Below are 67492 nucleotides of genomic sequence, written 5' to 3' on the forward strand. Positions count from 1 at the left end.
TTTGCCCAACGAGGAAACCAACTCCTAATGGAGGTGACCCCAGTGACCCCGGCACCTACCCCAGTGACCCCGGCACCTAGCCCAGTGACCCCGGCACCTAGACCAGTGACCCCGGCATCTACCCCAGTGACCCCGGCATCTACCCCAGTGACCCCGGCACCTACCCCAGTGACCCCGGCACCTAGCCCAGTGACCCCGTCATCTAGCCCAGTGACCCCGGCACCTAGCCCAGTGACCCCGGCATCTAGCCCAGTGACCCCGGCATCTAGCCCAGTGACCCCGGCACCTAGCCCAGTGACCCCGGCACCTAGCCCAGTGACCCCGGCATCTAGCCCAGTGACCCCGGCACCTAGCCCAGTGACCCCGGCATCTAGCCCAGTGACCCCGGCACCTAGCCCAGTGACCCCGGCACCTAGACCAGTGACCCCGGCATCTACCCCAGTGACCCCGGCACCTAGCCCAGTGACCCCGGCACCTAGCCCAGTGACCCCGGCACCTAGCCCAGCGACTCCCGCCAACCTGGCCCCTGGACCACGTGCCTAAGTACCACGTGGAACTTATCAGAGATGCAGTTACCGAACCTGCGGAGCCAGGATTTCCAGGGGCGGGCGGAGCCATCTCTGGGTGAACCAGCCTCGAGGGCCTCTGCCTGGCTCCCTGTCGCCCACGCACGCACGCAGCGCACAGTCGGTCGACTTGGAGAGTTAACTCCGCTAGGCACGCAGCCGCCTGCCGTCCTGGCCTTGCAATGCCCTTTTATTTGGGGGCGGTTGGGGCGAGAAGTGCAACATTCAAATGCTATTTCCCTAGTTGAGGAAGGAATTAACGTCTAAATGTAAGGGCCGGCCCAAGGTTAAGCCCACCATTTTGCACCGGGTCCCAATCTCGGAGTTTATTGGGGGTCCTGTTCCCCCAGCTGGGAGGGCACAACCCCCCCCTACCCCCACTTCAGCAATCCAAGCCCTCGAACTGTTTGTTCTGCTCCAGGGAGCACGTGGAGGCCTGGGCGGGGCAGGGGCGGGGCCTAGGCAGGGGCGGGGCCATATGTGGGCGTGGTCTGGTGGCCCCACCCACTGAGAAACCGCCATCCTCGTGGCAGCCAATCAGGGCGCAGCGAGGGCGCCTGGCCTCGCCCGCCGTTAGTGCCGGGTCACGTGCTGCGCACTTTGCCCCTCGAAGCCCGTGTCCATCCGCTGAGAAAAAAAGGGCCTCGCCCACTTGCACCCGCGCCCGCGCCCGCGCCCCGCCGTCGCCCTCGATCGGGAGCCCAGGGCAGCCGGCGACGGGGCGGCCAGCGGGGGAGGGCGGGGGCCTGCGGACCCAGCGGGGCTGGTCGGTTGGGGCCCCAAGTCCGAGGCGCGAAGTGCCGGCGCGGAGGGATCCACGTGCACGGCCGTTGGCGGCGCCGCGGGCTGTTAGTCCAGGGGCCGCGGCGAGGCGGGCGGAGCTTCCCGGGCAGCAGCCGGAGGGCCTGGTGAGGCGTCCGGCCTGGCCCTGGGCCCCTGGCGGGGACGGGGCGCTGGGGAGGGGGCAGGCCGCCGGCTGCACAGGGGGACGGGGCATCGGGCGGCCGCCCCGGAGGGACGTCCGTGCCTCGGGGTCCGCGGGTCGCAGGTGCCGGGCCTGGAGGCCACCTGCCCGCGGCGCCCTCGGTGGCCGGGTGCCGGCCGCGGGGCCTGGGGTCGCTGGGAAGTGGCGGGGCCCGGAGCTGAGACCTGGACGGACGGCGGGCCGAGCGGGCCCCTGGAGCCTCACGCTCGGGCAGGAGGGGGGCCCCATCCCCGCTGACGACACCCGAGAGCGGCGGCTCCACGTGCATTTTTAAAAATATGTATTTTATTGACTTCAGAGAGGAAGGGAGAGGGAGAAACAGCCAGGATGAGGGGTCATGGCCCGGCTGCCTCCCGCGCCCCCTGCTGGGGGTGGCGCCCCAACCCGAGCTCGTGCCCTGGCCTCCCGGTTCGCAGGTCGGCCCCGGAGCCCCTGAGCCTGGAGCCCCCGAGCCCCTGAACCCCCGAACCCCCGAACCCCTGAGCCCCTGAACCCCCTGAGCCTGGAGCCCCGGAGCCCCGCCGGCCGGCTGCGCCTCGGCTTTCACACGCGCCCTGGGGTTGGGGGGGCCCTTGGGCTGCTCCCCGGTTTTTGAAAAGGTCGGTTCCGGCCAGGCCGCCCGGCTCGGGGCTGGAGGGGACGGAGGGCTCCCCGGGAGCCGGTGGGAGCGGTCCCGCGGGGAGGAGCGGCCGTGGCCGTGGACTGAGGACGGGCCTCCCCTCCGCTTCCCCCCGAGGAACAAGATGACGGGGCGCGCCCGAGCCCGAGCGCGGGGACGGGCCCGCGGCCAGGAGATCGCGCAGCACGTGGGCGCCGCCGCGGTGAGTGCCGCCGTCCTTCCCGCCGTCCTTCCCGCCCGGTGCCCCCACCCACCCACTCCCCAGGCTGGCGGTCCCCCCTTCGGAGTCCGAGGCCCCGTTCCCGGACGTCCGCGCGGGCTCTGGACTTGGGGGCTCGGGACGAGGGGCTCGGTGACCGGGAGGAGGGGGGGCGACCTGCCTCCTGTGACCCGGGCGTGTCACGTGACCGCAGAGCCAGCAGCCGGGGTTCGGCCAGCCGCGACCCCCGCAGCCCCTGTCGGACGCGGACCTGGTCGGCCGAGGGCGGCAGAGAGGACCCGTGGGAGCAGCAGCCAAGTCCCAAGGTGAAGCGGTGGCGGGGGCAGCGCGCGTGGGTGTGTGTGTGTGTGTGTGAGAGTGTGGGTGTGAGTGAGTGTGTGTGGGTGTGAAGGTGTGTGTGTGTGGGTGTGAGGTGTGTGTGTGAGTGAGTGGGTGTGTGTGTGGGTGGGTGTGAGTGAGTGTGTGTGGTTGTGTGTGAGTGAGGGGGTGTGTGAGTGGGTGTGGGTGTGAGTGTGTGTGTGTGAGTGGGTGTGGGTGTGAGGGGGTGGGTGTGGGTGTGGGTGTGAGGGGGTGGGTGGGTGGGTGTGAGGGGGTGGGTGTGGGTGTGAGGGGGTGGGTGTGTAAGACGTGGGCCAGCAGCCGGGGCACAGACCCCAGGTGGAGGGCCACAGGGGTCCTGTGAGTCCAAGGGGGTGTCCTCTCCCGGAGCCCTGAGCCTGCTGCCGGCGGGTCCCTCCGCTGGAGGTGCGGGCCGGGCTGTCCCGGACCACAATGCACCGGGCAGGACGCCCTGTGTTCCTGAGCCGTCACCCGGGCTCTGCTCTCCGCTCCCGCCCGTGCTGCTGGGTGCACGGTTCCCTCTCTGTCTCCAAGAGCTCCAGATTTCCGCGGGGTTTCAGGAGTTGTCCTTAGCCGAGCGAGGAGGTCGCCGCCGAGACTTCCATGATCTCGGCGTGAACACCAGGCAGAACCTGGACCACGTGAAGGAGTCCAAGACGGGTGGGTGCCCCACGCTCCCCGGGCGGCTCCAAGAGGGCAGGAGGGCGCCAGGGCTCCCGGGCACCTGCGTGCTGTGCGGCCTGCCCAGCGCGGGCACAGGGCCCGGCTTGCCCCCCACATTCCCAGGGCCCGGCTTGCCCTCCCCCCCCCCAGGGCCCGGCTTGCCCTCCGCCCCCCAGGGCCCTGGCGCTTGCTGACCGGGGCTCCCCTCCCAGGCTCCTCGGGCATCATCGTGAGGCTGAGCACCAACCACTTCCGGCTGACGTCGCGGCCGCAGTGGGCGCTGTACCAGTACCACATCGACTACAGCCCGCTGATGGAGGCCCGCCGGCTGCGCTCGGCCCTGCTCTTCCAGCACGAGGACCTGATCGGGCGCTGCCACGCCTTCGACGGGACGATCCTGTTCCTGCCCAAGAGGCTGCAGCACAAGGTCAGTCAGAGGTCGGCGGGGGAGGGGGCGGCCCCGGGCGCTGGGCCGCACACACTGGCCCACGGCCAGGCCTGAGCTCGTCGGTGTGATCTTGGCCGTTGCCCTGGAGGGTCGGCTCCCTCACCCTCCCCTCCCCGCCGCCCGCTCAGGTGACCGAGGTGTTCAGCCAGACCCGGAACGGGGAGCACGTGAAGATCACCATCACGCTGACCAACGAGCTCCCGCCCACCTCGCCCACCTGCCTGCAGTTCTACAACATCATCTTCCGCAGGTGCCTCCGGCCCCCGGGGGCCGGCTTCTCAAACGCGCCCCGAGCCCCGAGCCCCGAGCCCCGAGCCCCGCTTCCAGGCCCGTGCCTGCCCCGGGCACCCAGCCCCACCGCCCAGTGCTCACGCCTCTGCTCTGACCTTTCACCTCCCAGGCTTTTGAAGATCATGAATTTGCAACAGATTGGACGGAATTATTACAACCCAAGCGACCCGATTGACATCCCAAACCACAGGTGTGTGTGAGCTCGCTCACAGGCTGAGTGACGGCGCGTCAGCGGTGCCTGGCGGGGGGTGGGCCTTGGACTTGGCTCGGATCACAGGAGACGTCCCAGACCACGTGGGCCTTACCGGTCACAGTCACGGGTGCAGCGGCTGCCTCACACCGGCCGGGTCTGCCCACCGGCTGGGGCCGGGGCCTCGGGGCTCAGCACCTCAGGTGGCGGCAGGGTGGGGGGCAGTAACGAGGACCCAGGACGCTCGGGCCAGGACAGACACACAGTTCCTGACTCACAACTAACGGACGTCCTGAGAGCCTCAGACGGGCCTTCACGTGGGGCCTTGTGAGCACGGGGTGGGGTCAGCAGGCGCGTGCCCTCCGACGCTGTGCCCGCAGGTTGGTGATCTGGCCGGGCTTCACGACCTCCATCCTGCAGTACGAGCACAACATCATGCTGTGCACGGACGTCAGCCACAAGGTGCTGCGCAGCGAGACGGTGCTGGACTTCATGTTCAGCCTCTACCAGCAGACGGAGGAGCACCGCTTCCAGGAGCAGGTGTCCAAGGAGCTCGTCGGCCTCATCGTGCTCACCAAGTGAGGGGCCCCCCCCCGGCCCCCGGCCCCCGCCCAGCCCGGTCCCAGGACGCTCCTCCTCCTCCCCCCGTGACGCGGCCTCACCCCCGCCCAGCCCGGTCCCAGGACGCTCCTCCTCCTCCTCCTGTGACGCGGCCTCACCCCCCCCCCCCCCCCCCCCGCCCAGCCCGGTCCCAGGACACTCCTCCTCCTCCTCCTCCCCCCGTGACGCGGCCTCACCCCCGCCCAGCCCGGTCCCAGGACGCTCCTCCTCCTCCCCCCGTGACGCGGCCTCACACCCTCCGTCTCAGCCCGGTAAACGCACTCGCCCGCAGGTACAACAACAAGACCTACCGCGTGGACGACATCGACTGGGACCAGAACCCCAACAGCACCTTCAAGAAGGCGGACGGCTCCGAGGTCAGCTTCCTGGAGTACTACCGCAAGGTACGCCGCCCGGGGCCAGGGCCGGGCCCGCGCCACCGGCGGGCGGGCTCCTCCTCACACCGACCCCTCCCGACAGCAATACAACCAGGAGATCACGGACCTGAAGCAGCCGGTGCTGGTCAGCCAGCCCAAGAGGAGGCGGGGCCCGGGCGGCGTGCTCCCCGGCCCGGCCATGCTCATCCCCGAGCTGTGCTACCTCACAGGTGCGTGCGCCGCCCCCCTCTCCCCCCCCCCCCCCCCCCCCCCCGCGCTGCCGGCCCTCGAAATGCCCTGCCCCTGCCCCTGCCTCCGCCTCCCTGCATCACCCCGGCCTCACCGTTCCCTCCCAGGTCTGACGGACAAAATGCGGAACGACTTCAACGTGATGAAGGACCTGGCCGTGCACACGAGGCTGACGCCCGAGCAGCGGCAGCGCGAGGTGGGCCGGCTCATCGACTACATCCACAAGTGAGCCCGCGGGCGGGGGGCGGGGCGGGGGCGGGGCTGATAGTGACACCAGCCGCGGCCTCACAGCTCTTCTGGGCGCTGCTCTCCCCGGGACTCCGCGGGCTGGTGTACCTTGAGGGGTCCGGTGGCGGGAGTGGGGACGGGACGTGGATGGGGAGCGCGGACACGAGGGGCTCTGTGTCTCCGCGACGGCACCAGGGTTCAGCCGAGGCAGAGGGACGGGCAGGGTGGGGTCCGTGCGCCCACGTCTGCCCGCGGTCTCTCGCCTGGTGACGTGCCGTCCCCTCGACAGGGACGACAACGTGCAGCGGGAGCTGCGGGACTGGGGCCTGAGCTTCGACTCGAACCTGCTGTCCTTCTCGGGCCGCGTCCTGCAGGCCGAGAAGATCCACCAGGGCGGGAAGACGGTAGGCGGCGCCGGGTCCGGGCGGCGGGGCTCCCGAGGGCCCTCGTGGGTCACCCCAGCCCCCGGCTGGAGAGTAAGCGTCTGTCTGCCGGGCTGAGGTGCCGCGGCGCTAACGTGACGGCTCCCTCCCACGGCCCGTGCGGAGCGTGTGCGGGGGGAGCAGCCTCGCTCGTGCGTGACTGAGGGGTGCAGGGCCCGCGAGCTCCTGCCGCGGGTCCTCCTCCGCCTGAGTGTCTGAGCGCAGCGGGGTTCCCACGGCACGGCCACCCCAGCCCTGGCGCCCGGCTCTGCGTGTCGGTGCCCGCTCGCTGTCCCAGCCTGAGCAGCCCACCGGCGGGGGCCTCGCCGCCACGCGCGCCTCTGCCCGGCCGTGTCCGAGGGCGTCCCGCCTGGCCCCGAGCTTGCTGGGAGATGGCGGAGAAGGCGCCCGGGTGCCGGGTCCTGAGCCCGCGGCACCGAGAGGCAGCGGCTGGTGGGAGCCCGCCCTCCACCGGGAGGAGCCGCCGGGCCCGGGCACGCACTCAGCGTGTCTGCGCTCTCCCCCAGTTCGAGTACAACCCGCAGTTCGCGGACTGGTCCAAGGAGACGAGGGGCGCGCCGCTGATCAGCGTGAAGCCGCTGGACAACTGGCTGCTGGTCTACACGCGCAGGAACTACGAGGCGGCCAACTCGCTGGTCCAGAACCTGTTCAAGGTCACCCCGGCCATGGGCATCCAGATGAAGAAGGCGGTCATGTGAGCCACCCCCAGGCGGGCGGGGCGTCAGAGGGAGGGACTCGAGGGGTCCCCGGCCGGCGTGGCTCAGTGGTTAGAGGGTCAGCCGTGTGCACAAGGGCACAGGCCCATTTGGAGCACGGGGGGGAGGCAGCCGATCGATGTCTCTCCCTCCCTCTCTCTAAAAACAAGTAAATAAAAATAAAAATTAAAAAGTCAAGGAAACTACCTCGGGGTGAGGGTTAGCAAAAACCACATCACATCGATGATCTAGTGTAAAGGCCGGATACAGGCCCACCGCCCGTGTGTGGACACGTGTGAGGCTGAGGCAGGGTGTGTGTGTGGGGGGGAAGGGGGGTGCACTCCGCACGCAGCGTCCCGGGCACTGGGGCCTGCGCTGTCCGTCCCCCTCAGGGCGTCCGCGTCTCCTTCCAGGATCGAAGTGGACGACAGGACAGAGGCCTACCTGCGGGTCCTGCAGCAGAAGGTCACCTCCGACACCCAGATAGTGAGTGCCCGCGCCCAGAGCCGCGCCCTGAAACCGCTGCTTAAGGGGCGTCGCGAACTGTTAGGCCTGAGTTCACTCCAGAGGTTAAAATCAGGTTCCCAAACCGCCCCAAACCGCCCCAAAGCGCCCGCCCTTGAGAAGGTGGCCGCCTGCAGGGGGCTGTGTGCTGAGCAGGGGACGGGCCCGGGCAGGCGGGGCTGGGCTGCCACGTCCCGTTTCCTGGCGTCCGGGGGGCGGGTCCTCGGAACGTCCAGAGCGACCAGGGTCTCTCCAGAGCCTCAAAAGGTCACAGCGGTGGAGGGGGGCCGGGGGGGGAGTCTGGGGAGCCGTGCACCGTGAACCCCGGGCACTTCCGAGGCCCTTCTGCTTGTCGCGCTGGGAGCCACCCTGAGGCGGGCGCTCTTCCGCCCTCGGCTTCCCGCCTCCGTGGCTGAGGGCCCTGGCCGGCCGTCCCCAGGTGGTCTGCCTGCTGTCGAGCAACCGGAAGGACAAGTACGACGCCATCAAGAAGTACCTGTGCACCGACTGCCCGACGCCCAGCCAGTGCGTGGTGGCCCGGACGCTGGGCAAGCAGCAGACGGTGATGGCCATCGCCACCAAGATCGCCCTGCAGATGAACTGCAAGATGGGGGGCGAGCTGTGGAGGGTGGACATGCCCGTGAGTGAGCGTTCCCCGGGGCGGGCTGCCCCCGCCTCCTGGGCCGCGTCTGACGGCGGTTTCCCTGCAGCTGAAGCTGGTGATGATCGTGGGCATCGACTGCTACCACGACACCACGGCCGGGCGGCGCTCCATCGCCGGCTTCGTGGCCAGCATCAACGAGGGCATGACCCGGTGAGTGCGGCCGCCGCTCCTCTGCCCGGGAGCCAGCCAGGGAGGTGGGGGGAAGCAGCTGTCGGCTGCGCGGCCCAGCCCTGCCTCCGGCCCAGTCCCCATCCCCGTCCCCCCGTCCCCCGCCCCGTCCTCGGGCTGCAGTCGGCTGAAGGGGGGGACGCGCGGCGTGGGCGGCGGAGTCTGGCTGAAGTGGGGGGACCCTCTGGGCTGAGAGGGATGCTGTGGCCCCGGGGCAGCTGCAGGTGGACAGGGACAGCCCACGTGGGTGCCGTCACGGTGACTGACGCGGTGACCTTTGCCGCGCTCCTGCCGGGACAAAGGGGTCGCGGGAACGGCAGTGAGGGTGCGGCCTTCCCGTCAGAGCGGGTGTCCCAGGCCCCGAGGTGCCGACAGGACCCGGTCCCGGCCTGTGGGGCTGCTCAGGGTCGTGCACCTGTTCCTTTGTCGGAGCCGCACCCGGCACTGGAGGGTCCGGTCTGGTTAGAGCCGAGCTCACGGCTGCGGGCTGGGCTGCGGGCTGACTCCGCGCTCCGTCCGCAGCTGGTTCTCGCGCTGTGTGTTCCAAGACCGAGGCCAGGAGCTGGTGGACGGGCTCAAGGTCTGCCTGCAAGGTCAGTGCCCGCTGCCCGTCCCTGCCCCGCCCCCGCCCCCACCCCGTCCCCGTCCCGGGTCCCAGAAACCTGCCCTGAAGACTCGGCCCTGCCCGTGCCGAGCTGGGTGGGCGCCCGCCTGCCGCGTGGGCTCACGTGCGTGTCCGGCTGTGCTGCAGCCGCGCTGCGGGCCTGGAACACGTGCAACGAGTACATGCCCAGCCGCATCATCGTGTACCGTGACGGCGTGGGCGACGGGCAGCTGAAGACGCTGGTCAACTACGAGGTGCCGCAGTTCCTGGACTGCCTCAAGTCCGTGGGCCGCGGCTACAAGTGAGCGCCTGCATCCCCGACCGCACTCCCGAGGCCGCCCGCCCGCCGGGAGGGGCAGGGAGTGGGGCCACTAGCCATGGAGGTGCCGCACCGGTCCGTTGTCCCGGGCCCCTCCCCACCGAGAGCCTCGCGGGAAGCCCAGGGGGGCGGGGTCCCTGTGAGCTGGGCGGGGGGAGGTGGGTCTCACTGGGACTGGCGGGGCCTGGAGCCCTGAGCCCGGCAGACACCTCGCCCCTGCTGCTGGCAGAGGGCAGCCCCGAGGGCCGTGGGCGGGGCAGCGCCTTGGCTGCAGTCCCCGTCGGTGGGAGAGTGAGCAGAGCTCAGGCCTGGTGTCCGAGAGGCCGAGTGCCTGTTGTGAGGGACCCTCTCGGGGCACCCACCCTGCTGTGCCCTCCCCTCCCCACACGGCACCTGCATCAGCCCCGGGGCGGGCAGCAGCCTCCCCTCCACAGCGAGCGCCTCACCTGCCGCAGGAGCCCCGGGCGTGCAGGCCTGCGCGGCCGCCTGGGCCTGAGGTGGGCGGGGCCGTGCCACAGGGCGAGTGCCCCGGCCGCTGGGTCTGCCACCCACACGCCTTCCGTCCCCCCTCCAGGCCCTGGCGTGGCCCACAGCTCGGGGAGGGGGGTCTTTCAGGGGCGGGAGCCCTGACGGCCTCGGCTTCAGCCCCAGGCTGACGGTGATCGTGGTGAAGAAGCGCGTGAACGCCCGGTTCTTCGCGCAGTCCGGGGGCCGCCTGCAGAACCCGCTCCCGGGCACCGTCATCGACGTGGAGGTCACCCGCCCCGAGTGGTGAGTCCGCCTCCCGTGCCCCCGGCCTTGAGCACAGGACCCGCTCTCGGGCCTGAGGGCGCACGCAGGGCGGGCCGGGCGCCGGCGTCCTGTCTGCACGGAGCCTGGTCCCCCAGCCGTGCTCCCCGCTCCGCGGTGCTCCTGGTGCCCAGGGTCAGGCTCACCTGGGACGCGCTGCCCTGGAGCTGCCCACTCAGAAACACGGGCCCACACACGTGGCTTCCAGCTGCACCGTGTGCGTCACGCGTGGGCCTGCATGATCCGTGAGCAGGGACAGGTTCTGTGGGGAGCATCCAGGGACAGCTAAGGCTGGGCTCCCCCAGGCCCACCACCCCTGCTGTGGGCCGTGGTGTGGGCGGGAGGGGTGGGCGCAGAGGCGTGGGCCATGGTTTGCCCAGCAAATGGTGGGCCCAGGGCCCCCAGGACCCAGCCCTCCACACACCCCCAGCAGCACTGGAGCCTCCGTCCACGGGGCCGGGCGCGGGAGCACGCGTGCCTGGGGGAGCCAGTGACGGGAGGCCGGCCCGGGCGGTTGCAGGTACGACTTCTTCATCGTGAGCCAGGCGGTGCGCAGTGGCAGCGTGTCCCCCACCCACTACAACGTCATCTACGACAGCAGCGGCCTGAAGCCCGACCACATCCAGAGGCTCACCTACAAGCTGTGCCACGTCTACTACAACTGGCCCGTGAGTCTGCGGGCGGCTCCCCCGGCGGGCGGGGTCTGCCCCCTGCGGTCGGGCGGCCAGAGGCCCCGGCCTGACGCCGCGCTCCCCACAGGGCGTCATCCGCGTCCCCGCGCCCTGCCAGTACGCGCACAAGCTGGCCTTCCTCGTGGGCCAGAGCATCCACCGCGAGCCCAACCTGTCGCTGTCCAACCGCCTGTACTACCTCTAGCCGAGCGGCTCGCCCACGCAGCCGGGGCTCCGCTCCCCGGTCAGCCGGCTCGTCCTGGTGGGACTTGGGAGGGGACTAGCGTCTAGAGACTTAATCCAGCATCACTACCAACCGACGTATTTTTAGGTAAAAATTAGTGTTTTTTAGTCCTCACCCAAGGACATGTTTTTATTGATTTTTTTTTTCTAGAGAGAGGAGGGGGGAGAGAGAGAGATATCAATTGGTTGCCTCCTGCACGCGCCCCTTCCAGGGATCGAACCCGCAACTTTTTGGTGCACAGGACCAGGGGACCAGGCTCAGCCAGCTGAGCCACCCCAGGGCTAGGTTTTAGATTTAAGTTGTTTCCTCTCCTCTGTTGGGAGGGTTTCTGTTTGTTTTGAGAGAAATACAGTACTTTGTGTCATAAACAGACTCTTAAATGTTGGGAAGGGAAGGAGGAGAGGTGGGGGGGGAGCCCAGGGGGCGGCAGGCAGGCAGGCTGGGCACCTCTCGCCCAGGCAGGGGGGGCCGGACAGCAGGCCTGCTTTTCCGCTGGGGCTGAGCGCTGTGGGTTAGAAAAAGATGGGGGAGCCCTGGCCAGTGTTGCTCAGTGGGTAGAGCAGCCTGCAGACTGAAGGGTCCCGGGTTCGATTCCCAGTCAGGGCACAGGCCCAGGTTGCAGGCTTGATCCCCAGTAGGGGGCGTGCAGGAGGCGGCTGATCTATGATTCTCTCTCATCATTGATGTTTCCATCTCTCTCCCTCTCCCTTCCTCTCTGAAATCAAACATACAAAATAAAAAAATTTAAAAAAATTTTTTTAATTAAAAAAAAAGATAGTTGAGAAGTTTTAAGTTTCTGTTCAGAGAAACGTTGGAGGAATCTGAGCAGAGCCCGTCAGGGCGGGCGTCCCCGTGTTCACCTGTTTCCTTGGCCGCTGGCATCGCTCCGTTGTTATAATTAAAGTGGCCGTCGCCTCGTGTGCGGGACTCGTCCTGTTTTACTGAAGTCACAGCATGGGATGCGCTTTCCACACCGCGGGGGGTCCCCTCCGAGCCCACCTGGAGGCCACTCCTGGTTTCAGTCGACGTGGCTGAGGGACGACTCCCATGGGAGGTTACTGTGAGGCGTGGACACATCTGCACGCTCCCGTCTCACACCAGGAAGACGGGGCTCCGTTACAGTCTCGGGGCAACGCTGCAGTTTCCGGGACACGGGCCGTGCACACAGTCGCTCGGGATCCCTGGGTCGTCCGTGTTTCTGATGGTAAATCACCACACGTTTATTTTTTAAAATATTTCTTTATTGACTTCAGAGAGGAAGGGAGGGAGGGAGAGAAACATCCATGATGAGAATCACTGATCGGCTGCCTCCTGCACTCCCCCTACTGGGGATCGAGCCCGCAACCCAGGCACATGCCCCTGGCCGGAATTGAACCGTGACCCTTCAGTCCACAGGCCGGTGCTCTATCCACCGAGCCACACCAGCCAGCCCCCCCTCCAACTTCTATTAGGTCACGTGTGCGCTTGAACTGCCTGCTGGTTTGTGGGAGACGGTGGGTGTCGTGTGCTGACCTTTATCCGTCTCCCAAGTTTGCCGAGTGGTTCCCAGCGGGTGGGCCCTGAGCACGGCCCGGGCTCAGCCCTCGTCGGAGCTCTTTTGGGGAGCTCCCGGAGGGGAGGGAGTGTGCCCCGCGCACTTGGTCCCGGTGCTGCTGCGTCCCCGCCCCACACACACAGGAGGCGGCTTCGTGGAAAATGACAGTTTATTCTAGAAAAGATTCAACACCGACCGAACACACGCACCCACACGCCGCTCCCCCGACGTGCCCGCCGCTCGCAGTACGTGACCACGGGAACGCTCTCACTCCTGATCAGCCTCGCACAGGTTACAAAGGAAGGCGGTCTGAACGTGTGTATAAAGAGTAAAAACGGTACAAGGGACGGGACGAGGGTACAAAAGAGCAGCCGGGGGGGGGGGGGGGGCACGCTGGCAGCGGGTCGGTCTGTGCTCGATGCCAGGAGGCCGGTGTGGGTCACGTGGGACAGGCTGACAGGGCTGGGCCGTGGCCTGTGCGTGAGGGGGCGGCCACCTGTGTGCTGCTGTGTCCGTCTGGCACGAGAGGGACAGACCCACCTAGTAACACTGAGGGTGCGGGCCTGCTCTGAGGGTGTGCGTGAGGACGGGTTCTGGGCGTGGCCGCAAGCCTGCCCGTTGGGGTGAGAGCATGACGCGCACACACAGGAGCACAGCGAGTTTATTGGACGGTACAAACCATGTGCAGAGTAAGGCAGACACCGAGGCGGGCCGGGGCTCGGACCGGAGGGGAGGGGAGGGGAGGGGAGGGGGGGCAGCGGAGCGGGGCAAGCACAGAGACGGTCCGGAGGGCGAGGGCCGGGCCTGGCCCTGTGCTGGGCCTCCCCTCAGACAGGGATGCGACCGAGCCTGAGGCCCAGGAGGCCGGCTCTGTCCTCACAGGTGCTGGGGGCGGGGGTCGGGCAGAGAGGTCCCTGCTGTGTGTGGGTGGGGGGGGGCTAGGGAGAGCGCGAGTCTCGGGAGCCCCGGTGGGGAGTGGACCGCGCGGAGGTGTCCGGTCACTTGACGGCGCCCAGCCTCTGCAGCAGCCTCTTGCCTTTGAAAAGCAGCCCCTTCTTCTTCCTCGAGGACACGCCCCTGCCTCTCCCGGGGCCGCCGGCACCCACAGCCGGCGCAGGGGGCCCCGCGTGGAGATGGGCCGTGGGGGACGGCGCTCTCCGGGCCGGGCCTGCCCCCTCAGGAGGCACCTGGTGGTACAGGTGACGGTGTACTGAGTGTGCACGCCAGCCGGCCACACGCAGCCCGCCCGCCCGCCCGCCCGCGGGAGGGAGGAGGGAGGTGGGTGTTCTTTCTTCTTTCAAGTGGGAGCGCCAGGAGCAGCCCGCCCGCCCGCCCCAGCGCCTCTGGGACACGGGGCGGGCGCCCCTCGCTGGGGCAGGACGGGGCTGGCGGGTCACTTGCTCGTAATTAAGACCAGGTGGAGGCGGGAGGGAGGAGGGAGCTCTTAGGTCAGGGTGACAGTCACCCGGGGAGTGCCATCTCCAAGCGAATGCACTCGAGGGAGCCTCGTCTGAAAGCCACAGCCCTGGTCGGCCGAGGCTCCGGGTTGGGGAGGTTGGGGATGGCACACCGGTTGAAAGAAAAAAAAAAACTAAAATGAACCTTAATTGCAACCAAGGAAGCTTCCGGGCCCGTGGGCAAGGCCTCCGTGTGCGCCGTGCGGCCTGCGCGCCCTGGGGTCTCGGGGGGAGCTTGTCCGCGTGAGCACGCGGTCGGGTGCTGAGCTCACGGGCACCTGAGGCCCCGCCCGATGGGACATGGACCACCCCCAGTCCTGAGCGCTGACTCGGAGCCAGCCGCCTCCGAGGAGCGTGCAGGACTCCGCAGGCCACGGCCAGCCCGGCTCCAAGCTTGCTTGGATTTAGAATCAAGGTCTAACTCTAATGAAACCTCGTCAAGCACCCACGTCACTGAAGATACCACGGCCCGTCTGGGCCGCCGCGGAGCCGCGTGTCTCGGAGCGGGTATTGCATTGGCAGGCCACCCGGCGCCTCGAGGAGCAGCCCGGCTCGCACCAGGTGGAGGCGGGGCCTGGAGGAGACGCAGTGCGGGCAGTGGGACGCGACTCCGGGTCGGCCTGCCCACTGCCCAGCTGCCTGAGCTCCAGCCACACTTTTAGCAGGAAATCAGCCGGGCCCTGGCCGGTGTGGCTCCGTGGATAGAGCTGCAGACTGCGGACGGCAGGGTCCCGGGTTCGATTCCCGGTCAGGGCACAGGCCCGGGTTGTGGGCTCGATCCCCAGTGGGGGACGTGCAGGAGGCAGCCGATCCATGATTCTATCATTGATGTTTCTATCTCTCCCTTTTCCCTTCCTCTCTGAAACCAATAAAAGTATATTTTTTTAAATTTGTAAGGAAATCTGCCGTGAACACGAGGCCGAGGTTGTGCTCTTCCGAGAGCGGCTGGCAATGCAATACGCAGCCCTGGGGGAGACACCGGGCTCGCCAGGAGACAGCCGCTCAGGAACATGCCCGTGCCGGCGGCTCCGCGGGGATCGGGGGACGGTCGCGAGGCGCTCAGCCCGCCACGCCTTCAGTTGCTTTACAACTGAGACCCGTGGTCGTCAGACACATGTCTTTCTCAGCCCCGGGACCCGGGCGCCCAGCGCGGAGCCGCTAAGGCAGCTCGGGTGTCTGGTATCTTCAGCTGCTCACTTACGTGAAGGCTACTTTGCCTGATTAAGGTGTGAAATGAACACTCTTCTTCTGTTTCCAAGCAGATGAGCAAAGAAATAAAAATATATATAATATAAAAATAGAATAGAGGAAACTCGCGGCGATGACGTAAAATAAAAATGAGACACTACGCATGGATGTCGTCTGTCCTTCCATGAGCCGGCGGGGGTCTGCTCCTGGGGAGGACCGCGACCCTCGGGGCAGGTCTCGGCCGCAGCCCTGAGTCTCAGGACAGGCCAGCCCCTCGCCCTCGCCCTCGCCACAGCCCGGTGTGCGTCTGTCACGCGGGGGGTCCCCTTGTGAGCAGAGGCAGCCGGTTAGAATGGAAAATGTCCCTTTTGGTGAAATATATGTAAGGTTCAGAGGTCAGCAGGTTTAGGACGGCCCCGGGTCAGAGGTCAGCAGGTTTAGGACGGCCCCGTGGGAGGGGAGGCGAGGAAACGCTCAGGGTGTGTGCTTCTGGCCCACGATGCAGAGACCACACGTGAGCGTGGGTGGCGGGGCAGGGGCGCTAGACACGCCGGGGAGGCCGCTTACCCGTCTGGCCTTGGAGCGCGCGGGCGTGTCCGGTGGGCGGCGGGCCGGGGCGTCCGAGAGGTACACTTCCACGTCGTCAGGCACTTCTTCCAGGAAGTTGGACGGCACCAGGCCTTTCTGCCCATTGAGCTCCCCCTGGACACACAGGCGGACCCTCACTCCCTTCCCACCACCCACCCGCCCCGTAAGGAGCAGCCGCCCTGGCCCGGCCGGCCTGGCTCCGTGGCTGGGCGTCGACCTAGGAACCAGGTCAGGGTTCGATTCCCGGTCAGGGCACAGGCCCGGGTTGCAGGCTCGATCCCCAGTGGGGGGCGTGCAGGAGGCAGCCAATCCATGATTCTCATCATTGATGTTTCTATCTCTCTCTCCCTCTCACTTCCTCTCTCTATATATTTTAAAAATAAATAAAGGAGGGCCTCCTCTCGGTCTGGGGCAGCCGCTGTGGGACCCGCCGGGCCCAGCCCGTCCACCCCTGGTTCCCTCCCCAAGAGCAAGCCGACAGCACAGGCCGACGCGCCGCCCGCTGCCCGGGGGTCTCGCGGCTTCACTCACGTAGTAGAACCCGTCCTCGTCGATGTCCCCGAGGACGGAGATGATGTCGCCCGTGCAGAAGGTGAGCTCGGCCTGGGGGAGAGGGCGCGGTGAGGGCCCACAAGGCCGTTTGCTCACAGAACCTCTTCTCCGTTTCTCTGTCTCGTTTTCCTGTGATCTGGGCGTTAACCTGCTCCTTCCGGCCAATGAGGACGAAAGATACAGAGCCACCAAGGGCCTCTGACCACGGCAACGCAGGCCACCCCCCTGAAAACACCGGGCTCCCCGATTCCGGCCGGAATTCAGCGCCGGCCACGGCCTCACACCCGCCAGATCCTTAACTTTAGCACCTGGGCGTCAGGGACCTGCTCCCCGCAGCCCGCAGCGCCTGGGCCTCTACGTGAATGCTCTCCCGCTGCGTCTGAGACTGTATTCAATTATTAATGAAACGTCTATTTCCTCGTTCGGGGGGGGGGGGGGGGGCCAGGCTCCAGGCCAGGAACAGGCCAACCAGGCTGGTGGAGGTGCCAGAAAATGCACTTTTCTTTCTAAATGCCCGGCCATCGTGGCTCAGGGGTTGAGCTTTGACCTATGAACAAGCAGATCACAGTTCAATTCCCGGACAGGGCATCTGCCCGGGCTGCGGGCTCGAGCCCCAGTGTGGGGTATGCAGGAGGCAGCCGATCCATGATTCTCATCGTTGATGTTTCTCTCTTTCTCTCTCTCTCCCCTTCATCTCTGAAATTAAAAAAAAAAACAAACAAACATGAAAATGGGGGAGAGGCCGCCAGGCATCGTAAGTCAAACCTGCTCAGGGCGCTTTGAATGGGGCCTCACACTGGCCCCTCGTCAGAAGTAACGACTGGGCAGAGCTCCCCAGCCTCTCTCCGCCGAGGACTCGGAGCCTGCCCACCTCGCCCCGACCTCTGCCCTCTCCTCGGTGACACTACTGGCACCCCACTGGGTGTGGCTGCCGTGCCCTGAGCTGCAGGCAGGGGGGGGGGGGGCCCGCCCGGCCCGCTGTCAGCCATTTACTGCTCCGGGGGCGGCTCCGGGAAGGGTGGGGAGGGCCGCGGGCACCTCGACATCGATGTTGGGCGAGCTCTCTCTGGGGTCGTAGTCGTACAAGGCCACCATCCTGCGCGTGGACACCGCCTGCTGCCGGCCACCTCGCCTGCTCCTCTCTGCTGACCGCGGGGGAGAAGGAGGCCATCATCAGACACTGCCTAAGAGTGGGGGCCGTCCCATCACCGCCCCCACCAGGCCTCAGGCCCACGGCCCGCGGACAGTGGCCGAGTTGGGCCAGCCGCTCGGCTTCCTAGGTTTTGTTTGAATTTAGAACAAGAACCTTTGTAAACCTGGGGCTGTGTTTCCTTAAAACCAAACACATGCGGCCCAGTCCGCGTGGCTCAGTGGCTGAGCGTAGACCTAGGAACCAGGAGGTCAGGGTTCCATTCCTGGTCAGGGCACAGGCCTGGGGTGCGGGCTCCATCCCCAGTGGGGGGCGTGCAGGAGGCAGCCGGTCCATGATTCTCTCATCATGGATGTTTCTCTCTCCCTCTCCCTCTCCCTTCCTCTCTGAAGTCAATAAAAATATATTTAAAGCACACTCACACATACACACACTCACACATACACACACACACACACCCACACACGCACGCACTGCAGAGGGAATGACAATGCTCCGAGTCGCCGGGTCACCGGGGAGGTGACGACCGTGACCCTGAGAAAGGACAGGGCGGCCCAGCGCCCTCGCTCCCGAGGAACAGCCGGCGCCCCGGTCCGGCAGCGGGCGGCCTCACCTATCCTCTCCACCGGCGTGTTGAGCGGGAGGAAGCCCTGTCGCAGCAGCTGCTCCATCATCTCCTCGTCCTCGGCCTGGATCTCAGAGACCATGTTGCAGGGGATGAGGCCGATCCGCGCGCACGTCTCCCCGCGGTAGAAGCCGTCGGCGTCCTTGTCGCCGTAGACCTGGGGCCGCGGGAAGAAGCCGAGGCCTTGTGAGTGGCTCCCTCAGAATTACGTCACTGCGGGGTGATTGGCTGGCTCAGAATTACGTCACCCCTTACAGTGAGGTGATTGGCTGAATCTTACGTCACTGTGGGGGTGATTGGCTGGCTCAGAGTTCCGTCACCCCTTACAGTGAGGTGATTGGCTGCATCTTCTGTCACTGTGGGGTGATTGGCTGGCTCAGAGTTACGTCACCGCTTACAGTGCGGTGATTGGCTGGCTCAGAAGGCCTCGGTCAAATACCGTAAAACAACAGGTTGTACCATGTGCCTGCAACGACGCCCGCGGTGGCCGCTGAGCGCACGGCCCTGAGGACAGGCTGGGTCACGCTGGGCCGCCGTGGGCGCGTTGGAAGTCAGGCAGCGGGATGGGGGCGTGACGAGACCCACGGACCCTCCGGTGGCACCAGCGTCCTTCCCAGGCCTCGCTGTCGGGCGGGACGCCCGGTACCACCACCTTCCGCCACCCCCACCCCCACCCCCTGCCCACGGGCTCCCGTCTTGCTCCGCCCCCTCCAGGCCACGCCTCCCCGATGGCGGTGGGGGGGGTCGGAGGGGGGTGATGGGGGGGGTGATGGGCGGGACGCACCCCCGCACCCACCTTGATGATCTGTCCCTCCTTGAAGGGCAGCTCCTCCTCGGCGGCGTCGGGGTTCGGGGACATGCTCAGAGGGTCGTAGTCGAACAGGGCCACGAAGATGCGCGCCGGGGGCTCCTCGGCGCCAGGGTCCGTCTCGGACTCTTCGTAGAAGTCGGGGGACAGCCGGTCCCGGTCCCCGTAGTCATCTGGGAGCGGGAGGCACAGGACAGAGCTGTCACCCCGCAGCGCTGGGACCCAGACACGCCCGTTCTGTCCTTTGAAAACACGTTTGGGGCCCACGTGGCTCCGTGGTTGAGCGTTGACCTATGACCCAGGAGGTCAAGGCACATGGGGGGGGGGGTCCATCCCCGGTAGGGGGCGCGCAGAAGGCAGCTGATCTCTCATCATGGATGTTTCTCTCTCTCGCCCTCTCCCTTCCACTCTGGAACCAATAAAAATATATTATTAATTAATTTATTTATTCGTTAATTAGAGATCTTTTTAGGACGCCTACATCAGCCGGAAGTTCAGTGAGCTACCTGCTGGGAACGAAGCCTGAGCAGCGGCCTCTTCCATTTCTTCACACGGATTTTGGGGGTTTGTCCTGTTTTGTTTTGGGGTTTGTTTACAGTGCATGACAGGCACTCCTATTTTTTCTCATTTCCAACGGCATCTAAACAGCCCGTCTCCCCGTTCTGGGTGGCTGCTGAGCACGATTCACTTTTGTCTCCTGAAAGCGTAAAAGCATCTTTCCATCTGAGAATCCGTACAAATCGGTTTTGTTTATCTTGTGCTGTTTCTGCCCTCTCTTTGCCACAACTGAGAGTTTTTTGTATCTAGATGAAAACGCTATTCCCAATCATTTTTAATTTTTTTATTGTTTTTAAATATATATTTTTATTGACTTCAGAGAGAGGAAGGGAGAGGGAGAGAGGGCTGGAAACATCAACGATGAGAGAGAATCATGGACCGGCTGCCTCCTGCACGTCCCACACTGGGGATCAAGCCCCCAACGTGGGCCTGTGCCCTGACCGGGAATCGAGCCGCCCACTCGTGTTTTCAGATGTTTAGGTTGAGGACTAAGCCGCCACGGGCCCTGTGGTGGAAAGAAGGACAAAGGGTCAGCAGGCCCACTAACCGATGGACGGGGCCACCGGCCGGGACCTCTGCGGGCCGGCGCCTCCGTGAGGATACCTCCGGCCCCCGTGCTCCGCCCTGTCCGCCCGTCCTGCAGACGCCGGGTTTCCTAAAATCTTAAGACAAAACAGCAGAGTCATAAGTCCCGCCGGCCCAGAGACACGAGAATGAAGTCAGCCAAATCAACTCAACGTAGAAGCAGAAGCTCTAAAGGCAACTAAACGTAGCTTTTAACTGAAAGGTTAGCTGAATGACCCGGGACCAAGCCGCTCACCCTGGGCACCCCGACTTCCACAGCGGAGTTGCTTTTCGAAACTGGGGGAGGGGGTGACTGGGGAGGGGGCTAGAAAGAATTCTGGGGGCAGGGGGCATCTGTGTTGCTGCTCCTGCTGCAGAAGACAGATACATATATATATATATTTAATGTTTTTATTGATTTCAGAGAGGAAGAGGGAGAGGAGAGAGGGAGAGGGGGAGAGAGAGAGAGAGAGAGAGAGAGAGAGAGAGAGAGAGAGAGAGAGACATCAATGATGAGAATCATGGACCGGCTGCCTCCTGCACGCCCCACACTGGGGATGGAGCCTGCAACCCGGGCTTGTACCCTGACCGGGAATTGAACCCTGACCTCCTGGTTCATAGGTCGACGCTCAGCCACTGAGCCATGCCAGCCAGGCGAGAAGGCTGATACTTTGACCCAAGAGAGAATGGTTTCAATACAACTCATTGCTCCAACGGCCCCTTTGACCTCTAGGGCCTCCTCCTAGGATCACAAACGTGGGACCACGCCGCACAGCCACGTGTCCCCCGGGGAACCAAGCTGTACGTGAGGTTACGTTGGAAACCCCAAGGACAGAAGCTTCTGGGTGTTTGAAACTCCAGGCGCCGTCCTGGCCCTGCTCTGGAGACAGGGTCCCTCGGGGGCTGCCCTGCCTGGATACGTGGCCCTAACACGCACCCAAGGTTAGCTCTGAGTCCGAGCGTCCGGCAAAGCCTCCAGCTCCCGGGGGAGTGATCTGAGTGGGGAAGTTCTGGGGACCCAGGGAAGGAGCAGGGATAAGAGGGGTTGGCATGGGCCGGACACAGGTGGGCCGGGTGAAGTGTGGGGCGTGGGCAGAGCCCTCTAGTGGACAGATCGCAAACTGCACCGGCCCGGAGCCCAGGCCTGGCCCACCTGCGCTCTCACCTGTGTGTTCATGGACACGTGTGAGCAAGTGCTCGGAAAACGGACACAACTCGGAGGGGAGTGGAGCTCCTGACAGCCACTCACACACCCGGAGGGCGAGGCGGGGTGTGTGTGTGTGTGTGTGTGTGCCTAGAGCTGATGATGGAAAATTCATTCTGAAAACTGGACGTAAGGGAATGAACACCTTTGGAACAAGATGCACAAATGGATCTCTGTGATCATTGTTCTCTTCCTTTTTCCAGTGGCGGACGAAGGCCATAAAACAAAAAACAAAAACAAAAAGACCCACACCACCCCGAGAAGAAACCCTTCAATCCTATCGGTGGCCATAACCACCCCTGTGTTCATTCGTTGTCAAACGCGTGGGTGACGAGCGTTCAGCTAACCCTTAATTAAAATTTAGATTCAGTTGTCCTTTAACCAAAGCAGCCAGAATCGTCGCTGATTGGGGGGCGGGGAGGATCTCATCCGAAAGCAACATAAAGAAGCCGCCAGCGGGTCTACGATCGGAAGCGATGGCAGTGATGAGCCCGCATGGCAATCGGAGCGCCAGCCGGGTCCGGAGGCACCAACATAAAGAGGGGAGATGGAGGGGGCGGACCGACTGGTCTGGCAAGCGGAGGGGAGGGCTCACGACACACACCGCGGGGCCGTCTGCCACTCGGGGAGCCGCCTGTGGGTGCTGGGCGGGCGCCCTACTGTGGGGCGTTTTTATGCTTTTCCTCCAGACGTTGGGCCCCGCGGGCTGGTCCCAGCCAGGCTTCCTGGGGGCCGGCCTCTCCGGGCTCGGGCGGGGGTCGTCGCTCCTGACGACGGGGCTGGGGTCCTGCTCCCCAAAGTCCTCCTCGATGCTGGTCTGCCGGGTCAGCGTCCGCCGCCGGGCCAGCAGGGGCCGGAGGGTCCTGCAGGGACAGGGCCCGGGGCCCGGGCTGCCCGTGGCGGCCTCGCTCCTGAGGCTCAATCGCGGGTCCTCTTCTTCGCTCCCGCAGTCCAGGCCGCTGTCTGGGCTCCTGGTGGCCGAGCGGCCGACCCGGCAGCCCCGGTCTTCGTGGAGGAAGTCCTCGGCGTGGGGGCCCCTGGGTTTCGCGGAGCCCCGGGAGCCCCGGGGAGCTTGGTGCCCCCGGCAGGGCCTGGCGCGCCGGGGCTCCCGGGCCCTGGACGGGCACCCTACGCCCTGTCTGTGCAGGAACTCACAGGGCTCCGCGTCCTCCTCGGCTACTTCGGGGATACTGAACAGCCGCGCACTGTGTGGCGCCTGCGGGGGGCCCTCGGGCGGCTCCGGGAACGCCCCGTCCGAGGTCCTATGCCTAGAGCACTCCTAAGGGGGCATGCGGGACCCACGGGTGTGAGCGGACGTGAAGTGGGCGAGGGAGGGAAAGAAAACAGACAGACAGCATTAGTCTCGGGGCCACGAGGGCGGGGAGCATGCTGGGGGGCGGGGGGCGTGCTCGGGCCGGGCCCTGAAATGAGGGCGCAGTGGGCGGAGGATGGAGCCAGGCGGGAGCAGCAGGGGGCAGGCCATGCACTAAACCAGCGGGGTAGGCGGGGGGGGGGGGGGGGGGTCACAGAGGCAGGGCGCTGCCCGTGGCCAAGCTGCTGGGTGCTGGGAACCGGCTGTGCCCAGAGCGCTGGGAGACCTGAGCCCCTCGGCCCGATGGCTGCGCCCACAGCCTCAGGGCAGCGGCCACCGGACGCCGTGTGACGGAGCCGCGTCACAGCAGTCCCCGCCCGCTCTCCTTCTCGCCCAGCACTGAGCGGACCTCCTTCCTGTCTGGCTGGCATCATCGTCTCCCGGCTAAAAGGTCAGTGCGAAGCCGGGACCTGGTCGCTCGGCGCGTGGCCTTGCTCCTGCCCCTCGGCGTCTGCAAAGGCCTCCTGGGCCCTTCCGACAGGAAGCAGGCTCCCCTGCGGCTCCCCGAGCCCCTGCACCAGCCCCCAGCCCTGGCTTGGGGTTTCCAGGTCAGCCTGAGACAGCTTCTGATCCTCACACAGGTGAGAACACTGCAGACAAACTAAAGGGACCCTGCAGCTGTCAGCCGGTCCACTTCCCGCCATGTGTTTGACCCCACTTCCTGCCACGTCATTGGCCCACTTCCTGCCACGTCATTGGCCCACTTCCTACCCCGTCATTGGCCCACTTCCTGCCACGTCATTGGCCCACTTCCTATCACGTCATTGGCCCACTTCCTGCCACGTCATTGGCCCACTTCCTATCACGTCATTGGCCCACTTCCTGCCATGTCATTGGCCCACTTCCTGCCATGTCATTGGCCCACTTCCTGCCACGTCATTGGCCCACTTCCTACCACGTCATTGGCCCACTTCCTGCCACGTCATTGGCCCACTTCCTATCACGTCATTGGCCCACTTCCTGCCACATCATTGGCCCACTTCCTGCCACATCATTGGCCCACTTCCTGCCATGTCATTGGCCCACTTCCTACCCCGTCATTGGCCCACTTCCTGCCACGTCATTGGCCCACTTCCTGCCACGTCATTGGCCCACTTCCTACCCCGTCATTGGCCCACTTCCTGCCACGTCATTGGCCCACTTCCTATCACGTCATTGGCCCACTTCCTGCCACGTCATTGGCCCACTTCCTAGCACGTCATTGGCCCACTTCCTGCCATGTCATTGGCCCACTTCCTGCCATGTCATTGGCCCACTTCCTGCCATGTCATTGGCCCCACTTCCTGCCATGTCATTGGCCCACTTCCTGCCACGTCATTGGCCCACTTCCTGCCACGTCATTGGCCCACTTCCTGCCATGTCATTGGCCCACTTCCTGCCACATCATTGGCCCACTTCCTGCCATGTCCTTGGCCCACTTCCTGCCACGTCATTGGCCCACTTCCTGCCAGCTGTGATGTCCACTCAGCTGTTCCCAAGGGGGTGGGGGCTGTGCTTGCGGCCACAGGGTTTTGTAACGACCTTGCGTGCTCCCTGGGCCTCCTCCCTGGGAGGGGAGGCAGCCCTTCATTTCTTTGCTCAACGGTCCTGGGGGTTCCCTCCCAGGAGCCTCCTCCCGACCAGGAGAAGCACCGTGGACGGGGGAAACCAGGCCGCTTCCCCTGGTCCGGCTGTGAGCACGCGGCGTCCTGGGGACATGAGCCTGGACCGCCCTGCCCCCCTCCCCCAGGGCCTTCCTGCGTCACAGGCTCCTGCCTCCTGCTTGACGGGGCCTTGGGGAGCCGCGGGGGCAGGTGCGAGGGGCCAGCGCCAGGGGCGGGAGCGGCAACCGAGCGGGGTCTGCACAGGGACCTGGCACGGTGGGGGGGGGGGGGCCTTTGCGGAGCATCAGTCAGTCTTTCTATGCAAGGCGGCCCTGAGTTCCTGGAGAAAGGCCGGGCGGGCCCCTTATCCTCCACGGAGTCTCCTCCCCAAAACCTTTCCATCCGGAAAACCCACAGGGTCCTACCAGCTGTCCAGCCTTCTGTCTGTCTCCCCAGGAGTGGGGAGGGGCTAGAGCAGGGGTCCCGCCCATCCTTGCCCCTGTGGCCTGGTGCAGGGCCTGGCGCACAGAGGGGACCCACCCAGGAACCCACGCTGCCCAGGGGCGTGAATACGTGCTCGAGCCAGAGCAGCCAGCAGCGGGGTGGCCGCGCCCCCGACAAGGACAGGGGCACACGAGGGCCCGTCTCCGGGCTTCGTCTCCATGACGGTGACCTCCCCTCAAACCCCGCGGACAGCCGCGCCGAGCGTGGGGTCCCTGGTAGGGGGTGTCGGAGGAGGGTCGTGTGTGGGGACCCCACTGTCCCCGAGGACAGCCATGCCTCCTCGCCCTCTTCACCCTCCCGCCTCCCCCTCAGGGCCCCGCTGGGTGCCGGGCCCTTCCCACCACCCCCAGCCGGCCCAGGTGCTCCCGCTGTCCTGACTCAGGGGTCCCTGCTCTCGGCTGCTGGTTCTGGGGTGAGCGCTCAGGGCCGGGGTGAGGGGGGCCTTCACTGTTCCCCTCCTTCCCCCCCAATCCCTGCTGCCGAGCTGGGGGCCCCAGAGGCTGCCGAAGGGCTTCTCCCACACCCCTCACCCGACGTGTTGGCCGAGTTCAGACCCAGAGGAAGGGCGGGATTCCCGGATGCAAAGTCAACGGCGAGGAAGAAGCCAATCCTGAGGGTGGGCTCCCAGGGGCGGCAGGGTGAGGCTCGAGGCCGCAGCCCGGCCACCAGCAGCGGGCAGGGCCTGGGGGCCGGCCGCACTGACCTTGAGGGCGCTGTGGGACGTGCCGCTGGGCCGCCGCCTCCCTCCCTCCAGCTGCATCTCTGAGCACAGCTCCTCCTCATCCTCCTCCATGATGTCCGACAGGTCCGAGCCCCGGCTGCTCTCCGTGTGGTACTCGTCTCCATGGCAACAGTGCAGCTGGGGCAGGAAGGGTTCGGTGAGCACCCGCTCCAGGCCCGGAGCTCCTTCCTCGCCTTCTTGGCTAACGGGCTCGGACTCGGGCGCTCAAAGATGCGTCTGGTGTCGGGCGAGAGGCGTGGAGGCCTCGGCGTCCGTGAGCCCAGGAGCTGGGCGGCCGGAGGTGGGCCCGGACGGGACGGGCACGCAGACCGTGGGCTCCGGCAGCTCGGCGCTGGGGCTGGGAAACAGCTCTCTTCCGGGGCCCCCGGCAGCTCCGACTTGAGCAGCCCCGGTGGGCGGAGGCTCGGGCACAGGAGATGGAGGGTGGGGTGGAGGTGGGTGTCTATGCGCCTCTTCCGGGCGTTTAAGATTTAAACAGCAGCCCGTGGTCTAAAACTCACAGAGCCCGGCCGGCGCGGCTCAGTGGCTGAGCGTCGACCAAGGAACCAGGAGGTCAGGGTTCGATTCCCGGTCGGGGCACAGGCCCGGGTTGTGGGCTCCATCCCCAGTGGGGGGGGGGGTGCAGGAGGCAGGCGGTCCGTGATTCTCTCTCGTCACTGATGTTTCTGTCTCTCTCTCCCTCTCCCTTCCTCTCTGACATCAATGAAAACACGTTTTAAATAAATTAATTAAATAAAATGCACACACACAGCTGGTCTGGGCGGAATCGGGACCTGTCTGAGGACATTCCCGTCAGACGAGGCCCGGCTGAACCTGAGGCTGCCCTGCCCTGGGGACCCGCTGTGGGCACTGCCCCGCCGCCCGCACCCTGGTCGGCCGAGTGGCCCCCGGGTTAGGAAGGTTGGGGATGGCACACAGGTTGAAAGAAAAAACTAAAATGAACCTTAACTGCCATCAAAGAAAGCTTACAGGCCTCCGTGTGCAAGGCCTCCGTGTGCAAGGCCTCCGTGTGCTAGGCCTCCGTGTGCGCTGCGTGGCCTGCACGTGACCGGAGGTTTGATTTCTGAATCTCCTGTGATGCTTAGCACCTAGCAGATGCCCGGCAAACATCTGCCCGGTTACCGAGAGTGAACCAACCAATGGCGGGTTTTGCCCCAATTGAACCTAGGCGGGGGGGGGGGGGGGGGGGGGGGGCTAGGGGAGCTAAGAGAGGGGGTCTCGCATACAGACTTTTGAAACTGTCTCCAAATGAGGTCCCACAGCACAGCACAGTTAAATCGGAACCCCCCGCACCCACTAAGAACCTAGGCGGGGGGGAGGGGGGGCTAGGGGAGCTAAGAGAGGGGGTCTCGCATACAGACTTTTGAAACTGTCTCCAAATGAGGTCCCACAGCACAGCACAGTTAAATCGGAACCCCCCGCACCCACTAAGATTGCTGCCACAAGGGCTGGCACCTCCCCATCTTTCTGGGGGGGGGGTCCTGACCTCCAGAGGCTCCTGTGGCCACTGCCCCAGCTGCCCGCCCAGCACCCCCCACCCGGCACCCCCCGCCCGGCACTCACCGGCTTGCCCAGCTCGGAGCCCTTCAGGAAGTCGTCCACGGAGGCGCCCCTCCTCCTGACGTCGGGGGACTCGTAGCCGTCCTCCTCGTCCGAGTTGGCGTACTGCCCGCTCCTGTCCAGGAACACGCTCCTTTTCTCTAACTTGAGGAGGAGAGAGCGGGTGAGCGAGGTGCCGGGAGGACTGCAGAGGGGAGGGGGCGCCGGGCTCCCAGGTCTTCTGGGTCCCACCCTTCCCTTCGCCCCCCACAGCCCCTCAGAGCCACCGTGCGAGGGCCCTGGTCAGAGGCCGCCCTGGCTCCTGGGGGGTTTATTTTATTTTATTTTTTATATATTTTTATTGACTTGAGAGGGACCGACATAGGCAGTGGCCTTACCCTGCTGCTCTCGGCCACCCTCTGCGCGGCCTCCCGGGCCATGGCCTTGGCCACGGAGGTGGACACGGGGGCGCCCTGCGGCTGCGGGAGGATCCGGCTGGGCGAGGGCGAGCGCCGGCCGGGCAGGCCCGGGAGCTCCAGCGTGTGCCCAAGGGAAGGCGCCCGGCCCTGCTCCCAGGCCTCGTCCGCGTGGACGTGGGGACCCGGGCGGTCATCTTTGGTTTCGGGGGCTCCGGCACTTGCTAATGGCTTCGGGGTGGGCGCTCTCGGGGGGGCGGGAGGCACCAGGAGGTCGGGGGGGACGGCGGCGACGGCGGAGTCCACGGACTCGCCCTGGGCCGAGAGGGTCCGCACCGTCACGCCCTTGGCGTCCAGGCTGCGCAGCCGCACCAGCTCCACGGCCACGCCATCCGCCGTGGGGGCGGCGACCTCGGCCACCTGCACGGAGAGAGCCACTGACGGGCCGCCCGACCCCGCCAGCCCCCTGCAGCCCTGGGCGGGCCGCCTCAGCTGCCCCTGCGGCCGGGGAGGGAGGGGCCCATGTGTCCAGCAGGGCCCACTGCGCAGCCTGCGCATCAGCGGGTCTCAGGGAGGGGCCCGTGGGGGTCTGTGGACACCAGCCGCCCCCCCCGTTGGACAGAAGGCTTCCGTGTCCAGAACCAACTCAGAGACACACTGAGGGCACAGAGGGGTCAGGACGTGACGTTCACTGTGGCCAAAGCTGGGCAGGAGGGGGCGGGGCCGAGGCCAGGACGGGCGTCCGGACAGTGGAGCAGAGACAGGGCCACCCGGCTGCAGGGGCCCCGCGCAAGAGGGCGCTGGAGGCGGCCAGACACTGCGGCCCACTGAGCGGTCAGCCTGCTCCTTGGAAACGGGGTGGAGGGAGGAGGCAGTTGCATGACCCGTGGGCCGGGAAGGGGGGGGGAGGGGAGGGGGAGGGGGGGAGGGGGACAAAGAGGGGGAGGGGGCGGAGGGAGGAGGCACCTGCATGACCCGTGGGCCAGGAAGGGGCCGGGAAGGGGCCGGGAAGGGGCCGGGAAGGGGGGGGAGGGGAGGGGTAAGGGGAGGGGGATGGGGATGGGGCTGAGGCTGTCAGCTTCCCCACCCTGCCCTGTGGAGTCAAGGCCCGGCCATGTGTTCATGGGGGACTCATAGGCCTGTCATCTATCGGGGGGCCCTGATGTCGGGGAACTCAAGACAGGCGGACTTTTAAAAAATATATTTTTATCGATTCCAGAGAAGAAGGGAGAGGAAGAGAGAGAGAAACATCCATGATGAGAGAGAATCATGGATCGGCTGCCTCCTGCTCACCCCACACCTGGGGATCAGGCCCACAACCCGGGCCTGTGCTCTGACCGGGAATTGAACCGGGACCTCCTGGTTCATAGGTCGACGCTCAACCACTGAGCCACACTGGTTGGGCGAAACAGGTGGACTTTTAATCCCGGGGGCAGGAGAACCAGGAGGGTGAGCAGTGGGAGGCGGGCAGGGGATTCTGGGAAGGGGCGGGACAGAAGTGGGGGGCCTCGTGCTCTGCTGCAGCCCTGGGTGGCAGGTGGCCCTGGGGTGAGGGTGGCCCTGGGTGGCGGGTGGCCCTGGGGTGAGGGTGGCCCTGGGGTGAGGGTGGCCCTGGGTGGCGGGTGGCCTGGGGTGAGGGTGGCCCTGGGGTGAGGGTGGCCCTGGGTGGCGGGTGTGTAATAAATGCTGGTGGCGGAGGAGGGAGGAAGGACGCTCAGCGGTCACCCATCCCCGGAGCAGTACCCACGGTCCTGGGCGCCCCTCCCCCGTGACTCACCCTCTGCCCCTTTGCGTACACGCCGTAGCCCGTGACGGTGGCCCCATTGGACAGCCCAGCGGCGCTCAGGGCGGGCGGCTTCCAGGAGACCTGGGCAGTGGCTGGGGCGGCCCCCGCCTGGACGGTGACGTCTTGGGGGGCAGCCGGGGGACCTGGGGACAGACGCAGAGGCACGTGCCGGGCGGGGCTCTCCCGGGAGGAGGCCGCTCGCTACAGGGACCGGCTCCCATCACAAGCAATCACAGAGCCGGCCGTGGTCAGCCGTGTCGTCACAGCTCGTACGGTGATGGGGTCACAGGGGGGTCGCAGGGATCCCCGTGTTGTACCTGGAACGCGTGTGCGGGCGTGTGCCGGCTCCACTTTAATAAAAATAAACAAACATGAGCCCGGCCGGCCTGGCCCAGTGGCTGAGCATCGGCCTCTGAACCGGGAGGTCAGGGTTCGATTCCTGGTCAGGGCACAGGCCCGGGCTGCAGGCTCGATCCCCAGTGTGGGGGCGTGCAGGAGGCAGCCGAGCCATGATTCTCTCTCCTCACTGATGTTTCTCTCTCTCTCTCCCTCTCCCTTCCTCTCTGACATCAATACAAATGTATTTTAAACAAATAAATAAACAAACAAACAAACGCGCATGCGCAGAGGAGGGGCTGGGCAGGGCGGGGAGAGGGGGGTGCCAGAGCGGGTGGAGGAGGGCGCCCCCCGACTGCCCCATCGGGAACCAGCGCTGGGTCCTCAGGCTGTGGTTGGACCGAGCTGCTGGGGGTCCCCAGGCGCCCCCCGCCCCCGACTCAGGCCTGGCCAATGGGCACATGACTGCACCCGGCCTCGCCCCTCCTCACTCCGTGTGTGTGTGTGTGTGTGTGTGTGCGTGTGCGTGTGCGTGTGTGTGTGTGCGTGTGTGTGCGTGTGTCTCCCTCACACACCATCCCCTTTGCCGTCCGGGAGCTCACCTGCTGGGAGCGAGGACAGAGTCATCGCCCGGAGAACACGGGCCTGACCAGCCGCGGGGAGAGTGACGGAGTCACAGGGATCCGCTCAGACGCCACCCCCTCAGGACCCAGGTCCCACTGCCGACACCCCCCCTCTCTCTCACATACACAGGCACGCGCGCGCGCACACACACACACACACACACACACACACACACACACACACACACATGTCTTGCAGGTGACTTAGGGGTTTCCGCGGATGCTGTGGCTGCACGTAGCTCCCCCTGTCCCCCTCCCCAGCCCCTACGTCCTGCAGGGTGACCCCCCCCCCGCTCCCCACGGAGCCCCGGAGGCCGCTCACCGGCGGGCAGCGTGGAGAACTCCACAAAGGCCTCCTTCTTCTCCCTCTGCTCCAGGGGCAGCTGCCAGGGCACCTGGTGGGGGCGGGCCAGCACGCGGACCTTGTAGGCGGTGCCCGGCCTGAGGTTGAGCAGCTGGTACTGGTACCGGGCGGCCCGCACCACGCCCAGCTCCTGCCCGTCCAGGAACACCACGTGGCTGTAGTTGCTGTTGGTGGGCAGCCAGGAGAGCTGCGCGGAGGTCGGCGTGACGTTGTCCACCCGCAGCTGGGACGGGGCGACCACCACCTCCTTGCCCACGAGCAGCGTGCACCGCAGCTGGTCCGAGCTGCCCCGGCTGGTCACGCACTGCACGGACACGCGGTGGGTGCAGGCGGCCACGCTCAGCTTCTCGATCAGCGCCTTGGTCCTGCCGGCCAGCGGGAGGCTCAGGCGCGGCTGCTGGTCCACCAGCACCGTGTAGCCGCCCACGGGGCCCCAGCCCGGCGGCACGGCCGGCGGCTCCCAGCCCACGATCACGCTCTTGGCCAGCTGCTTGATGAGGGTGATCTTCCGGGGATAAGGCACGAGGTCTTCGCCGAGGTCGTCGATGCTCACGTCCAGCGTCCCCACGCCGTCGTCGTCGGGGCCCGGGGCCGGGGGGGAGGGCGGGTGCAGGTCCAGGGGGTCCTCCCCGCCCAGGCCCAGGCCCAGGCCCAGGCCCGCCTGGTTCAGGAGGTTCTGCTCGGTCTCCAGCGCGCTCAGCCGGGCCTCGCTGTCCTGCACCAGGTCCACGAAGTTGGAGGGCACCAGCCCCCTCTGCCCGCCCAGGAGCTCACCTGCTGGGAGCGAGGGCAGAGTCACCGCCCGGAGCTCACGGCCCGCAGCCACGGGAGCGTGACCGGGTCCCGGGGACCCGCGCAGACGTCACCCCTCAGGACCAGTCCCACTGCCGACACCCCCACGGCCACCCACGGGGCGTCCCCCGCCCCTCGGCCTGCCTTGGCCCCGGGTCCCACTGCAGACACCCCCATGGCCACCCATGGGGCGCCCCCCACCCATCGGCCTGCTCTTCTCCAGGGCGCCTGCTGCAGCCTGAAGAGGGGGCTCCTGAACGGGCCCTGCCCGAGAGGATGCCAACGGGGGACCCCAGTGCTGGGCAGTGACTCAAGAGGGAGGAGGGAGCCCGTGGGGACCCGGGGGTCTCAGCCGCGTGTGGCGCGTGGCTGCTGGGAAACCAGGTGAACGTAATAGCACCACCGCGTGTCGGGGTCAGAGGAGTGATCCTAGGAGCCCCGCTCGGCGCCGGGGGTGGGGGGAACCCGTCACGCTGGAGGAGGCCGGGGGGAGCCTGGGCCAGCGGGTCGTCTGGGGCCCGGCCTGCCCGTTCCTCAGGCCCCGCACAGGTCAGCCCAGCGGGGACCCGCTCGCACGCCCACCGACCGCCGCCTGGAACAGACCTTCGTAGAAGCCGTCCTCGTCCATGTCCCCGTAGACGTAGAGGTATTTCCCCGCCGTGAGCGGCAGCTCGGCCTCTGGGTTCTCATTGGGGCCGTCGAAGGGGTTGTAGCTGCGGGAGAAACAGCCGCTCGGAGATGCTCCGAGGGAGGCCGACGGCAGCTCCGGCCGCGCGGACCCTGGGCCGTGCTCGCCTGCTCCCCGGGGGCCTCGCCTCGGCACCAACAAGTCAGATCCTGGCCATCGCCAGCTTCCTCCCACAGACTTGAGGCAGAGGGCGAGCCCTGGCCGGGGTGGCTCAGTGGATAGAGCGCCGGCCTGCGGACCAAAGGGTCCCGGGTTCGATTCCGGTCAAGGGCATGCACCTTGGTTGCAGGCTCCTCCCTGGGGCTGGGCCCTGGTCGGGGCGCATGCAGGAGGCAACCCATCGATGTGTTTCTCTCACATCGACGTTTCTCTCTGTCTCTCCCTCTCTCTCCCACTCTCCCTAAAATCCATGGGAAACATCCCAGGGTGAGGATTTTTATTGTTTACAATTGAAACTTACATAATTTTATTAACCAATATCACCCCAATACATTCAATTAAAAAGGCTCTGTCTTTAGAGTTACTTGCCATCAAAGATAAATACGGTTTTTTTTTCTCTCTTTACTGATTAAGGTATTACATATGTGTCCTTACCCCCCAATGCCCCCCACCCCCCCACTCATGCCCTCACCCCCCGGGTGTCTGTGTCCATTGGTTAGGCTTATATGCATGCAGACAAGTCCTGTGGTTGATCTCCCCCCCGCCTCACCCCCACTGTCCCCCTACCTTCCTTCTGAGGATTTGAGGACTTTTTAAAAATTAAAAATAAATAGAATAAAAACATCAGAAAAGGCGCCTCAGTAGGAAAATACCAAGTGTACCGGTCAATAATGAGGATTTTTTTCAGTAGATGGAGTTACACATATGCTGATATAGATGCGATTTGATATGCAGGCTATTTTGTTGTATTGACAACAAGCTGCAAAACCTCCTATGTCAAATTTTCTGAAGGTGTTAACATCATAGATATTTTTACGCTTAAAAATGTCGAATTTTGTGCCAAAAAAAGAGCATTTGCAGGAAGTTTTAATTCATTACTTTGTTTTGAAGAAAAGTGCTGCTGAAAGTGATCGTATACTTCGGGAAGCTTGTGGTGAACATGTTCCATCTTAAGATACTTGTGAACGCTGGTCTAAACACTTTAAAAAGGATGATTTCGATGTGAAAGACAAAGAACGTCCAGGTCAATTTGAACCACGCTTTGACCGTAAAATGACCACAATGGGCCAGAAGACACGGCAAAGTAATTCTGCTTCACGATGACGCACCATCACACACTTCAACACCAGTTACAGACACGTGAAAAGATCTTGCTGGGAAGTATGAACCCACCCGCCGTCTTCACCAGACCTTGCTCCTTCAGATGACCACGTGTCCCGATCGATGGCACACGCACTGTCTGAGCGGCCCTTCAACACGGACCAAGAAGTGGGAAATGGGGTCTCTGAATGGTCTGCCTCAAAACAAGAGAAGTCCTATTGGGACGGAATCCACAAATGACCTGAAAGATGGGGAAATGTGTGGCTAGCGATGGACATTACTTTGAATAAAGCACTTTTGATGTTTCTCTTGAAATTATGGTGTGTGTTTTTTATTACAAAATCCGCATTTTTAACTGGTTAAGAGCCAATCCACATTTTTTACCAGTATCTGCATTTTTAACTGGTTAACAGCTAGCTATGTGTGTACTGGTTAAAAATGCGGATTGGCTCTTAACCAGTTAAAAATGCAGATTTTTGAGGGGTTCGGGGAGGCCAGGGGAAAGTCAATGGGGGGAAAAAAAGAGACATATGTACTACTATTTGTAATACTTTAAAAAATAAAATAAATTTTTTTTAAAAATGCGGACTTTGTAATCAAAGAAAACACGATAATCTCAAGAGAAACATCAAAAGTGCTTTCTTCAAAGTAATGTCCATCGCTAGCCACACATTTCCCATCTTTCAGGTCATTGGTGGATACCGTCCCAATAGAACTTTTCTTGTTTTGAGGCAGACCATTCAGAGACCCCATTTTCCACTTCTGCGTCCGTGTTGAAGTGCTGCTCAGACAGTGCGTGTGCCGTCGATCGGAACACGTGGTCATCTGAAGGAGCACGGTCTGGTGAACACGGCGGGTGGGTTCATACTTCCCGGGCAAGATCTTTTCACGTGTCTGTAACTGGTGTTGAAGTGTGTGATGGTGCGTCATCGTGAAGCAGAATTACTTTGCCGTGTCTTCTGGCCCATTCTGGTCGTTTTATGATCAAAGTGTGGTTCAAATGGACCTGGACGTTCTTTGTCTTTCACATCGAAATCATCCCTTTTAAAGCGTTTAAACCAGCGTTCACAAGTGTCTTGAGATGGAGCATGTTCACCATAAGCTTCCCGAAGTCTATGATCACTTTCAGCAGCGCTTTTCTTAAAAGCAAAGTAATGAATTAAAACTTCCCGCAAATGCTCTTTTTTTGGGCACGAAATTCGACCTTTTTAAGCGTAAAAATATCTATGATGTTAACACCTTCAGAAAATTTGACATAGGAGGTTTTGCAGCTTGTTGTCACTACAACAAAATAGCCTACATATCAAATCGCATCTATATCAGCATATGTGTAACTCCATCTAGTGAAAAAAATCCGCATCATTAACCGGCACACCTAGCATGCCATCCCTGGCGGCCCGTGGTGACAGCCGTGCGCTGTTCAATTGTAACAAAGGGTGATGGTTCCCGCGATTGCAGCCCTGAGGCCACGTTTTTATTGGTCAAAATTAGCTCTCGGGGACAAGGCCAAGCAGATGTTAGTCCCGACGTTAACATCCTAGTGAGGAGCGTGGGCGTGTCCAACGTCGCGAGCCATGAGGCCGTGGGCGGGGGCCAGGACTCAGGCCTCCCGACGCCTGTCCGTGCGGGCGCGGCCACATCCCTGTCCCTCAGATCCACGTCCACAGAAGCCTCGCCCAACCTTCTCCCGGGGCCGGGAAGGGGCGCCCTCAGCTCCCGGCCTGGCCCCCGCCGTCCCGCGTCTGCCCGGGCCCCGCCTCACCTGTAGCGGGCCACACACAGGTGCACCTTCCCTGAGTACCTCTGCTTCGGGGGGTTGGCGTTCCGCTCATTGTCCATCTGGGGACACAGGATGTTTGGTTAGGAAGCTGGGGCGTCACGCTTCCTGCGGGGGACACACGGGACCCTCCCACGGCCCCCCAGGCCCTGCAGCCTCTCGTGGGGGGTCCCCGGGCCCTGCAGCCTCACGTGGGGGGTCCCCGGGCCCTGCAGCCTCTCGTGGGGGGTCCCCAGGCCCTGCAGCATCACATGGGGGGTCCCCGGGCCCTGCAGCCGCATGTGGGGGGGGGGTCCCTGGGCCCTGCTGCATCCTTATGTTGGGGGTCCCTAGGAGATGCAGCCTCTCATGGGAGGGTCCCCGGGAAATGCTGGCGCCCCTGAGGCCAGGAGGAAGCTGCGCGGGCTCCCGGGTCCAGTGGGGACCTCGATAAAGCACTCCTGTGCCCACGCCATGCCTGGACGTGGGAGAGGGCCTTCCCCACATGATCTAAGGCACAGGGCGCTCGTTGAGCTGGGCCCTGCGAGGGTCCTTAAAGACAGAGAAAGCCCTGGCCAGTGTGCTCAGTGGGTAGAGCGTTGGCCTGCGGACTGACGAGTCCTGGGTTCGATTCCGGTCAAGGGCACACACCTGGGTTGCAAGCTCAATCCCCAGTGTGGGGCATGCAGGAGGCAGTTGAATCAATGATCCTCTCTCATCATTGATTCTCTCATCATATTTCTCTCTCTCTCCCTCTCCCTTCCTCTCTGAAATCAATAAAAATACATTTAAAAAGAAGAAGGAGAAGACAAAGATAGACCATGATTTGTGCCCTCTGCTCTCAAGGTTCAGTCCAGGGAAGGACCCATGAGCCGCTTGGCTCAGTGCTTAGGAGGAGACGCCCGGGAGGGCTGCACGGAAGAGGTGGCACAGGGCTCTTTCCTCCCAGGTCCCCACTTCTCTGCCGTCTCAGAGTCTGCAGAGCACAAGGACTCTGCCCACCCAGCTCCCTTACCGCGGCCACAACCACGGGGCGGGGGGGGGGGGGGGCAGGAGGGGGCGGGGCCGGGCCCACCATTGGCACCGGGCCGAGGGGTGGGTGTGAGCGTGAGCATTCGTGGGCACCTCCCCAGAACAGGCTGTGCGTCCACTGCCTCCCTCCTCCTCACACACGGGCCCCCTCCCCGGGGCAGGACTCACATCGGACTCAAATCTGCATCTTGAGCTTCCAGACCTGGACAGAAAGGGGGGCTTGGCGGACGGAGGCGCCTGCGTGTCCCCGGGCAGCGGGCGGGGCTGGATGTAGTCCCCAATCACAGCGCGGCTTCCGAAGGGGCCGTCCTGACCTGGCCACGGACACGGAGACGGAGGACGGAGATGGAATGCCGCGCCTGCTCCCCGCTGGCTTCGCGAGCCCCCGGGCACGGTTCATCCCATAAATGTCTCCTGTGCACCCGCTGGGCCCAGCGGGGCTGTGGGCCTGGGCACAGGGCAGTGGGCAGCCCCGTGCTCGATGACCTGGCAGCCCCGTGCTCGATGCACCGCTGTCAAGCTCGCTGCCTCTGTCGGGACCGAGTTCCCGGTACGGCCCGTGTCACCAGCGGCTGCCGGAGGGGGGACGGCAGGGATCAGCTAAAGAGAAACGCGGGCCCGGCCAGCCTGGCTCAGTGGATTGAGCGTCACCTTTCGGACTGAACGGTCCCGGGTTCGATTCCTGGTCAGGGCACAGGCCCAGGTTGCGGGCTCCATCTCCAGTAGGGGGCGTGCAGGAGGCAGCCGATCGGTGATTCTCTCTCATCCCTGATGTTCCTCTCTTGCTCCCTCTCTCATCCTCTCTGACATCAATAAAAACATATTTTTAAAAAGAGAAACGCGGCTGGCAGGTCCCAGCCTGAGTGACAGAGTGGTCCCCGCCCCCGACCTCCTGGCTCGAGCCCTGCTCTGGGCTCCCGGCCTCGGCCACGTGGTCCCCACGGGGCCCAGCCTCCTCGTCCGGGCAGTGGGGCTCGGGGCAGCACCGAGTCACGTTTACCGAAACCTGTCAGGTGCTCACAGGTCCCGGCAGGCTGGCTGCCTGCCCTCCCGACCCCGTTGTGCACGGCCCGCATGGGGGTCACCGGTCCCCTCTCCACTCGGCCCCGGGGGGGCGGGCGGGGGGGGGCTCCAGGCCTCACCTGCCCCGATGGAGGGCGCGAGTCCGTTCATGAACTGCGGGAAGGGCTTGCTGCCGGGGGCCAGGGGGGCGTCCAGGGGGGCCAGGGAGCCGCCCAGCAGGTCGATGGTGCCCGCGTGCTGCCGGAACTTCTCCAGGTCCCGCGACAGGAGGCTGAACTGCTCGCTCTGCGCCCGGCACTTGTCCTCCAGCTCCCGCACCTTGCACTGCGGGCGGCACGTGAGTCAGCGGGCGGCGGGGTCGGGGAGCATGCGTGTGCGTGTCTGTGCACGGGTGTGCATGCGTGCTGCGCGTGGCTGTGTGTGGCCGGGGCTGCCTCCCACCTCCATCGGCTCGGCGTCCGATAAAAGCAAGCTTCCCACGCAGCCCGGCTGCCGGCCCAGCGCCCTCCCTGGTGAACGTGGGAACCGCAGGAGCCAGGAAACCCCACCTGCCGACACTCAGCGCCCCGAGGGCCGCCGCCGGCTCTGTGTGCAGCCGGGCACTTTGGGGGTGAAATTTGGGGCTAGAGGTGGGGACAGCCCGGACGTGGGGAGAGCTCAGTCGCTCACCCACAACGCACTTTCCTCCGGGGCCTCAGAGGACACCTCGCTCCCAATGAAGGGGAGTTCTAGCCCAGCCGGCGTGGCTCAGGGGCTGAGCATCGACCTATGAACCAGGAGGTCAGGGTTCGATTCCAGTCAGGGCACAGGCCCGGGTTGCAGGCTCCACCCCCAGTGGGGGGCGAGCAGGAGGCAGCCGCTCCATGATTCTCTCTCCTCGTGGATGTTTCTCTCTCTCTTCCTCTCTGACATCAATGAAATAAATATTTTTTTAAAGGCCCATAAATATCCAAACGGCCCCGCCCGGCCGTAGGGAACACGGGCGCGACCACGGAGGAATGACGCTCAAGCTGTATCTGCTCGCTCTCGGGTTCTCGCGTGGACAGCCCTGTGGCCCCGAGCGGCACCTGCGTGGCCTCACACAGACCCCGGGATCCAGACGTGGCAGAGACGCCGCCGCCACGGGCCACCCTGGCCTCGCTCCCGCGTCTGCCCAAGCCCAGCCCCGTGCCGCTCGGGCCACGGCCGTGAGCAGAGCCGACCCTGGTTCTGCGCCGAGGCCTGGAAGCGCAGGCAGGAGCCCCCATGCCGCCTGTCCCCCCACGACACAGCCCCCACGACACACACACAGACACGGACGCGCGGGTGCGACGTTCAGGCCGGGTCTGAAGTCCGATGCCCGACCCCCGACGCCCGGGCTCTGGATGGCGCGGTGCCCGTGCCCACCACTCCCCTCCTGGGTCATCGGCGTTCAGGGAGCCTGAGCGTCACAGCCTCGGCGGCACCGGGACACCAGCTCGCGGCCGCCCAACACTCAGAGGCCGGCACGGGGCGCCCGGCCCCCGGAACGTCTGACCCCTGGAGGGCTCCGGGCAGCTCCTCGGCCCCCCAGCCCGACCTGCGACCCCCGACCCCACGCCCTCGGCGGCACCAGGAGCTGCCCGTTGGGGAGGAGGGTTGAGCGGCCCCGAGCGTGGCGGCTCCATGCACGGAGGCGTCACCCCGCGGCGGGCGGGACGCCCCCCGAAGTACCTGCATGCTCTCCAAGGTGTTCTGGCCGAAGCAACGAGACACAAGCACAGAAACGCGTGTGAGTAGCAGGCACGGCCCCCGGCCCAGCGCAGCGCCCGCCCCCCAGCACGGCACGGCCGCCAGCACACGCCACGGCGGGCATGCAGGCCGCCAGCCCGGGGACGGGCCCCGCAGGACCCTCGCGGCGGCAGCTCGAAGGCGATCAGGGCCGTCCAGGCCACGCGCTTCGGGCGACTGGAAGCCAAGCAGCTACGCTCGCAGCCGGGAGACGATGCGATTAAAGTGCAGCGGGCGGCCCCGGCCGTGTGGCTCAGTGGGTAGCGTGCTGGCCCTCGGACGGAAGCGTCCCGGGTTCGATTCCCGGTCGGGGGCACGTCCATGGTTGCGGGCTCCATCCCCAGCCCGGGCCCTGGGCAGGGCGAGTGCAGGTGGCAACCCATCGAGGTGTCGCTCTCACATCGATGTTTCTCTCTGTCTCCCTCTCTCTCCACTCTCTCCAGAAATCAATGAGAAAGCATCCTCGGGCGAGAATTGAAATAAAGTTAAAAATGCACCGGGCACGATTCTCGGGGGGCGGGAGGCCCACGGTTAGGGCCCACGGGAAGGGTCCGCCCGCCCGTCTCCTCGGGAAGTCGGCTCCTCGCCGCCCGGACCTGAGTCTACGTGGCGAGTCGGGAGCAGCTGCAGCCACTTTGCCACCAGGAGGGGCCTCCCCACGGAAACCAGAACTCCCGCCCCTGCCCGGCCATCCCCCCAGCTTCCCGCCCAGGGAGCCCGCAGGGGGAGACGCCCGCAGGGGGAGGCGGCCCCGCTGAGACCCTGCCCTGATGCGGGCTGTGTGGCCGAGGGAAAATGGCTCAACCTCTCTGTGCCTTCACTGCTCCCGTGCAGGGGGATGGTGGTGCGGGCCGCCCGTGCCGGTGAGAGGGGAGGGGTGGGCACAGCCCTGGTGGCGGGACCCCGGCCCCGGCACACGTGAGCGACGGTTCCCAGGGGCCTACCTCTAGCAGCTGCACGGCGCCCTCATGCTCCTTCTTCGCTTCCACCTGAGCCTGTGGGTGGTACAGAGACAAGTGAAGGCTTAGAGGGGGGATCTGAGCGCACGGGGCGATGTCTGGATGAGCTGGGCGTGAGCCCTGGCTTCCCTTCCCCTCATAGGCCCCGAATTCCGAGCATCGGGATCCGTTCTCCTTTTCCTCCTCCTCCCCCTCCCCCTCCCCCTCTAGGCAAGATGGGGGGGACTTCTGCTGCCTCCGCCCGTCAACACTGGGAGGTGCACCCTGATCGGAGAGCCCAGCGGGGAGGGGGGGGGGGGGACACGGGCACGAGGGCGGCGGCTCTGATTCTGAAACCAATGTGCCCTTTGAGGGACGTCTGGATACAGATGTGGGACAGCCCTGGCCGGTGTGGCTCAGTGGATAGAGCATCAGCCTGCAGACAGAAGGGTCCCGGGTTCGATTCCGGTCAGGGCACAGGCCCGGGTGCGGGCTCCATCCCCAGTGGGGGGCGTGCAGGAGGCAGCCGAGCAGTGATTCTCTCTCATCACGGATGTTTCTCTCTCCCTCTCCCGTCCTCTCTCTAAAAGTCAATCAGGAAAAATAAGAAATAAAGTGAAAAGTCTCCGTCTGAAGGAGGATGTTCTCTCGGGCCTGGAGGACAGTGACTGACACCCCGCGCCTCCCTGGGGGCGTCCAGAGCCGGGAGGGGGGCCTGGCCCCCCACGCGCTGGGCCCCCCCACGCCCCCCGTTCTGTTTGTTCAAACGAGGCTTCCCAGCGGCCGTGACCAGAACGCGGGCGGCCAATTCCCGTCCTTGAACGCGGCTCCGTCTCCGAGGGCTTAGGCGGGCTCCTTTCACAGCAAAAGCGACGACGCACGCGACACGGGGAGAGGCCGGCCGCGGGGCACACGGGGGGACGTGGTAACCCGCCCGCCGCCGCCCCGTCTCCCCGGCGGGAGGGGAAGCTACAGCTCACGGAGCGGCCACGGAGCGCCGCCGAGCGGGCAGCCACGGCGTGGTTTCCGGCTCCGACCGAGCGCCGGGGCCGTGTTCCTGGGCTCCTTCCACACTGGCCGGCCGTGCGGGCCTCCGCGGAGACGGTTAGAATGAACCGTGAACACGGTCGGGCCGAGTCCCCCGAGGCGGGAGCCACAGCTCCCTCACACGGTTTCCGAGGACGGTTTCCGAGGGACACCGTGGCCCGGGAGGGACCGGCACGGGAGGCTCGGGGTGCGGCCGGGAGGCCGTGAAAGGTCAGGGGCGGCTTCGGGGGAGGCAGAGCGGGCGGACAGACGTCCTGTAGCCACCGTTCCGGACGCCGGGCCGGACACACGGGCGCCTCGAAGGGCCCCCCAACCTGGGAACCAGCCGGGATGGATGGGTGATGGGTGATGGTGGATGGTGGATGGTGGATGGTGGATGGAAGGGGTCCCGGGTGCCATTCTGTCAAGGCCCCAACCTCGGCTGCAGGCTCCTCCTCGGGCCCCGGTCGGAGCAGGTGCAGGAGGCAGCCATCGCTGTGTCTCTCTCCCCTGAGGTTTCCTCTGTCTGTCTGTCTGTCTCTTTTTCTCTAAAACATCGATGGGGTCACATCCTCGGGTGAAGGAAGAACCAAAACCAACAAACCAACAAAGACTGAGCAGCAACCTGGCCTGTTGGTATTTCCTTCTTCCTGTCTCTCCGCTCCCTGCACCGGGGAGGGTCCGTGTGAGGAGGGTCCGTGTGGGGGAGGGTCCGTGTGGGGAGGGTCCTCGTGGGGGAGGGTCCGGGTGGGGAGGGTCCGTGTGGGGGAGGGTCCGTGTGAAGAAGGGTCCGTGTGGGGGAGGGTCCGTGTGGGGGAGGGTCCGTGTGGGGGAGGGTCCGTGTGGGGAGGGTCCGTGTGGGGAGGGTCCGTGTGGGGAGGGTCCGTGTGAGGAGGGTCCGTGTGGGGAGGGTCCGTGTGGGGAGGGTCCGTGTGAGGAGGGTCCGTGTGGGGGAGGGTCCGTGTGGGGAGGGTCCGTGTGGGGGAGGGTCCGTGTGGGGAAGGGTCCGTGTGGGAAAGGGTCCTGTGAGGAGGGTCCGTGTGAGGAGGGTCCGTGTGGGGGAGGGTCCGTGTGGGGAGGGTCCGTGTGGGGAGGGTCCGTGTGGGGGAGGGTCCGTGTGGGGGGGGGTCCGTGTGGGGGAGGGTCCGTGTGGGGGAGGGTCCGTGTGGGGGAGGGTCCGTGTGAGGAAGGGTCCGTGTGGGGAGGGTCCGTGTGGGGGAGGGTCCGTGTGGGGAGGGTCCGTGTGGGGAGGGTCCGTGTGGGGGAGGGTCCGTGTGGGGGAGGGTCCGTGTGGGGGAGGGTCCGTGTGAGGAGGGTCCGTGTGGGGAGGGTCCGTGTGGGGGAGGGTCCGTGTGAAGAAGGGTCCGTGTGGGGGAGGGTCCGTGTGGGGGAGGGTCCGTGTGGGGAGGGTCCGTGTGGGGAGGGTCCGTTGAGGAGGGTCCGTGTGAGGAGGGTCCGTGTGGGGAAGGGTCCGTGTGAGGAGGGTCCTGTGAGGAGGGTCCTGTGAGGAGGGTCCTGTGAGGAGGGTCCGTGTGAGGAGGGTCCGTGTGAGGAAGGGTCCGTGTGAGGAGGGTCCGTGTGGGGGAGGGTCCGTGTGGGGAAGGGTCCGTGTGGGGGAGGGTCCGTGTGAGGAGGGTCCGTGTGAGGAGGGTCCGTGTGGGGGAGGGTCCGTGTGGGGGAGGGTCCGTGTGGGGGAGGGTCCGTGTGGGGGAGGGTCCGTGTGGGGGAGGGTCCGTGTGAGGGAGGGTCCGTGTGGGGAGGGTCCGTGTGGGGAAGGGTCCGTGTGGGGAGGGTCCGTGTGGGGGAGGGTCCGTGTGGGGAGGGTCCGTGTGGGGAGGGTCCGTGTGGGGAGGGTCCGTGTGGGGGAGGGTCCGTGTGAGGAGGGTCCGTGTGGGGGAGGGTCCGTGTGGGGAGGGTCCGTGTGGGGGAGGGTCCGTGTGGGGGAGGGTCCGTGTGAGGAGGGTCCGTGTGAAGAAGGGTCCGTGTGGGGAAGGGTCCTGTGAGGAGGGTCCTGTGAGGAGGGTCCGTGTGGGGGAGGGTCCGTGTGGGGAAGGGTCCGTGTGGGGGAGGGTCCGTGTGAGGAGGGTCCGTGTGAGGAGGGTCCGTGTGAGGAGGGTCCGTGTGGGGGAAGGTCCGTGTGGGGGAGGGTCCGTGTGGGGAAGGTCCGTGTGAGGAGGGTCCGTGTGAAGAAGGGTCCGTGTGGGGGAGGGTCCGTGTGGGGAAGGGTCCGTGTGAGGAAGGTCCGTGTGGGAAGGGTCCGTGTGGGGGAGGGTCCGTGTGGGGAAGGTCCGTGTGGGGGAAGGTCCGTGTGAAGAAGGGTCCGTGTGGGGGAGGGTCCGTGTGGGGGAGGGTCCGTGTGAGGAGGGTCCGTGTGGGGAGGGTCCGTGTGGGGGAGGGTCCGTGTGAAGGAGGGTCCGTGTGGGGGAGGGTCCGTGTGGGGAAGGGTCCGTGTGGGGAAGGGTCCGTGTGGGGGAGGTCCGTGTGGGGGAGGGTCCGTGTGGGGAAGGGTCCGTGTGGGGAAGGGTCCGTGTGGGGAAGGGTCCGTGTGGGGAAGGTCCGTGTGGGGGAGGGTCCGTGTGAAGAAGGGTCCGTGTGGGGGAGGGTCCGTGTGGGGGAGGGTCCGTGTGGGGAAGGGTCCGTGTGGGGAAGGTCCGTGTGGGGGAGGGTCCGTGTGAAGAAGGGTCCGTGTGAGGAGGGTCCATGTGGGGGAGGGTCCGTGTGGGGGAGGGTCCGTGTGGGGAGGGTCCGTGTGGGGGAGGGTCCGTGTGAAGAAGGGTCCGTGTGAGGAGGGTCCGTGTGAGGAGGGTCCGTGTGGGGGAGGGTCCGTGTGGGGAAGGTCCGTGTGGGGAGGGTCCGTGTGAAGGAGGGTCCGTGTGGGGAGGGTCCGTGTGGGGGAGGGTCCGTGTGGGGAAGGGTCCGTGTGGGGAGGGTCCGTGTGAAGAAGGGTCCGTGTGAGGAGGGTCTGTGTGGGGGAGGGTCCGTGTGGGGGAGGGTCCGTGTGGGGGAGGGTCCGTGTGGGGAGGCGCCGTGTGGGGGAGGGTCTGTGTGGGGGAGGGTCTGTGTGGGGGAGGGTCCGTGTGGGGCGGGTCCGTGTGGGGGAGGGTCCGTGTGGGGGAGGGTCCGTGTGAAGAAGGGTCCGTGTGGGGGAGGGTCCGTGTGGGGGAGGGTCCGTGTGATGGGGGGTCCGTGTGGGGGAGGGTCCGTGTGGGGGAGGGTCCGTGTGGGGGAGGGTCCGTGTGAGGGAGGGTCCGTGTGGGGGAGGGTCCGTGTGAGGAAGGGTCCGTGTGGGGAGGGTCTGTGTGGGGGAGGGTCCGTGTGAGGAAGGGTCCGTGTGAGGAAGGGTCCGTGTGGGGAGGGTCCGTGTGAGGAAGGGTCCGTGTGGGGGAGGGTCCGTGTGAGGAAGGGTCCGTGTGGGGGAGGGTCCGTGTGGGGGAGGGTCCGTGTGGGGGAGGGTCCGTGTGGGGAGGGTCCGTGTGAGGAAGGGTCCGTGTGGGGGAGGGTCCGTGTGGGGGAGGGTCCGTGTGGGGAGGGTCCGTGTGGGGAGGGTCTGTGTGGGGGAGGGTCCGTGTGGGGAGGCGCCGTGTGGGGAGGGTCCGTGTGGGGAGGGTCCGTGTGAGGAAGGGTCCGTGTGGGGGAGGGTCCGTGTGGGGAGGGTCCGTGTGAAGAAGGGTCCGTGTGGGGGAGGGTCCGTGTGAGGGGGGGTCCGTGTGGGGGAGGGTCCGTGTGAGGAAGGGTCCGTGTGGGGGAGGGTCCGTGTGAGGAAGGGTCCGTGTGGGGGAGGGTCCGTGTGGGGGAGGGTCCGTGTGAGGGAGGGTCCGTGTGGGGAGGGTCCGTGTGAGGAAGGGTCCGTGTGGGGGAGGGTCCGTGTGAGGAAGGGTCCGTGTGGGGGAGGGTCCGTGTGGGGGAGGGTCCGTGTGGGGAGGGTCCGTGTGGGGAGGGTCTGTGTGGGGGAGGGTCCGTGTGGGGAGGCGCCGTGTGAGGAGGGTCCGTGTGGGGAGGGTCCGTGTGAGGGAGGGTCCGTGTGGGGAGGCGCCGTGTGAGGAGGGTCCGTGTGTGGAGGGTCCGTGTGGGGGAGGGTCCGTGTGAGGAGGGTCCGTGTGGGGAGGGTCCGTGTGAAGAAGGGTCCGTGTGGGGGAGGGTCCGTGTGGGGAGGGTCCGTGTGGGGAGGCGCCGTGTGCCCACCACAGAGACAAAGATGAAGGCGGGAAGAGGGAGCTCAGGAATTGGACGGCGCCTGCTGGGCGCTGGGCGCAGGGTCCATACAGCCGCCCAGTGGCCTCCCGCCAGCTTCTCCGCCTCAGACGCAGGGCGGCTTCCGGGGAGATGAGGTGATGGCGGTGCCGGTGCCCCGGCCGCGGGGAGATGAGGTGATGGCGCGGCCTGGATAACATCTCACAGGATATTGCCTCGGGCCCACCTGGCGCTGCCGGACGGAATGGCGGGGACAGGCCTCCTGACTGAGCACCGCGGTGGCCTCGGGCGCAGGGCCCTGCAGGTGGCGCCGGAGCGCCCTTTACTCTGAGGTCAGAGACCGGGGCTGTGGGGGAGGGTCCGTGTGGGGGAGGGTCCGTGTGAGGAGGCGCCCGTGTGGGGTGCAGGCGGCCCAGAGGGGGAGGGACTGGGAGGGGGGGACCCCCGGCTTTGGGAAGGAAATGGGAGAGGACCGTGCCCGGCACCCCAGGCCCCGGCTCCGAAAGAGGGGTGCCCTGCGTGTCTGGGGAGAGGCAGGGGGCCATGGCTTGTCGAGGTGGGGCAGGACTTGACTGTCAGCCCCGCCTCCTGTCCCAGCTGCTGGGGTGCAGGCTCAGAGCTGCCCAGTCCCCGCCTTCCTGCCCCCGCCTGTCTGTCTGTCTGTCTGTCTGTCTGTCTCTCTCTCTGTCTCTCTCTCTCTCTCTCTCTCTCTCAGACCACACTACAAATATTTCCCCAGCCGCGCCGCCGCGCCGACCTATGACCCCGGAGGTCACGGTTGGGTCCCCGGTCGGGGCACAGGTCCGGTCCCCAGTGGGGGGCGAGCAGGAGGCAGCCGGTCCATGATTCTCTCTCATCACGGATGTTTCTCTCTCTCTCTCCCTCCCTTCCTCTCTGAAAACAGTATTTTTTTAAAAAGAGTAGCAGTTCTGTTCTTAGGAGACAAACCATCATTTCTCCTACGATGAACCGGCAGTTTTAAAATAAAATAAAAAGAAACGAGCAGGTCAGCGAGGAGCCAGGAGAGAGCACCAGGGACAACTCGGCTCGGAGCCTGCCAGGCGCCGGCCCCCTCGCCACCTCCCCCCTCCCCCCGCCCCCCTCTGCCCCCCTCCGGCCCCCCCCCCGGCCCCCCACCTTCTGCAGAAGGTCGATCTCCTGCTGCTTGGCGTTGAGGACAGCCAGGGCCTGCTCATGCTCCAGCTCCAGCTGCTGCCGCCTCTCCGCGGCCTCGCGCATGTGCTGCGGGGACAGGGCAGGTCAGGCGGGGGCACGGGGGAGCCCTGCCACGTGCCAGGGAGACCCCGACTCCCCGCCCGGAGGGTGAGGGCCGCGGGACCATCAGGGAAACCCTGGCACTAGCGAGGCTTCCACCCCAGGTTCTTCCAGTTTACATTTGATTGATTGATTGATTGATTGATCGATCGATCTGCCTCCTGCACGCCCTCAATTGGGGATCGAGCCACAACCCGGGCATGTGCCCTGACCAGGGCCCGGGCCAGGGAGGAGCCTGCAGCCAAGGCCCGTGCCCTTGACCGGAATCGAACCCCAGACCTTCAGTCCCCAGGCCGAGGCTCTATCCACTGAGCCACACCAGCCAGGGCTCTTTTTTCGTTTTAAATGCAAGAGCTACAGGCTCCCGGGCGGGCGAAGGTGAACAGCCCTCTTTTCCTCATTTTCTGTGTGTATTCTCCGGCTGTTCTCGGCGTTTCTCCCTGGAGCCGATTACAGCCACACCCGGCATCATGGCTCTGGCTGAGCGTCGACCCAGGAACCAGGAGGTCACGGTTCGATTCCCGGTCAGGCCACATGCCTGGGTTGCGGGCTCCATCCCCAGTGGGGGGCGTGCAGGCGGCAGCCGATCCATGATTCTCTCTCATCATGGATGTTTCTCTCTCCCTCTCCCTCTCTCCCTGAAATCAATGAAATATACATATATATATATATCTTTATTGACTTCAGAGAGGAAGGGAGAGAGAGAGAAACATCAGTGATGAAAGAGAATCATCGATCAGCTGCCTCCTACATGCCCCCTGCTGAGGATGGAGCCCGCAACCCGGGCCTGTGCTCTTGGCTGGAATCAAACCTGGGACCCTTCAGTCCACAGGCCGACGCTCTATCCACTGAGCCAAGCCAGCCAGGGAGATATATATTTTTTTTTATTATATATATATATATATTATATTTTTTTTTTTTTTTTTTTTAAGAAAAACTAATGCAGCGGCCACCTCACTGCCATCCAGGACGGCTGCCCCCCCCCCCCCCCCCCCCGCCCAGCTGTTTAACGTCCTCAGAAACGCAAATACATAACTGCTTTTACGGGAATCGCTTCCAGAAACACTCGCGTGTTGCCGTTCACGGCTGTTCATACCGTCCAAGGGTGAGCAGCCAGAGAGCCCCGCCTGGCGAAGGCGTCCTGGGAGGGTCCCCCCTTTTCCGCTCAGGAGCTCGCGGGGACCCTGGGAAGCTGAGGGGGGGGGGTCCTACCTTCAGGACCTGCTCTAGGTTCTCCAGCTTGGCTCGCGGCCGGGCGGGCGGCGCTCCCTGGTCACGGCGGTGAGCGGCGCGTGGCGAAGCCGGGCATGCTCCGTCCCTACCTGCCGGGAGCGAGGAGGGCGGGAGGGAGGCTGCTCACGGGGCCGGGAAGCACTGCTTTTCTGTCTTTCTTTTTATTTTTATTTTTTGTTCATCCTCACCTGAGGACATTCCCCCGTCGATGTTTAGAGACCGTGGGAGGGAGAGGGAGAGACAGAGAGAAACAACGAGGTGAGAGCAGAGTGGCTGGGTCCCAGGCGCCCTCCCCGCCTCCCGATGGGGGGCCTGTGGATGGGGGTGTTACCGGGTGCAGCGGCCGGGCCCTGGCGGGAAGGCCTGCATGCTGGGTCTCAGGCGAGGCGCTCCCTGGGCGGCGTCCTTCTGCTCATTTTCCTACAACAAAAGGGAAGCGCACGTGAGGGGACGCCCCCGTGCCCGGGGACCTGGTGGGGCTCGGTCGGGAAGAGTCCGGTGGGAGCCCCCGGCCGGCGTGGCTCCGCTGGTGGGGTGTCGTCTGTGCCCCAAGAAGTCCCCAGTTTGATTCCTGGTCGGGGCCCAGGCCCGGGCTGTGGGCTCCATGCCCAGAGGGGGCGTGCAGGAGGCAGCCCATGTGTGTTTCTCTTCCTTGCTCTATAAAATCAGATTTTTAAAATACATTTTTATTGATTTCAGAGAAGAAAGGAGAGGGAGAGAGAGAGAGAAACATCAATGATGAGAGAATCATGGATCGGCTGCCTCCTGCACGCCCCCCGCTGGGATGGAGCCCGCAACCCGGGCCTGTGCCCTGACCGGGAATGGAACCCGGGACCCTTCCGTCCACAGGCTGATGCTCTATCCACTGAGGCACACCGGCCATGGCTCTAAAATCAATTTTTAAAAATGAAAAAATAAAAACGATGCAAGAAGGCAGCCCTGAGTACTGATGGGAAAGGGACAGGAAACAACGCGGAGAGACCTTATGGTGGGAAGCGGCACCGACAGAGGTTCCGCCCGAGGACCGACCATCGCGCTGGGCGCCGCGCCCGCCGCCGGCTAATGGGCGGGGGAGAACTTACCAGCGGCAACTTTGTTAACGTCAAGAACGAGCCTCCGAGGACCTTTCCAGAATAACACGGCCATAAAGACGCTGGGTGCCCGTGGGAACGTGGGAGCGTCCGGGGTGATTTATGTCTCGTTAGAAAGGACAGCGCTTCCCGGGGGCTTGGCTTCCGCTCTCTCCTGCCCACCAGGGGCTCCCGTTCCCCGGCTCAAGCTCTGCAGGGCAGCCCCGGCTGGTGTGGCTCAGTGGATAGAGTGCCAGCCTGTGGACCGAAGGGTCCCGGGTTCGATTCCCGGTCGGGGCACAGGCCCAGATTGTGACTTGATCCCCAGCAGGGGGCGAGCAGGAGGCAGCCGATCTGTGATTCTCTCTCCTCATGGATGTTTCTCTCGCTCCCTCTCCCTTCCTCTCTGACGTCAATAAAAACATTTACTTTTTAAGTTTCAGGAAGTTTTGTAACAACTGGTACGTTTTCTATCCCATTTTCATTCTAAATCTCAAACGGGTCCCGTCTTCCCCGCTTCCTCCACCGGTGCCTGTCAGACTCCCCAGAATTTGGAAGGTGTTTTGTACACTTTTCTGAACTGCCTTTTCATTCATTTTTTTAATATATTTTTACTGATTTCAGAGAGGAAGGGAGAGGGTGAGAGAGAAACATCCATGAAGAGAGAGAACCATGGATCGGCTGCCTCCTGCACGCCCCCTGCTGGGGATGGAGCCCACCACCCGGGCCTGTGCCTTGATCGGGAATCGAACCCGGGACCCTTCAGTCCGCAGGCCATTGCTCTATCCACTGAGCCACCCCGGCCAGGGCTGAACTGCCTTTTTATTAATAACCTGCTCTGATTGGCGGAGTAAGACATGCTCGCCGTAGGAAACGTATGAAGTGTGGGAGAGTTCAGAACGAGCGGAAAACCCGTCAGAGCCCCCAACGCCGAGCCTCTGATCTGCGAGCCGAGCGTGAGGAAGACGCTCGGGAGCCTCCTTAGCGCCTGGACGCCGGACAGATGGGCCGTCCGTGTCGAACAACACGGGGCTGTCTCCAAGCACTTCCCCGCCGCCTGAGAAACACGGAGCGCTTCCTCCGCGGAAACAATGACCCACAAGACCCTCCGGAGCGGCTTCCGTCGGCAGGAGACCGGGCCGGTGGGAAGCAGCTCGACGGAGCCAGACGGTCGCGGGCGGGCGGGCGGACGGACGGACGGACGGACCTTCAGCCCCACGTGCCCCGGGCCTGCCTCTCCGCCCTCCCAGGCACCGAATCCCCACGAGCTGGATCTGGATGGGTCTAGGGGTCCCGCGTGACCCCCAGAGGGGCTGCCTCCTGCATCGTGCTGGGGAGACGGGAGAAAGCGTCCACGCCAGTGTCCACGGGCCCGAGGCGGGTAAACAGCGGAGGTCCAGCCGCAGGAAGGAATATTACTCAGCCTTGAAGGTGCGAGAGGGGGAGGGAGGAGGGAGGAGTGAGGAGGGAGGGAGGAGGAGGGAGGGAGGAAGGGAGGCGGGAGGGAGAGAGGAGGGAGGAGGGAGCTGGCATGGAGCTGGCACAGGGCTGGCACAGACTGGCATGGCCTCTGCCAGCAGCCGGGGCCGCACAGGAGCCAGGAGGCATGTGTGCACGCCGCAGCCCGTAAGTGACAGCCGGGCCCTAAGCAACGGGTCCCGCTGCCATCGGCAGGTGCCGCGGCGGCAGATAAAGACCTTCCTGTGGAGAGAAGCGGCCAGGAGCCGCACCGAGTGCCCGGGCAGGGCAGGCGGCTCCGCCCGGTGGCCTCTCGGTCCGTCTGCTCCAGGCGGGCTGAGCTGCTCTTCCTGTCGGCCCGGGAGCCCGGGGGGCCCGCCCCTCACACCCATCGCGTCTCCCCCTGTGGCTGTCGCCCCAACACGGCCTGCAGGGCCTGGGGGCCGCAGTCCCCACCTGGCCCTCCTGCCTGGCCTGTTGCACGATCCTCACACTTCCCCCAATTCACCGTTTCACTTTCATTTTTAATATATATTTTTATTGATGTCAGAGGGGAAGGGAGAGGGAGAGAGGAACATCCACGATGAGAGAGAGTCATGGATCGGCTCCCCCCTGCACGCCCCCCACTGCGATTCAAGCCCTCAACCCGGGCCGACCGGGAATCAAACCGTGACCTCCTGGTTCCTAGGTCCATGCTCAGCCACTGCAATCAGTATTTGGGATTCTCAAAATAAACCCACTTTTCATCGCCAGTCACAATTCCATGCAAAAAAGACTTTCTCTCGTGCCGTTGAAGCAACACTCTACTGATGACTTTTCGGTTTTCCATTTGTCTTTCGTTCAGTTGATGTGGCACCCATTTTCCTTCCTTTAAAATCTTTCCCATTGCTTGTAAACGATCAGAAATTGTTTGCTGAGCAACGTGTAATCTTTCTGGGAGTTGTTTTTGAGTTTGACACGCATCTTCATCCAATAATGCTGGTCATTGTTGGTCTTCCAACTTTTCCGGTTGACCTGGACGTTCTTTGTCTTTCACGTCGAAATCATCCCTTTTAAAGCGTTTAAACCAGCGCTCACACGTGTCTTGAGATGGAGCATGTTCACCATAAGCTTCCCGAACTATACGATCACTTTCAGCAGCACTTTTCTTCAAAATGAAGTAATGAATTAAAACTTCCCGCAAATGCTCTTTTTTTGGGCACGAAATTCAACATTTTTAAGCGTAAAAATATCCATGATGTTAACACCTTCAGAAAATTTGACATATGAGGTTTTGAAGCTTGTTGTCCATACAACAAAACAGCCCACATATCAAATCGCATCTATAGCCCTAGCTGGTTTGGCTCAGTGGATAGAACGTCTGCCTGTGGACTGAAAAGTCCCAGGTTCGATTCTGGTGAAGGGCATGTACCGGGGTTGCAGGCTGGATCCCCACCAGCAGGGGGCGTGCAGGAGGCAGCCGGTCCACGATTCTCTCTCATCATGGATGTTTCTCTCTCTCCCCCCTCTTCCTCTCTCTGAAATCAATCAGTAAACAGATAAAAAAATAAAAGCCAGACATTAACCGCTTTCTTGCCAACGAAGTTTCGGTTTTGTTAAATTGCTTCATAGGAAGCTACCTTCAAACTGTGGCATCAAATTGGCAAAACTGGGGGGTGGAGGCGGGGGGGGGGGGGGTCGATGCTTTTCCCAAACATTGTGTTCATTCCATCATCCAATCACACGTGTGCTTCCTGCTGTCAGAGAGACACACCGGGGGTTGGGAACAGGCATGAGGGCCAGCTCCCTGCCCTCGAGGAGTGCATGTCGTAATGAGTCGCACGGACCACGGGCAGACAGACAGACGGACAGCGTGGGCCGCTCCCCGGGGGACAGCTGCGTCACAAACCAGTTACCCTGACCCCGGGAGCCCCTGTCCCCGTGCCCTCCTGCCTGGAACACTGCTGTCCCCGCACGCCCACGCCACCCTCCGCCCCTGAGGACCCCAGCCGCAGAGACCTAACCCCCCCCCGCCACCCGCCTTTCACAGGGGGCACGAGTGCCTCTGAGCAGCCGGCAGCCCATCCAGGGGGCTCAGGACTCGGCCGCTCTGGGTCGGGCCTGGCACCGCGCGGGGAAGCAGGAAACGCGCCAGCACCTCTCTCCATGGCGACCCATTAGCGTGGGTCCCGCCTCAAACCAGCCACGTCGCCATGGGAACCAGACGTGGGCCGAGGCCGCGGGTTAAAAATCAAGCTCCCTTATCAGCCTCTCGCTCGCTCGGAAGCCTGGTCTGCAGGGCGGCTGGCGGCTCTCCGCAGGGCATCTGCCGGGGCCGGCGCGCCGTTGCCTGGTTACCAACCGGGCACAGGACAGCCCTGGCTGGCCAGCAGGTCGCACGCCCAGCCCTGGATGCGGGGACTGGGCGGCGTCAGGAACAAGGCGCCTGCAGAAGGCACGCTGGCCTTGGGGTTGTGCCCGAGGGGCCCGGGAGGCACCCTCCCCAGGAGGCCCCTGGAGGCCTGCAGGACCCCCCCCCTCCACGGCAGCCGCCCCCCCACCGGTCCCCCCACAATGACTAGGGTAGAGCCCACTCCCGACCTCTCCCCGCCTCTGGGGTGCACCCCGTCCTCGGTTTCTCCACCCGTAGGTCACCCCCGTCTCCACCTCCATCTCCAGGAGCGTTTATTTTTCTTTTAAAAATATACATATTTTTTATTGATTTCAGAGAGAAAAGAGAGGGAGAGAGTGAGAGAAACATCCATGATGAGAGAGAATCATGGACCGGCTGCCTCCTGCAGGCCTCACGCCGGGGATCGAGCCTGCAACCTGGGCCCGGGCCCTGACCAGGAATCGAACCCTGACCTCCTGGTTCATAGGTCGACGCTCAACCACTGAGCCACGCCGGTAGGGTGCCCCTGGATATGACTTTAACCTTTGCACTCGGATGTCGAGTGTGACTCGACACGGTTAGCATTAGAATAAAGGAATCGAGAAAAAAGCAAGCGAGTGCAAAGTTAAAGGCGTTCCCCCAAATCCACAACCTCTGAAAACGCCATGGAGGACACCTCTCCAGCTCAGGTCCGCGAGGAAACATCTGGACGGTGTGTTGGCACGGAGGGCCCTGGCGCCTGCCGGGCGGGGGACCGTGGGCTGCGAGGAAGGACCAGCGCAGATTTCTGTAGAGAACGGGCCTCCGAGAGCCGAAACCTCGGCCACCGTGCAGGTGTGCTCGCGGCCGTTGTGGCCTCTCCGGGACCGCGGGAAGGCTCCGGGCCTTCTGAGTCGGACACGCGGCCCCCGGCGCGCACGGGCCGGGCCAGCCCGTCGCCGCGGGTCCCGGGACCTGTTGTCCGAATGCTTTCCCTTTGCGGGGAAACGGCTCGAACATCACTCCCTTCCCAACGCGAGGACACGAGCTAAATTTAAATGCGATCGTTTAGCGATGCATCTGCAGAGCGGCCAACATTCTATCAAAAAAGAAACACAAACAGCGCGTTCCAAATATAGGGAAGACTCACACGCGTGCGCCAGGCCCGAAATGAAGACATCAAGGCACTGCCCGCACCCCGGAGGAACGGAGTGGCGTCTGGGTCCCCGGGCCACGGAGAGGCAAGTGAACCGGGAACATGGCGGGCAGATGACCACCCACACCCTCAGCGAGAACATCTGCCCGCTCCGCCTGGGGCCGAGTCCTCCGCTCACGCCGTCCACGGAGGAACGGCTCCTGGGACATCGATGGCGGTGGAAGGCACGGGGCCGGGGTATCTTCCGGGCGTCTCCCTCCCCCAGAGCCCCAGCCTTTACTGGTTAAATGATACTTTGGGGGTTTAGGCTGAACCCAAAAACGAACGGTTACCAAGTATCAATCCTGTATCTGCAACAGCCGAGTTTCACACACGGAAAATGAACACGTAAACCAGAAATCTGAGGAGTGGGTGTGAGGTGAAGTTTGCTGAATGGCTGGGGCCATTCCTACCATCACCATCACCACCACCATCTTCATCACCACCATCACCACCACCACCATCACCACCACCACCATCACCACCACCACCACCACCACCACCATCACCACCACCACCATCACCACCACCATCACCACCACCACCATCACCACCACCATCTTCATCACCACCATCACCACCACCACCATCACCACCACCACCATCACCACCATCACCACCACCATAACCATCACCATCACCACCATCATCACCACCATCATCATCACCATCACCACCATCACCACCATCACCACCATCATCACCACCACCATCCCCATCACCACCACCACCACCATCACCATCATCACCACCACCATCACCGTCACCATCCCCATCCCCATCACCATCAGCACCCCCACCATCATGTTTTACTGGAAAACGAGACTCAGCTCCCCTTGTCTCTCTCAGGAGCAGCCCCAATGCCAGGCCCAGGCAGCCATGCCGTCCTCCCAGGTAACTGACAGGCAGTTGGCCGTTGACCGACACGTCTGGAATAGGCCGTTCAACGGCGACGAAGAAAAGCACACGGCCCCTGACCGACCCCGGGCACAGGGCCTCGGCGGGCAGGAAGGACCACTTACCACGGAGTCCCACGGCCGGGCTCTTGGTCTCGGACAGGAAGCGGGGAACTCCCGGGGGGTCTTCCCGGTGTTGGGTCTGACCAAACGCGTCTTCCGGACCCACCGGCTCAGGGACGAGGGGTCGTTTCTCGGCTGTGGGAACAAGCGTACGATCTTCGGTCACAAAAGAGGAGCCTGGGGCCCGGCCGGCGGGGCTCAGGGGTTGAGCGCCGACCTAGGAACCAGGAGGTCAGGGTTCGATCCCCGGTCAGGGCACAGGCCCGGGTTTCAGGCTCCCTCCCCAGTGAGGGGCGTGCAGGAGGCAGCCGGTCCAGGATTCTCTCTCATCATGGATGCTTCTCTCTCTCTCCCTCTCCCTTCCTCTCCGAAATCCATAAAAGTCTATTTTAACATAAAAATAACTAAACTAAAACGAGAACCCGACACCCGCAGAATGAGTGACGGCCGAGGAGCCGGTCTGTAGCAACAAGACGGTTTTCTTTTTTTTTTTTTAAATATATATTTTATTGATTTTTTACAGAGAGGAAGGGAGAGAGAGTTAGAAACATCGATCAGCTGCCCCTGCACACCCCCTACTGGGGATGTGCCCGCAACCAAGATACATGCCCTTGACCAAAATCGAACCTGGGACCCTTGAGTCCGCAGGCTGACGCTCTGTCCACTGAGCAAAACTGGTTTTGGCAAGACGGAGGGTTTTCAAAGTTAAGGCCGACTTTTCCCACCTCGTGTCTGAGCTCCATCTCCTTAGCACCCCCCCATCTCTCCGGCCCCCGAAGCGGGTACTCACAGGATGCGGGGGCCGCCCCCGGGGGCTCAGAGGGACCAGCAGGGCCACCCAGACAGCACCCGCTTCCTGTCCCCGCGGACGAGGGCAGCCTCCCCCAGGCCCCAGGTCTGTGCCAGGCGGGCGGCAGGCAGGAAGGCTGCTCACTTATTCATGCCCGTCCCCGCCGCCAGGAACGGCTGTGTCAGCCGCCGCGTGGGATGGGAACTCCATCCCCGGATGGGACTGCTGGCCCCACGGTGCGCGGTCACCCCCAGTCACGCACAGGCGACGACCTCGGCGCCGCCTCTCCCGCCTCCTCGCTGACCCCTCGGACTGTCCCAGCTGCTGCCTGGTGTCCTGACCTCGCAGTGTTTCGATTCTTTTTTTTTTTTTTAAATGTCTTGTAATGTTTTTATTTTTTTAATATATTTTATTGATTTTTTACAGAGAGGAAGAGAGAGGGATAGAGAGTTAGAAACATCCATGAGAGAGAAACATCGATCAGCTGCCTCTTGCACAGCCCCTACTGGGGATGTGCCCACAACCAAGGTACATGCCCTTGACCGGAATCGAACCTGGGACCCTTGAGTCTGCAGACCGACGCTCTATCCACTGAGCCACACCGGCTTCGGCAGTGTTTCGATTCTTTTAAAATGTTTCGTTAATCCCCGAGGACGTTCCCATGGCTTTTTAGAGAGAGTGGGAGAGAGAGGGAGAGACGGGGAGAGAAACATCGATGTGAGAGAGACACATCGATGGGCGGCCTCCTGCACGCGCCCCGACCAGGGCCCGGGCCGGGGAGGAGCCTGCAAGCCAGGTGCCTGCCCTGGACCGGAATCGAACCAGGGACCTGTCGGTCCGCAGGCCGACGCTCTACCCACTGAGCCACACCGGCCAGGGCTGTATTTAGATTGTTTTGCATCGAGACATTTCCATGGCCCAGAACGGAGTCTGGTGAGTATTCCGTGCACACTTGGGGGAAAAGACAATGAGTGTCGGTGAAATGAAACCCATTCACCAAGGCCCATCTCAGGGTCAGGTACTCTATACCCGCACTGACACACACACACACACACACACCCGGCTCGTTCTATCAATGACGGCGGCGTGGTTCCGTGGCCAAGAGCGAAGCCTGCCCTTCGTGCTCAAATATTTACAAGACGCCGGAGTCCTGCTCGGCTCAGCTCGGTGCTGCCCAGGGGAGGACGCAGCCCTGTCCTCCGAGAGGAAGAGGAAGCAGCCGCTCGCAAAGAGGCGACGGGAGGGTCGTATTTCACTGAGCAAATTGACAAAAGGTCAGAAAGCTTGACCTTTGCCAGGGACAAGCTGGCTCAGAAAGCTGAGCCGTCATTTAAATATTTATAGGCAGGAGCCAGGGGCGCTGACATCGCTGATGTCGCCCCGGGGGGAGGGTGGATGGGAGGGCGTGCGGGGCCCGGGGGCCAGGCCCTCATCACGGTCTCTCGCAGGGGTGGGGGTGGGGGTGGGGGGCAGGGAGAGGCGGCCAGGCCAAGGGGAGGGCCCCTCTCCTGCCGAGGGGGGTGGGGAGCCCGGGAGACGCATTGACTCAATTACAGCAGGTGCTGGGCAGGATATAAGAAGCCGCTGTCCGTCAGTGAGTCTGAGGAGGCCACCCAGCACGGGCACGGGCGGGGGCGGGGGCGCTCACCGTCAGGGCGTGGGGGAAGCAAGCCGTGCATTTCAGGGGGGCCCTGGGACCCCGCCAGGCCCCCACTGCCCCTCAGTCGTGTGGATGGAAAGGAAGCTCTGGCCCGGCCGGCGTGGCTCCGTGGTTGGGCGTCGACCTATGAACCAGGAGGTCAGGGTTCGAATCCTGGTCAGGGCACAGGCCCGGGTTGTGGGCTTGATCCAGTGGGGGGCGTGCAGGAGGCAGCCGGTCCGTGATTCTCTCTCATCGTGGATGTTTCTCTCTCTCTCTCCCTCCCTCTCTGACATCAGCACCCTCCGCCGGCTGCTGGGCTGTTTGGGGCCCAGGGCACAGTCAGGGTGGCACCAAGAGGACCTCGAGGCCACCCCCACCTCACCCCCAGGGCCGTGCCACGGTCACGTGACTCCCCCAGGCTGACCAGAGGAGGCGGGCGCTGGTGGCCGCCCGTTAAATCGCTGCTCTGCTCGGATGAAAGGGGCTGCGTCTGCAGAGCCCGGGAAGGAGGCGGAGGATGCGCCGCGCTGGGCCCCTGCCCGGGCGCCCACGGCCAGCGTTTAGCGCGCGGCCTGGCACCTCGGCGGGCGGTTCGGAGTCGGCGGAGCCAGCGCCACCTGCCAGCTGGCGGGGCGCCACCGAGGGGCTGGGAGCAGATGGCTGCCGCGGAGCGCTGCAGGCCACGGTGTGAACTGGAACCGGAGGGAGAGAGTGGGAGAGGGGGGGGAGGGGGAGGAGCCGAGGGAGGAGCAGCAGATAAATGACAGCACACACGCCTCCCGAAGGACAAGGCTGACCTGGACATACAGAGGTTAGAGACCAGCTTCCGAATCAGAGACAGAGACAGAGATAGAGAGACAGAGATAGACAGACAGAGAGACAGAGACAGACAGAAACAGAGAGATAGAGAGACAGAGAGATAGAGAGAGAGACAGAGACAGAGGTAGAGACACAGAGAGGGGGGGGGGTCCTCCCTTCCCTCCTGGAATCCCCCCAGGGCTGCCCGTCCGTCCGGGGGACCCTGCGTGTGGACAGAGAAGGCCTGGCCCAGCCGTCAGCCTGGGGCCTCGGTGCCCTGGGTACACACCGCGGGACCGTGGACGAGGGACTCCCTGTGATTTCTCGTCCATGAGCCGGAATGAAAGCAGGGCCGTGTGGACACGGACGCCGATACAGAACCCGAAGGGCTTGGCCAGGGCTGGCCCGGGGCGGGAGCAGCCTACCTGTCCGTCCCCCCTTCCCTCCCGGACAGCGACGGACTTCCAGAGTGGGGGGGGGGGGGGGGGGGGGATTTCGGGGGAAAGGCCACCGCCCACTCCACACCCAGAGAGGTTCCCTCCAACAGGCCGTCCCCGCTCAGGCTGGCCAGGCACTGGGTACCTGTGGGCTCAGGCTGGCCGGGCACCTGGGACTGGGCACTGGGCACCTGTGGGCTCAGGCTGGCCGTGCACCTGGGACCGGGCACTGGGCACCTGTGGGCTCAGGCTGGCCGTGCACCTGGGACCGGGCACTGGGCACCTGTGGGCTCAGGCTGGCCCTGCACTGGGCACCTGTGGGCTCAGGCTGGCCGTGCACCTGGGATCGGGCACTGGGCACCTGTGGGCTCAGGCTGGCCGGGCACCTGGGACTGGGCACTGGGCACCTGTGGGCTCAGGCTGGCCGGGCACTGGGCACCTGTGGGCTCAGGCTGGCCGGGCACCTGGGACTGGGCACTGGGCACCTGTGGGCTCAGGCTGGCCGGGCACCTGGGACCGGGCACTGGGCACCTGTGGGCTCAGGCTGCCGGGCACCTGGGACCCAGAATAATACAGCCGGTGCCACCAGGGCCGCCCGGTCACCAAGAGCCACGCACGGGCCCACGAGGCCGCCCCCGGGGAGTCCCTGCCCCGCGCAGGAGCCTGGCGCTCGGACAGGACAGTCGAGGCAGGGCGGACAGGAGACGGTGACCTGGGGGAGGGGTGGGGGAGTCTGGGTGGCTGACCATCGAGAAGTGGATAGAAACAGCCCGGGGGCGGGGGGCGGGGACGGTCAGCATTAACGTGTCCGATGGGCTCTGTCTCCTGGGGACCACCGGCCAGCCTGCGACTTCCATTAAGTCTAACGCGGCGGCCAGTCGGGTCGGCGTCCGAGAACAACAGCCTGAGAGCAACAGCCCGCGTCTACGGGGCCCTCGCTCTACGCCGGGCTCAGCTGCGAACGGCTCACCCCATCTAACGCCTCTCCTCCTCCAAACGCCCGCGGCTGAGTGAGAAGAAGGGTAACAGGCAGCGTCCATCGAGCGTTGACTCTGCACTGAGCTCGGTAACAGTCCTTCCAGCAGGAGAGGAATGCCATTGCTCTCCCATTTTACAGGTGGGAAGACGGAGGCCCAGAGAGGTCAAGAGACGTCCCCGTGGCCACACAGCCAAGATCGGAGCTGGCCAGTCTCACTCAGGACTCTGCCCTCTCCCCACAGCCCGTGCCCCCTGCCCGGGGCCCTTTCAGACCCACAGGCTGGGGACTCACTTCTCTCGCAGGTGCCGGAGCGGGGAAGGGGCGCACGAACGGGTCGGCTCGCTCCCCGGGCCCTGTGGTACCGTGGTTAGGGGTGTGGGCTCTGCCCACGGTGCCTCCGTTCATCTTGGCGGCACCACTCACTCGGCCGCAGGAACTGGGACGGGTGACCCGCCCCCCTGGGTCTGGGGTCTGGGTGGATGACCCACCTGCCTCCCCCGCCTCCCCCGCCTCCCCGGGGGGAGCTGAGCATCAGATGAGGTAGCCAAGGGGACCCATCGGAGCAGGGCGTGGCCGTGGGGAGGGGCCGATACACAGCGACGGTGGCAAAGTTAGAACGGATCCAAAAAAGCATGCAGCAGCCCGGCCAGCCGGCGTGGTTCCGTGGTTGAGCCTTGACCTATGAACCAGAAGGTCCCGGGTTCCATTCCGGGTCAGGGCACAGGCCCGGGTTTCAGGCTCCATCCCCAGTAGGGGGCGTGCAGGAGGCGGCCCATCCATGATTCTCTCTCTTTGTGGATGTTTCTCTCTCTCTCCCTCTCCCTTCCTCTCTGGTATCAATAAAAAAAAAAAAAATTTTGTTTAAAGAAAGAAAAACAGGAGACTGGACACAGTACCGGCCAATTACTTGTAATCATGGGAAAATAGAAAAAGCTAGAGGGTCCCGTGAGAGCAGGACGTGGGGACAGCCTGGTTGGAATATCCTGCAGCCACTGGGATTGCGCTTTCTGCAATTCTTCGCGCCACGGGGAAATGCCGTTACCGCGTAAAGTTAAAAACACGCCACACGATTGAAAACAGTTCCCCACAGGTACATCCCCGCGGAGGAGAGCCTGGAAGGGCCGACGCTAACCATGGCTGCGTCCGGGTGGCAGCCTCACGAGTGACACACGTTTCCTTCCTCATGCTTTTCTGAGACGTTCTAACTTTGCCACAATGAACGCTCATTGTTTTCACAATAAAAACGAAACGCTGTCATAAAAAAGAGAAATAAAACAGGTTCCCGATGCAGAGCCCGCCTGTGGGCTGGGGCGGGGACGGTCTGTGGGGTCGGATGTCAGCTGCCCAAGCCCCGGACGCGATGGAAGCCCGGTGCCCAGCGCCCGCCTCAGCCAGCACCCCACCCCCAGGGCGGGTCCCAGCTGAGAGCACCCCACCCCCAGAGCGGGTCCCAGCTGAGAGCACCCCACCCCCAGAGCGGGTCCCAGCTGAGAGCACCCCACCCCCAGAGCGGGTCCCAGCTGAGAGCACCCCACCCCCAGAGCAGGTCCCAGCTGAGAGCACCCCACCCCCAGAGCGGGTCCCAGCTGAGAGCACCCCACCCCCAGGGCGGGTCCCAGCTGAGAGCACCCCACCCCCAGAGCGGGTCCCAGCTGAGAGCACCCCACCCCCAGGGCGGGTCCCAGCTGAGAGCACCCCACCCCCAGGGCGGGTCCCAGCTGAGAGCACCCCACCCCCAGGGCGGGTCCCAGCTGAGAGCACCCCACCCCCAGAGCGGGTCCCAGCTGAGAGCACCCCACCCCCAGAGCGGGTCCCAGCTGAGAGCACCCCACCCCCAGAGCGGGTCCCAGCTGAGAGCACCCCACCCCCAGAGCGGGTCCCAGCTGAGAGCACCCCACCCCCAGAGCGGGTCCCAGCTTACAGCCTTTGCAGGGAAACTGAGTTCCTTAAAGTCCAAACAGACCTTCCACCCTGATACTCTGGGGCTCCCTTGGGGTTGGGGGGGACAGGAACAGAGAAGCAAACAGGTGTGGCCACAGCTTCTGTCTGCATCCCTGCCCGGAGGCATCAATGTGGCAACAATATAGCAACAATGTAGCGATAATACAGCAACAATGTAGCGATAATATAGCAACAATGTAGCGATAATATAGGAACAGTGTAGCGACAGGTGGGGCTGTTGCTCAGCCTCAGAAACAATGAGTCAACAATAACCATTGAGCCCTAGCCAGTTTGGCTCAGTGGATAGTGCACCGGCCTGTGGACTGAAGGGTCCCCGGTTCCACTCCCGGTCAGGGCACCTGCCCGGGTTGTGGGCTCGATCCCCAGGGTGGGGCGTGCAGGAGGCAGCCAATCAAAGATTCTCTCTCATCATGGATGTTTCTATCTGTCTCTCCCTCTCCCTTCCTCTCTGAAATCAATAAAAAAATACATATTTAAAAAATAAAAATTAAAAATAACCATCGACACGACTGGACAGACCCCCACTTGTGGAACCAGCTGCGGCAGCCGGGACTTGGCACCAAGCGGAGCTCACGGGCGGGAATCTCGCCCGCGTCCCACCGCCAGGGCGCTGGAGGAGGCAGCAGCTCCACCTCCCACGCCAAAGGCCTCTTTCCAGAAGCAGCTGGGGTTTTCCCTGCGGCTGTGCGCTGGGCTGGGGGGGGGGGGCTGATAGAGGAATGGGGACCCCCACAGCCCCTCCGTGAGGCTGCCGCTGACAACGGGCACCGCCCACGGTGCCCAGATACTCCGGGAGCTCACCGCGGAGGCTGAGGGTCCATGGGTTCCGGCTGGGACTCCAGCCCCGGGTCCTGCTCCCAAAACATCCCGTCAGCACTCCTGCACGTCAGTCCGGGAGAACCAAAGCCGTTGAGCGGCTGCCGTCCGTCCGTCTAACACCGGGGCCTTCGCACTGGCATCCACAGGGCTGGGCCTTTCCCATCGGTCATGGCTCAGCCTACACGTCACCTCCTCCGGGAGGCCCTCCGGGATCACACAGCCACAGTCACTCACATCCCCTGCTGTGACCCTCTGCGTGGCACACCTGCTTGTTACTTATTCACCGGCTTGTTGTCTCAATCTCCCTCCCTCTCCCTCTCTCTCTCTCTCTCTCTCTCTCACTCACTCTCTCACACACACACACACAATCCCCTCCAGGAGAGGAGGGACCTCATCATCTCCTTCACCATTCTGTGCCCAGCAGCTAAAATGCTACTTAGTATTCCATAGGTGCCCAATGTTCCCTGGGTGACGGAAAGAAGGCAGAAGAGAAGAGAGAGAAGAGGGAGGGAGGGAGGGAAGTTGGTGGGTAGGCCTATTGAAGGATGGATGGTGGGTGGATGGAAGGTGGATGGATGGATGGATGGATGGATGGAAGGTGGATGGATGGATGGAAGGATGGATGGATGGATGGTTGGATGGAAGGAAGGAAGGAAGGAAGGAAGGAAGGAAGGAAGGAAGATGGATGGATGGTTGGATGGATAAATGGAAGGATGAGGGGAGGAAGGAACAGGGAGAGGGGAGGAGAGAGGAAGGGCAGAGGGGGGATGACAGCCTGAGGGACGGGGCCTCAGCAGGAGCGGCCATGCCATGGCGGCGGCCCCAGGACCAGGACAGCCGCTCCCCGGCGGGCAGCCCGCAGCCTGGCACAGGCCCCTCCCGTGGGCGGAAGCAGAGGCCAAGCTGGGAAACAGGTCACAGACACGACGATCTCCTTCCAAAGGAGCAGAGACAGGAAGTGGCGGAGCTGGAGCTGGTGTCAGCCGCTCGGGCTCATCCCCAACAGACGGGCAGCGGGCAGCCCTCCACGGGCCACGCGGGGAGCCCTCCGCGCGGAGCAGGTGCGGGTGGCGGCTCTGCGGGGAGGCTCCTGGCCCCGGGGGGCAGGGCCGGCGTGAGATGGACCCGCGGGGAGCCCAGCCCTCTGTTAAGGTCACGCGTCACGTGTGACCCTCAACCAGCCACGGAGAGAACAGGCCACGCCCCCAGAGACGCAGCACCGCCAACCCCGTGGTTCTCAAAGTGGGTCCCCGGGAGCCGGAATCGGTGTGGCTCAGTGGATAGAGCGTCGGCCTGCAGACTCAAGGGTCCCAGGTTCGATTCCGGTCAAGGGCATGTACCTTGGTTGCGGGCACATCCCCAGTAGGGGGTGTGCAGGAGGCAGCTGATGGATGTTTCTCTCTCATCGATGTTTCTAACTCTCTATCCCTCTCTTCCTCTCTGTAAAAAATCAATAAAATATATTTTTAAAAAAAAAACTTTATAAAAAAAAGTGGGTCCCCGGGAGCGGCAGCATTGGCACCCCTGGGAACTGAGGGGCGGAAGCCGGGGGCCCGGACCTGCCGGGTCAGAGGCAAAGGAGGTACAGGGCGTCCCCTCCCCGCCGCCAGCCTCGCAGGGAGCGGAAGGGAGCGGACCGCGGGGAAGCCGCTGGATGGGTTTGCTGCCTTTCTTTGAATATGTTCTTCTTGATGTCAGAGAGGAAGGGAGAGGGAGAGGGAGAAACATCCATGAGGAGAGAGAATCATGGATCGGCTGCCTCCTGCACACACACACACACACACACACCCCACCCCCTGAGGATCCAACCCGCAACCCGGGCCTGTGCCCTGACCGGGATCGAACCCTGACCTCCTGGCTCCTAGACCGTCCCCAAGCCCTGAGCCCTGGCCAGCCCTTTCCCCGTAACTTCTGGGAGTCCTCACCCCAGTCTGCGCCCCCTGCACCCGGGAAGGTTTGACTCCGCCCACATCCCAGGCTCCGGGTGCTCCGGGGTGAGCGGGAGGAGGCCCCGTCCCGGGGTGGGGGCAGCCCCATTGCTGACACCGCCCCGCACACTGACCTGCAGCCATGCCCGGACCCAGTGTGTCACCGGGGGGGGGGGGGTAGGCACATCCCTGATCCCCTCAGCTCCGCTGTGGTCCCCGCACAGCGCCTGGGCAGCCTGGACCCCGCACCGCCCTCACCCCACACGCAGCGCCCCCCACCTGCCTCCCGCCCCAGCCCCAGGGCCTGCCTCACACCATCGCCCTGGAAGCTCCAGATCCGCGTCTGGGGGGCCCACACCCCTGAGCTAGGAGCCCGAGTTGTGGTCAGGACCCGGGACCCAGCACATTCCGGGAGGTTCCAGCCGGGCCCTTGGGGCGGGGGCAGGGCGGGGGGGGGGGCGGGGGTGACTCCCCAGAGGCCCCTGACTGTCCACCTTGCAAATGCATGCACTGGAAGCGGGGCCCCTCCCATGGCTGCCTCGTTCACTGGGGGTTCAGAAACGGGGTGCAGAGGAGAGGGGCTTCCCGCCTCGCTCCCTAAACGCCCCCACACACAGCAGCTGCTGGCCTGGCCACCCCCCCTCCTCTGGCCTCCGGTGTCACCCCTTCCTGGCTGCTCCTATCTCCCTCAATGAGGGGGGCTCCCTCCAGGACAGGAGGTGCTGCAGGGAAATGCCAGGGGAACCCAGCACCCCCCTTCCCGGCCCCCCCCCCCTCTCCAGCTCACAGACACCCTAAGAGCCTGCGGGATGGAGACCAGAGGTCCGGGGAGCCCCTGCCCCTCAGGGCCTGCGGGAACCCCTCCCCCCAATGACAAGGTGGGGCCCCCTCCCCCAGCCCTCAGCCCCTGACAAGGACACGGTGTGGGGACAGCGTGTGGGCTCCTGGGGACCGGAACCCGCTCCCACAGAGGCCTCAGGTCAGGCCAGCCAGCCGCGCCCGAGCCCCACCCCCCAGGCTCCCCAAACCCCAAGTTCCCCCGGGGCAGGGGGTCCCATAAACACTGCATTTCCAGGAAAAATACAAAATACAGCTTGGGGGGGGTGGGGGGGCTGCCCGCACACGGGCTGCTGCGTGCACACACACGCGCACACACACACACGCGCACACGCGCGCACACACTCCGCCGGAAACATCTGTTTTGACAAACACGTTATTCCGGTGGGTCTGGGACCAACGGACAGAGTCTCCGCGAGCCGGTCCCCCACTGCGCGCACCCCCCCGCCGGGCCGAGCTGGGGATGAGGGAGCCAACGCTCTGGTTTGGGGGCCCACAGCCCCTTCTCCGCTCCACACCCCCGCCCCCTACGCGCAGGGAGACACCCCCCCCCCCCCAAAGCCCCAGAGGCTGGGACCCGAGACAATCACATCCTGGGGTCAGGGAGGCACTGCCGGGTGGTGGGCGCGAGGAGAAACTTCGCCCGGAGGGGTTTTTCTGCAAAGCTGGGGGCGGGGGGGGGGGTTGGGGAGAGGGGAGCCCACGCAGACAGGGGGACCCGTCAGCCTTGCCCTTCGGAAAGGGAGCCATCCACCCCTGGGGACCGCGAAGCCCCATCCCACCGCTGCGGGAGGAGCGACGTGCAGACACCCGGATCCACCTCTCCGGCGCCGGGGTCCGCGCGCCCTCGCCAGCCTCGCCGGGCGCGCGGCTCCCGCTGAAGGGCATGCATCCTCCATCCCCCAGAAATAAACTTTGTGCGGGCAGAGTCCCCGCCGCCCGGCCCTCCGCGCCCTGCAGCGGGGAGCGCGAAGGTGCAGGGACCGGAGGCTGCTGTGTTCAGGGGGAGAGACGCCGATCTCAGCCTACCTTCCAGCAGCGGGGCCGGGCTCGGAGCGCCGCGGCGGAGGGGACTGCAGTCGGCTGTGTCAGGTTACCCGCTGGGGGCGGAGGGAGCCGGCGGAGCGGGGCGGGGGGAGGCGGAGGGAGAGAGGATCATCCGCCCGGCGGCGGGGCCCGAGCCCGGGAGACGTCAGTGTTTAAACACGCGCTCGCGCCCCCCGCCCCCTCGCCCCCCGCGCGCGCGCGCGCGCGCACACGCACACACACAGGCGCGCGCGCGCAGACACCTACCAAGATGGCTTTCCGTTCTCTGCCTGCTTCTTTTTTCTTTTTTAAAAAATATATTGGCATTGATGTCAGAGAGGGAGGGACAGAAACATCCACGAGGAGAGAGAGCCATGGATCGGCTGCCTCCTGCACGCCCCCCACTGGGGAACCCGGGCATGTGCCCCGACCGGGAATCGAACCCCTGACCTGACGGTTCACAGGTCGACGCGGAGCCCCTGAGCCACGCCCGCCGGGCCTCCCTTTCCTTTTCTGAATGAAGGTTCCTGTCCCCCCGCCCACAAGGGGGTAATTTTCACCTAAACTGTGGGCTTGGTTCTTTTTTTGGGGGCGGGGGGTTGGTTCTTAAGTCCTGGTTCCGGCAAAACTCCCCGGGCGGGGGGGCGGGGAGGGGGGTTCCTTGCGTGGGGCTGACGATTCCGACTCGCCTTCCCCAAACTGAACTTGTCCCGATTCTGTTTCACTGTGGACTCGCTGCGGGTCTGGAAGACGCGGCCCCGGTGTCCGGTGTATTGAAGGCTCCAGCGAGGATCCCTCCACGCGGACGAGTCAAGGATGCGCTGTGCAGCCCGCCGCCTCCCACCCCCTCCCCTCCCCGGACCGCTCGGCGGCTCCCACGCCCTTCGCACTTCGCAGGCGGCTCTTCCGACCCATCTGTCTGTCCGGCCAGCTGGGAGGATCCAAATCAGGATCAGGCTGCGCCCAGCGATGCGCCCAGGACTTCGTGGGAAACGGCACATGTCAGCGCCCGCCGAGAGGCTGTGCGCGTCACCCACTGGTCATCCAGACAGGCCCCCAAGTTCCAGCCCCTGTGCAGCCGGGCTGGGTGCGGGGCTGGGTGCGGGGCTGGGTGCGGGGCTGGGTGCGGGGCGGAGCACAGGACCAAGGCAGCGCTTGCCGCTCACCCTGCAGCCCAGGGCACACGCCCCGACCAGGGCGGAGGATCCAACCTGCACCCGGGGCACGTGCCCTGGACAGGGAATCGAACCGTGACCTCCTGGTTCGTGGGTTGACATTCAACCACTGAGCCACACGGGCCGGGCTGGAGGGCGCTTTCTCCATTGCTTTTTAGAGAGAGTGGGAGGGAGGGAGGGGGTCGGTCCTGCAACCCAGGTAGGTGGCCTTGACCGGGAATCAAACCCGCAACCCTTTGGTGCAGAGGCGGATGCTCTAACCACGGCGCACCTGCCAGGAGGACGGGGGTTGTGGGGGGGGGTTTTTGGTGTGTTTTTTTTTTTTTCAATCTCGGGAATTCCAAAGGGGCTCAGGCTCCCACAGAGCTGCTTGGCAGCTGACCAGGAAACTAGGGGTTCCTGCCCTGGTCACCTGGGCGTCCCTTCCTCGGGGCCACTCATGTCCAGGGGGGTTCCTGGAAGCCACTAAGCATTGTGGGAAACTCCCCGGAGCGGCCTTCTCAGGAGGCCTTGCTTAGGAAGCTCCGCCAGGATTCATCCCAACGGACCAGACGACGGACCAGCCGGCCCCCTGCTGGCCTGGCACCCCCCCCCCTCCCCCCACCGGGGCCTGAGGAGTCTGTTTCACCGCAGCCGTTCCCGCAGCCCCCGGGGCAGGGCGGGCCTCCCGGTCAC

At 64.5% G+C, this 67492-nt stretch overlaps 2 protein-coding genes across 3 annotated transcripts; one reads left to right on the plus strand and one right to left on the minus strand.

The window, feature by feature from the left end:
• Positions 1-2294: 2294 nt before the first annotated feature.
• On the plus strand, positions 2295-11740 carry PIWIL1 (piwi like RNA-mediated gene silencing 1). 2 transcript variants are annotated; one of them, XM_054712559.1, is made up of 20 exons: positions 2295-2372; positions 2584-2695; positions 3264-3389; positions 3605-3819; positions 3969-4090; positions 4241-4321; positions 4702-4899; positions 5214-5325; positions 5402-5528; positions 5655-5772; positions 6065-6179; positions 6725-6912; positions 7327-7399; positions 7857-8057; positions 8128-8231; positions 8772-8842; positions 9001-9154; positions 9818-9943; positions 10482-10629; positions 10721-11740. In XM_054712559.1, exons 1-20 carry the CDS (start codon positions 2295-2297, stop codon positions 10835-10837), a joined length of 2586 nt encoding a protein of 861 aa, XP_054568534.1. In that variant the 3' UTR covers positions 10838-11740. The 2 variants fall into 2 exon arrangements, with proteins under 2 accessions (XP_054568534.1, XP_054568535.1); XM_054712560.1 differs by having other exon boundaries at positions 5214-5298.
• Positions 11741-13357: 1617 nt separating this feature from the next.
• RIMBP2 (RIMS binding protein 2) lies at positions 13358-47514 on the minus strand. The gene is made up of 20 exons (XM_054712547.1): positions 47312-47514; positions 45962-46066; positions 39614-39664; positions 37040-37244; positions 36066-36211; positions 34872-34948; positions 31765-31874; positions 30328-31143; positions 29038-29189; positions 27243-27680; positions 26869-27009; positions 25267-25422; positions 21709-22383; positions 19884-19998; positions 18767-18951; positions 17959-18127; positions 17234-17337; positions 16175-16246; positions 15623-15757; positions 13358-13597 (listed from the first exon to the last, which is right to left on the minus strand). The coding sequence occupies exons 2-20, from the start codon at positions 46061-46063 to the stop codon at positions 13409-13411; spliced, it is 4038 nt and encodes a 1345-aa protein (XP_054568522.1). The 5' UTR covers positions 46064-46066; positions 47312-47514; the 3' UTR covers positions 13358-13408.
• Between the last annotated feature and the right edge of the window lie 19978 nt (positions 47515-67492).

This window comes from Eptesicus fuscus, chromosome 23 (genome assembly GCF_027574615.1).
Source record: "Eptesicus fuscus isolate TK198812 chromosome 23, DD_ASM_mEF_20220401, whole genome shotgun sequence".
NCBI lineage: Eukaryota > Metazoa > Chordata > Mammalia > Chiroptera > Vespertilionidae > Eptesicus > Eptesicus fuscus.

Excerpts from the sequence above, each read along its gene's own strand:
- PIWIL1 (XM_054712559.1), top strand. The coding sequence starts at position 2,295 with ATGACGGGGCGCGCCCGAGCCCGAGCGCGGGGACGGGCCCGCGGCCAG. Across the intron at positions 2,696-3,263 it reads AGCAGCAGCCAAGTCCCAAG|AGCTCCAGATTTCCGCGGGG; the intron begins GTGAAGCGGTGG and ends TCTGTCTCCAAG. Across the intron at positions 8,058-8,127 it reads TGTGGAGGGTGGACATGCCC|CTGAAGCTGGTGATGATCGT; the intron begins GTGAGTGAGCGT and ends GTTTCCCTGCAG.
- RIMBP2 (XM_054712547.1), bottom strand. The coding sequence starts at position 46,063 with ATGCGCGAGGCCGCGGAGAGGCGGCAGCAGCTGGAGCTGGAGCATGAG. Across the intron at positions 31,144-31,764 it reads CGAGGACGGCTTCTACGAAG|GTGAGCTCCTGGGCGGGCAG; the intron begins GTCTGTTCCAGG and ends CGCTCCCAGCAG. Across the intron at positions 27,681-29,037 it reads TGTACGCAAAGGGGCAGAGG|GTGGCCGAGGTCGCCGCCCC; the intron begins GTGAGTCACGGG and ends CTCTCCGTGCAG.